At 42.2% G+C, this 72,089-nt stretch overlaps 2 protein-coding genes and 2 long non-coding RNA genes across 27 annotated transcripts; 2 read left to right on the plus strand and 2 right to left on the minus strand.

The window, feature by feature from the left end:
• Positions 1–7,709: 7,709 nt before the first annotated feature.
• Positions 7,710–9,033, minus strand: LOC127291889 (uncharacterized). Its single transcript, XR_007844806.2, has 2 exons — positions 8,235–9,033; positions 7,710–8,151 (listed from the first exon to the last, which is right to left on the minus strand). It is a non-coding gene; the product is annotated as an uncharacterized lncRNA (long non-coding RNA).
• A 7,370-nt stretch (positions 9,034–16,403) lies between these two features.
• LOC127291895 (uncharacterized) lies at positions 16,404–18,632 on the plus strand. Of its 2 annotated transcripts, none has more exons than XR_011754379.1 (3): positions 16,404–16,749; positions 16,865–17,116; positions 18,393–18,632. It is a non-coding gene; the product is annotated as an uncharacterized lncRNA (long non-coding RNA). The 2 variants fall into 2 exon arrangements; XR_007844810.2 differs by having other exon boundaries at positions 16,406–16,749; positions 16,871–17,116.
• A 3,293-nt stretch (positions 18,633–21,925) lies between these two features.
• On the minus strand, positions 21,926–36,418 carry LOC127291901 (probable flavin-containing monooxygenase 1). The gene is made up of 6 exons (XM_051321219.2): positions 35,858–36,418; positions 35,439–35,676; positions 35,099–35,274; positions 34,653–35,005; positions 34,419–34,561; positions 21,926–22,262 (listed from the first exon to the last, which is right to left on the minus strand). Exons 1-6 carry the CDS (start codon positions 36,296–36,298, stop codon positions 22,054–22,056), a joined length of 1,560 nt encoding a protein of 519 aa, XP_051177179.1. The 5' UTR covers positions 36,299–36,418; the 3' UTR covers positions 21,926–22,053.
• On the plus strand, positions 22,604–34,030 carry LOC127291912 (uncharacterized). 23 transcript variants are annotated; one of them, XR_007844850.2, is made up of 20 exons: positions 22,604–23,079; positions 23,154–23,239; positions 23,330–23,438; positions 23,571–23,854; positions 24,112–24,223; positions 24,405–24,494; positions 25,110–25,905; positions 26,204–26,421; positions 26,587–26,675; positions 26,767–26,843; positions 27,090–27,189; positions 27,409–27,528; positions 27,760–27,802; positions 28,406–28,485; positions 28,885–28,951; positions 29,769–29,882; positions 33,166–33,324; positions 33,508–33,534; positions 33,618–33,809; positions 34,016–34,030. XR_007844850.2 is itself a non-coding variant. In XM_071827014.1 (17 exons), exons 7-11 carry the CDS (start codon positions 25,185–25,187, stop codon positions 27,098–27,100), a joined length of 516 nt encoding a protein of 171 aa, XP_071683115.1. In that variant the 5' UTR covers positions 22,609–23,079; positions 23,154–23,239; positions 23,330–23,438; positions 23,571–23,854; positions 24,112–24,223; positions 24,405–24,494; positions 25,110–25,184; the 3' UTR covers positions 27,101–27,189; positions 27,409–27,528; positions 27,760–27,802; positions 28,406–28,485; positions 28,885–28,951; positions 29,769–29,882; positions 30,107–30,731. The 23 variants fall into 23 exon arrangements, 1 of the variants encoding a protein (XP_071683115.1); XR_007844851.2 differs by having other exon boundaries at positions 22,605–23,079; positions 33,166–33,218; XR_007844831.2 differs by lacking the exons at positions 33,166–33,324; positions 33,508–33,534; positions 33,618–33,809; positions 34,016–34,030 and adding an exon at positions 30,107–30,731 and having other exon boundaries at positions 22,607–23,079; positions 25,110–25,216; positions 25,301–25,905.
• Positions 36,419–72,089: the final 35,671 nt, after the last annotated feature.

Genomic DNA, 72,089 nt, shown 5'->3' on the forward strand with positions numbered 1-72,089 from the left:
AAGTACCAATTACGGACACTAGGCACTATGCCCTAACAATCTTACACTATTACATGACCAATCTCATCCAATCCCTACCATCCCCTTCAGCCTACAGCGGGGGAATTACTCACACATGGATGGGGGAAACATGGCTGGTCGATGAAGAGGCGGCGGTGGTGATGATGGCGATGATCTCCTCCAATTCCCCGTCCCGGCGGAGTGCCAGATCGGAGACTTCTGGCTCCCGAGACGGAGTTTCGCGATGTGGCGGCGTTCTGGAGGGTTTCAGGCGACTTCGACTTCTCTCCGTGCGTTTTTAGGTCGAGGGCGATAAGTAGTCCGAAGGAGGGCATCGGAGGCCAGCCGAGGGGGCCACACGCTAGGGCCGCGCGCCCCCCTCCTGGGCCGTGCCGCCCTAGGGTGTGGGGCCCTCGGGCCTCCACCTGACTTGCCCTTCTGGCTCCGTGAGTCTTCTGGGAAAATAGGGCCTTCTGTATAAATTCCGAGGTTTTTCCTGAAAGTTGGATTTCTGCACAAAAACGAGACACCAGAATAGTTCTGCTGAAAACAGCGTTAGTCCGTGTTAGTTGCATCCAAAATACACAAATTAGAGGCAAAACAATAGCAAAAGTGTTCGGGAAAGTAGATACGTTTTGGACGTATCAGTGCTTCAATACAATAATCTCATGAGCTGCCTTACATGATTGAGATTCATATGATGATGCTTGTAATCTAGATGTCATTGTGCTAGTCAAGTGGATTTTACTTATGTGATCTCCGGAGACTCCTTGTCCCACGTGTGTAAAGGTGACAGTGTGTGCACCGTGTGGGTCTCTTAGTCTATATTTCACAGAATACTTATTCACTGTTATGAATGGCATAGTGAAGTGCTTATTTATATCTCTTTATGATTGCAATGTGTTTTGTATCACAATTTATCTGTGTGCTACTCTAGTGATGCTATTAAAGTAGTTTATTCCTCCTGCACGGTGTAATGGTGACAGTGTGTGCATCGTGTAGTACTTGGCGTAGGCTATGATTGTGATCTCTTGTAGATTATGAAGTTAACTATTGCTATGATAGTATTGATGTGATCTATTCCTCCTTTCGTAGTGTGAAGGTGACAGTGTGCATGCTATGTTAGTACTTGGTTTGGTTATGTTGATCTGTCATGCACTCTAAGGTTATTTAAACATGAACATTGAATATTGTGGAGCTTGTTAACTCCGGCATTGAGGGTTCGTGTAATCCTACACAGTTAGTGGTGTTCATCATCCAACAAGAGAGTGTAGAGTCTAGCATCTATCTATTTATTCTGTTATGTGATCAATGTTGAGAGTGTCCACTAGTGAAAGTATGATCCCTAGGCCTTGTTCCTAAATACTGCTATCGCTGTTTGTTCTTGTTTTACCGCATCTTTACTTCTGCAATATTAATACCATCAAGCCGCACTTGACAAGCACTTTTCTCGGCGCCGTTACTACTTGCTCATATTCATTCATACCACTTGTATTTCACTATCTCTTCACGAACTAGTGCACCTATTAGGTGTGTTGGGGACACAAGAGACTTCTTGCTTTGTGGTTGCAGGGTTGCATGAGAGGGATATCTTTGACCTCTTCCTCCCTGAGTTCGATAAACCTTGGGTGATCCACTTAAGGGAAACTTGCTGCTGTTCTACAAATCTCTGCTCTTGGAGGCCCAACACTGTCTACAAGAATAGAAGCACCCGTAGACATCAGGATGCCCAAGGCATCCCCTTCTTCATCAACAACTTATCAGGTCACCTCTAGTGAAACTATATTTTTATTCCGTCACATCTTATGTGCTTTACTTGGAGCGTCTGTATGCTTTTATTTTTGTTTTTGTTTGAATAAATTCGGATCCTAGCCTTCCTTGTGTGGGAGAAAGACACGCTCTGCTTTTTCATATTGAACACTGGTGTTCTTAGCTTTACTTTTAATGTTCATGGCGAAGGTTGAAAACCACTTCGTTTATTGCTATTTGGTTGGAAACAGAAAATGCTTCATGTGGTAATTGGTATATTATCTTGAATAATTTGATACTTGGCAATTGTTTTGAGCTCTCAAATAGATCATGTTTAAGCTCTTGCATCATGTAGTTTGAACCTATTAGTGGAGAATTACTATAGAGCTTCTTGAAATTTGGTTTGCATGATTGGTCTCTCTAAAGTCTAGATATTTTCTGGTAAAAGTGTTTGAACAACAAGGAAGACAGTGTAGAGTCTTATTATGCTTGCAATATGTTCTTATGTAAGTTTTGTTGTACCGGTTCATACTTGTGTTTGCTTCAAACAACCTAGCTAGCTAAATCATTGTACTGAGAGGGAATGCTTCTCGTGCATCCAAAACCTTGAGCCAAAACTTATGCCATTTGTGTCCACCATAACTACCTACTATGTGGTATTTTTCTGCCATTCCAAAGTAAATTGCTTGCGTGCTACCTTTAAAATTTCATTCCTTGTCTTTGCAATATATAGCTCATGGGAAAGTAGCTTAAAAACTATTGTGGTAAAGAATATGTCACTTATGTATCTTATTTCTTATAAGTTGCTTGTTGAGCGGTAACCATGTTTCTGGGGACGCCATCAACCTATTACACCTTTGTTGAATATCATGTGAGTTGCTATGCATGTTCGTCTTGTCTGAAGTAAGGGAGATTTGCCATGATTAAATGGTTTGAGTATGCATATTGTTAGAGAAGAACATTGGGCCGCCAACCAAAGCCATGTATCATGGTGGAAGTTTCATCTTGGACATTAATCCTCAATCTCTTATGAGAATATTATCTGTTGTTGAATGCTTAACCATTAAAGAGGAGTCCATTATCTGTTTTCTATGTTGTCCCGGTATGGATGTCCTCAAGTTGAGATCTATCAAAAACGAGAAATCAAATGTGATCTATCTCCTTGGACCTTTGTACAGGTGACATAGAGGTACCCCTTTGTGACACTTGGTTGAAACATATGTAATGCAATGATAATCCATGGAAATCCGAGCTAATTAGGACAAGGTGCGAGCACTATTGGTATTCGATGCATGAGGCTTGCAACTTATAGGATGTTTTATGCATAACACATATGAATTATTACTACCGTTGACAAAATTGTTTCCATGTTTTCAAAATAAAAAGCTCTAGCACATGAGTAATCCCTGCTTCCCTCTGCGAAGGGCCTTTCTTTTACTTTATGTTGAGTCAGTTTACCTACTTCTTTCCTTCTTAGAAGCAAACAATTGTGTCAACTGTGTGCATTGATTCTTACATACTTGCTTATTTGCATTCATCATACTACTTTGTCTTGACAATTATCCATGAGATATACATGTTGAAAGTTGAAAGCAACTACTGAAACTTAAATCTTCCTTTGTGTTGCTTCAAAACCTTCTATTAAGAATTTATTGCTTTATGAGTTAACTCTTATGCAAGACTTATTGATGCTTGTCTTGAAAGTACTATTCATGAAAATTCTTTGCTATATGATTCAGTTGTTTAGTCATTATCTTTACCATTGCTTTGAATCACTTCATTCATCTCATATGCTTTACAATAGTATTGATCAAGATTATGATAGTGGCATGTCACTTCAGAAATTATCCTTGTTATCGTTTACCTACTCGAGGGCGAGTAGGAACTAAGCTTGGGGATGCTTGATACGTCTCAAACGTATCTATAATTTCTTATGTTCCATGCTAGTTTTATGACAATACTCACATGTTTTATATACACTTTATATCATTTTGATGCATTTTCCGACACTAACCTATTAACAAGATGCCGAAGCGTCAGTTCCTGTTTTCTGTTGTTTTTGGTTTCAGAAATCCTACACAAAAAATATTCTCGGAATTGGACGAAACAAAAGCCCACGGTCTTATTTTCCACGGAGCCTTCCAGAAGTCCGAAGAGGAGACGAAGAGGGGCGACGAGGCGGCCAAACCCTAGGGGGGCGCGGCCCCACCCTTGGCCGCGCCGCCCTATGGGGTGGGCCCCTCGAGCGTCCCCCGACTCTGCCCCTCCGCCTATTTAATCTCTCCATCGCGAAAACCCTAGTACCGAGAGCCACGATACGAGAAAAGTTACTGTGACGCCACCGCCGCCAATCCCATCTCGGGGGATTCAGGAGATCGCCTCCGGCACCCTGCCGGAGAGGGGAATCATTACCGGAGGGCTCTACACCACCATGCCCGCCTCCGGACTGATGCGTGAGTAGTTCATCCTTGGACTATGGGTCCATAGCAGTAGCTAGATGGTTGTCTTCTCCTCTTGTGCTATCATGTTTAGATCTTGTGAGCTGCCTATCATGATCAAGATCATCTATTTGTAATGCTACATGTTGTGTTTGTTGGGATCCGATGAATATGGAATACTATGTCAAGTTGATTATTGATCTATCATATATGTGTTGTTTATGATCTTGCATGCTCTCCGTTGCTAGTAGAGACTCTGACCAAGTTGATACTTGTGACTCCAAAAGGGGGTATTTATGCTCGATAGTGGGTTCATGCCTCCATTGAATCTGGGACAGTGACAGAAAGTTCTAAGGTTATGGATGTGATGTTACCACTAGGGATAAAACATCAATGCTTTGTCTAAAGATATTTGTATTATTTACATTACGCACAGTACTTAATGCAATTGTCTGTTGTTTGCAACTTAATACTGGAAGGGGTGCGGATGCTAACCCGAAGGTGGACTTTTTAGGCATAGATGCATGCTGGATAGCGGTCTATGTTCTTTGTCGTAATGCCCTAAGTAAATCTCATATTAGTCATCATGATATGTATGTGCATTGCTATGCCCTCTCTATTTGTCAATTGCCCAACTGTAATTTGTTCACCCAACATGCTATTTATCTTATTGGAGAGACACCACTAGTGAACTGTGGACCCCGGTCCATTCTTTTACATCTGAAATACAATCTACTGCAATCATTGTTCCCTGCTGTTCTTTGCAAACAAACATCATTCTCCACACCATACGTTTAATCCTTTGTTTACAGCAAGCCGGTGAGATTGACAACCTCACTGTTAAGTTGGGGCAAAGTATTTTGATTGTGTTGTGCAGGTTACACGTTGGCGCCGGAATCTCTGGTGTTGCGCCGCACTACACTCCTTCACCAACAACCTTCACGTGGCCTTCATCTCCTACTGGTTCGATAACCTTGGTTTCTTACTGAGGGAAACTTGCTGCTGTACGCATCACACCTTCCTCTTGGGGTTCCCAACGGACGTGTGCTTCACGCGTCATCAGTCACGCAGTCGAGCAAGGAGGGGTCGCCAGCGACGAGCAAAAGACGAGCACGCCGTCGTGATGTCCTCCATGCGCGTTGGAGAGGATGAGGATGAACTCCTCGTCGTTATTTTGACGAAGGGGTACGTGGGCTGCTTAGTGGGCTGCTCCTGGTTGGTGGCTTGGGTCGCGTTGGTGGACTCCTGCTGGGCTTCTGCGGCCAGCCCTGGTAAGCACCTCTCTTCTCTCTTTTTCTTTTCTGTTTTTATTTTATGTTTTCAATTTCATTTGTTGAATTCAAATTTGAATTTCAATTATGCTTGCAGATGTTGCTACCTATTTTAAATAGGATTTAACAGCAATGGTAATTACATGTCTTGTTGTTTTAAATAAAGATTTAACATATTTAAGCTTTATTGCAATTTTCTTTTAGGTATGGTTTTATATATTCATTTGGATTTCCTTTTTCTTATAGAATCAATTCTGTTTTAAATTAGTAGAGTTAATAATCTACCCCAAGGATTTTAGAAGGTATCATTAGGACTGGATCTCTTGATTTGAGAATTTATTCACCTGCATATGATTTTATGTGAACACTTGTTTATTCAGATCGTGTAAGTTTAATTATAGCCCTATTTCATGGTTAGCACTATTATTGTATTTTAATAGCACCTTGAAATACTTAGAGTAATGCCACTCTCATCATAGTTTGATCTTGGTTAATAGGATAAGTGGTTGATCACCATACCTATGGTTTTAATTATAAAATGTAGCACAAGGTTCTTCTTACACTACTAGAAAAAGGCTTATAGCCGCACTTATTACCGCAGGTGAGTCTAGTTCGAAGTGGCCGGCGGTAAGGCATTTTAGGCCATCCTCACGTTACCGCCGGCGAGTTGGTTTGGGGTCGCCGGGGATAGGGCACTTACCGCCGACGAATCGAGATTGCAACAGCCGGAGGTAAGGTGGGCTGAGAGCACCTGGATTGTCCTCTTGTTACCGCCGGCGAGTTTGTCTCGGAAATGCCGGGGGTAAGTTTACTACCGCCGGCAAAACCGATTTACCCGCGCCGGAGGTAAAGTGAGCTGGCGTGGGCCGCGAGCCCCTGAATGATCCGCCCATTATGCCTGGCGAATTTAAGCCTCGTTCGCCGGGGGTATATCGCGCTAGCCCATCAAGCCATTCTCCTTATCCTTACCACTCGTTCCTGCTCCTTCCCTCACCACGCATTCTCTTAAGGAAAACGCTTACAATCCGGCGACCGATCGCTCGCCAGCGATCGGTCGTCCGGCCTCGCTCCCGCTTCGGCTTAATGGGCCTGTTTTTTCGACCCAACAATGGTTTTGCTGCAAAACACATGAGTGAGATGATGAACTTTTTGTTGTAAACAATCCGTAATTTTTGTACGATTTGTTGTTAACAATTGTTGTAAAGAGACAACATTTTTTTTATTTTTTTTGTTGATGCTAATAAAGTGATTTTTTTTGTTGTAACCATTTGTGACTTTTGGATAAAATAGTAGGTGATTTTTGTTGTAATTCAATCTGTAGCAAATTAAATATCGCTTGACCACTTTGCATCATTTTTGCAAACATATTGATTTTTTATTGTAATCGTTTGTGACTTTTTGTAAAAAAAGTTGGTGACTTTTGTTGTAATTCAATATGTAACAAACTAGGACAATGCCCGTGCGTTGCGGCGGGAGAGCGAGCAAAATTGTTGATGTATTCAACACTACTACCATTTTAATTAAGTTGGTCCTCATTAGTCTTCAAAATCCGAAAAAAGATTTAGTGCGACATGGTTGCCATGATAGTTCAAGGATGGCGTGTATAAATATCCACAAACCATGCATAGCATCAAAAATTGCATTTGAAATAAAGAAATATGTACTAAAGCCCTGCAACACCACCATGCTCCCCTTTTTTTCATAAAGTTTGAGAAAATATATTTCAAAAAAATCTGAAACAAAAGCATCCATACATATAGATATTTTAAAGCATTTTGGAGAAAATTTTGTTCTATTGTAAGCTACAAAAAAATCTAATAAAAAAGTTTCTATCCCTATATACAGACACAAATTGGTTTTTCTGTAGCTCAAAATTCAACGCAATTTCTACCAAAACTTCGAACGAGTATCAAGGACATGTGTATGTATTTTTTGAATAAAAAATTTAATTATCAAAAAGTTCAAGGAAATTTTCCCATGCGTTGCTACGGTATTTTTTTTATTTGTATACATGTTCACACTATTTGTTGATTAAAAATAGTATATTCTCCGAATAGAACGTTGCATTGTAATTATCTTTGAAAGCTCAGAAAACACATTATGCAATTATATTGGTTTCCCAAGCTGATCTTGGATGTCGAATCCTGATTTTAGATTTGCGCAATTACTTTGAACTATATTCATTTGTAATCAGCCAGTAGCTGACCCCTACTGTTTTTTACAACATACACCGTGTTTATTCTATATCTCGTTGTTTGCTATGAAAATCCCTGATTCTGTATGCCAGGTAGCAATCAAAATTAGCTAATATCGTACATTTTAGTAGCATGAGTTCTAGTACAGAGGAGAAGATGTCACAGCTTTTGGATTTAACAAAATGTTAAACCGCTCATCTCTTCTCTTGTACATCAGGTATATGTTACGCTAGCTAAGTCCCTAAAAAGGTATATAATGGTGAGTTGGTGACGATCAACATGAGTTTCTTCCAGCGAGGTGATTACCAATTCCCATATGAGGTGTACGTTGTGTTTGATGCAGAGGCTACCTAAGTACTGTAACTTACTTTCTCTTCTACTATAAAAAGAAGATCTTTCCCTTCTAGCTAGCTATTTCAGTTTAGCGCCCTCCTTCACCTGGGCGATCTCACGAGCTGTCTTGTCTTGCTCTGACCACAACTCGTCCGTAAGAAGCACCTGCAATTCGATCATATCAGACTTTCACAGGCCAATTGATCGATGTAACATAATTTGGTTAGTAATATAGCAGATGCCCCCACCACGTTGAGAGAAATACGCGACTTGACTTGCAGCTGCAGGAACTTGACATAGCCGAACTGCTGAAGCTCTTGTCGAGCATGGTGACCATTGTGCCGTTTTGTGCCAGAGCCTGCAATGTTCGGAGAGGCTCACTAATCTTCGGTACTGTATCACGGTTCAATTCATGGGAATGGTAGATTCTGATCCGAGCAGTGAGGCAGTGACAGTATAAAGAAGAACAGTTTTGGTAGAGGCAGCCTGGGGAATTTTGGATCCAAGAAGAAGAAGAACATTGGATGTAGATTGTGAGCAAACAATTGATATAAACAAATAAATCTTTGACCCAACGCTCCATTCTTCACCCGAGAACACAAAATAACATCAAGTCCCAACTAAAAAAACAGATCCAGTCCTAAGCTCATCCCATCTGCCGGACAAGAAAAATCCCCAATAACGTAGCAGATCCAGGAGGCAGCCACAAGCCTCCAGCTGCATCTCTAGCAGCAGAAGTGAGGGGGATAAGATTCATGTAGATCAGGCATACGCCTGGAGATCAGGCGCCACCGCGTACCTCCTTTCTCGTCGACCTTTGGCCGGCGGCCGCGAGCAAGGGTTGGGTAGCCAGAGTAGAGTTGGTCGGGGTAGGGGCGACTCACCTCTTCCCTAGTGGTATAGAGATGGCATCATGAAGCCGAGGGAAGCAGAGCAGCGAAGGGAGGTCGGCCAGGTCCGACGGTAAGCAGGAGCACGGGGGCGGTGGACGCAGGAGGACGGAAGGCGAAGACGCGAGCGAGAGGATGCGCTCTGGGTCAACAGAAAGTAACGTTTCGTTGAGACATAGGCGGTGGCAGCACATGTAATTTCAACGATAATCAGGGGCATAAACAGACGGACGAACAAGAAGCCTTATTTTCTTTATTATTAGGTATAGACTAGCAAAAATGCCCGCGCGTTGCATCGGGAGAGACCAATACTCTGTTGCTCCTAAAATCATCCTCTCCATCCTATTGGATTATTATTTGTATGTAATATTTTTGATCATTAATGTGCTGCGAGGCTCGGATATTTGTACCGCCCGCGACCCTGTATCAGGACACCGGCGACCTTCCTCCGCAAGTTGCCATAGCTCGGGGCCTGACGACCTGCATAGGCTACGTGCATTGCGCATTTTTTATTTTACCTTTTGTACCGTTGGTCATTGTATGTTTGTGTGGACGTGCATCTCAGTTATGCAGAGGCGGGATGTAATGCTTATACCTTCTAAGTAATAATGCACCTTTTATTGAAAAAACAGGTGGACGGCAAATCTCACTCTATATTATACTTATTTTCTGTAACTATCAAATATATCTATCTCAAACACAAACATCTTTCTATCCAACCGAAGATTTCACATAATATAATAAATAGTCTCCACCCTAAATAATATAAAAGTTCATAATAATTTATGAACATTCCCGTATCTCACTCCTTCTCTCGCACAATCTCTCACACAATTTGTCACGGTTAGCCGCAGAAATTATAGTTGCAACTGAGCAATTAGCAACGGCAAAGCACACAACAAGAGAAGCATCTCCTCGCTCAATCTATTTGTCTATTTCTTGTTGCAACAACATCTCTTCCCAGAGAAAAGAAAAATCAGCTGATCGCCACAAGTCCAAAACACACTGCACACGTACGACTCCCTCGAAGAAAAACAAAAAACACGATGCGTACTCTCTCCCCTTTATCTCCTCTCCCCCGCACACTCGTTGCTCCTCAGGCAGTACTGCTCCTAGTCCCAGCTCCCTGCCGCCGGAACTCCAGAGGGCCGCCTCCAGCAACCGCCGCTGCTGGCTCGCCCTCGCTCTCTCCGGCCTCGGCCGCGCCCCTCCCTCCTCTCGCTGCGCCCCTGCCCCTCCCATCCCCTCCCTTTTCAGGGCGCCGCCCTGCCGGCCTGCCCCTCAGTTCTCCGGTCGCATACTACAGCCCGGACGACCAACGAGGAAGCAGTCACCTCCCGCCTACCGCGAGGCCTGGCTTGAGGTCCAGCGCGAGGATCGTTTCAGATCGCCTGTTCTCCTCCCGTGTGATGTTGTCCTCTCCTCCCGTGCGCCGTAGATGGAAACCTTGGAGAAGGAGCAATAGGGCAGTAGCGTAGAGTGTCTGCTGGTGGAGGCCGGCGACCGGCGGCCCGCTCGTGAGCCGCTAGATCGGGTCGAAGTTGGGCCGTTTGGAGCAACGCGACCAAGGAAGCTCCGTGCGACAAAAGAAGCCAGCGAACCGTTTTGTTTTGACTCAGTGGTGGCATGGCATGTAATTCAGACGAAATGTAGGGGTAATTAAAAAACGGATGAAAAATTTGGGGAGAAACCTTCCTTCCTTTATTAGTAGGTATAGATATAGATATAGACTAGGAAATATGCCCGCGCGTTGCGGCGGATTAATATTTACTAATTCACAGTGGAACGCGACTACGATTGGAATATGTTTTTTTTTCTAATTTTCAGTGGTCTATTATATTCATAAATCTCATTCACGCATGAAGAAATTTCATGTACCGATGTCAGCCACCACGTTAATTTTGATTCTTGCCGACATATCCTTACCAGGCCTAACAACCTTTGGATCTTATGTTTTATTGAACGTTTTGTAGACCATGAAAAATTTAGCCATCGTAAATCAGTATTTTAAGTATTTTAGTGGCGCGGTAAAACATTTTTATGAGGATACAACTACCTTCAGGTCGGAGCCCTTTTCCTAATATTTTTGTAACAACCAATAGTATATAGTAGTATATCCATAGTAACAAATAGTATACGGTAGAGATACACGAGCAGACTCCAACGGTTATAAATTAATCCGTGTGCCAGGAGGTCGAGGCCACGCCCTCTGCTGCTGTGTGCGCTGTCGGGGTTGCATCCTTGTGAGGAGGTCAAAGACACACCACCACGATCCTGTGTGTCTCTGTTTTTAGAGTCGAGGCCATGTCGTCGTGCCTCACATTTGATGAAGCCCCAAATAGCCCATGCGTTGTAATGAGATAAGAAAAAAAATCAACTTCTAAAATAGCGCGACTAAATTTTGCCCCAAAATCGATCGATCCATGTAATTCTAAACTTACTTCGCTTTTGAATGATACACAAATGTTATGTCATGTTGGAGCAGAAGATTGCTTTTGAAAATCCTAGTCTGGGATAATTCATCTCACCTAACTTTGATGAAAATACTCGTGTCCCCCCGGGGGAGGCGGCACATGCGTGCCCTTAAACTCCCCTCGTTATCTCCTTCCCTATCTCAAACCACAGAACCAGTCTGGCCATGAATCCTACCCAGGCGACGACTGCGTCCCGGGCCCGCTCCTCAACCTCGCAGGGCTCCACCCAGGCGCCCAGCCGGCGGACTGCACGACCTCGTCACCCTCCGGCGAGGTCGCTGCGACCATGCTCGCCACTCGAAAGGATGAGCGCCCCACAGATCTGGCGTCGCCGCGGTCGGTATCTCTGGCTGCCGTTGGTTCATGCCTCATCCCTCTACAGAGGTGCGCCGCCGCACCCCAAGCTCTCTTTCTTACCTTGCTCAATTCCCCAATTATGTATTCCTGCAGCCGGTTCCTGCTATCTCTCTTCTCTTGTTCGACACTGTAAGCCAACTCCACCCATTCCATTGCTCGTTGATTCCAACTGCATGTTGCTTGCCAAGGCAACTTGTGATCCCAGACAATTTGCAAACGTATATAAATCGGTCGAACTCGGTGTAAGGAAGCAAGCTGGGATTATTTAGTACAAAATACGTCGTGAGTTTGATCCCCGTGTAACTATTTGTGTATGGTTTTCGTTGATTTTGGGGCCCGGTTAATTTGTTGCTCGCGGCCCATAAGAGAAGGTTCGCTGGCTCGCTGCGGTACCAAAGGGAGGACAAACATAAAAACACATCGTCGGGTCGGGAAGCAAGGCTGCGAAACGTTTTCAACTTAATCGGTGGCATAATCGGTTATTTTTATTAAAAATCAGGGGCAACTTTAAGTTGGACGAAAAATTGAGGGAGAAACCTTACTTCCTTTATCTATACCTAATAATAAATGGAGAAACGTTTCCGTGGTTTGGTCCGTTCAGTTTCCGTCGTCCCTCACGCTTTTTTAGTTTCGTCCGTCGTCGCTTGCTATTTAACGTTTTGTATTCGTTCACTTGGCCCGGCCCAGCCAATCCATGTAGCGAGCAACCGAAGGGAACTCAAACTAAGATAGAGCTAGCGTGAATCTCTGGACGTGCAAAACTAACGCTAGATCTCTTTGCGTGATGGTGTCACCTTCCAACTCATCTGTCGCCTCTCATCTCCTGTCAGAGGACCACCTCTTGCACGCCAACTCACGTACGACATGCTTCCTGTATACGTAGTACTCCGTAGTATACAAAGACTCTCATCGACTCTTGCCAAAGGACTCTTGCACGCGAACTCATGTACGGTATGTTTTCCGTGTAGTAGAAGGATTGGATTGTCCTGGTATCACATATAAGCTACGGTGTCTCTAAAGTTTGAGGACCGGTAAGGTGATCAGGATGAACCCGTCGAGTTCCTCCTTGTCATCGCTGACAATGTCCTCGATGCCGTTCACGTGCTGCTTGAGTGCCCTCGTGGTGGCGCAGAAGGGTGACCCCACTAGCGCTAGGCTGGTGATCACCGGCGCTTCGTCGACAACCGCCGGGAGAAAACCCTACAAGTAGGAATTATTACTGCGTCCTCAGATCCTTGAGGCGCGGGAAAGCCAAAAACGCGGACGACAGCGATCGCTCGAGTCTGCAGCAGATGAGCTCTGACGGCGGCTTCCCCCTTATCAGCGTGAAGGACACGATGTGCTGGAGCACATCGTCGGGGAGGACGGAGAGATGATCGCCGGCAGCCATATGATAGCGTGGTCGAGGACGTAAAGCCTGACAACGCGAGCTACAACATTGTGGTGCGGCCGCGAATCACCGAGACAGCGCACCAGTTCTGCTTCCTAGCCAGCGACTTCGGCCACCCGATCGAGGGTACAAGGCGATGCAAACTACACACAGTGCCAGAGAGTGTTGTGCTATGCTCTCTGTCTGACTGATCTCTGTGTGCTCCCCGATAGCTTCCACAGCTACTGGTTTGCATATTTCTTTCTCTTCTGATCAACCATCACTGCTGCTATATATAGAGTTGTACGAGGAAAATATGTGACCCAATAAAGCACTGTGTGTTTATCTGCATGTGAATAGTCATCAGAATAAGACTAGAAAAAGAAACTCTGGTGCATATTTTTCAGAGAGGTGCATAAATGGTGGCATGGTGGCAGAGCGATACAAAGCGGTATAATGAAGGTGAATCAGTTTTGGAGGTTTCAGTTCAGTTGGTATAATAGGCACAATATTCGTACAACTCATAGAACTGAGTTGCCCTTTTACTTGCAGCTTGATGATGATTACAAAACTAAGAGTGGCAACGCTTGCAGCATGATGATGATTCACAAACTAGGAGCTCGGAAGTGATAGGCATCTACAGCAGCTACTGCTATGTTTTGTAATGATTTATTTGCTTAGTCCCATATATCTTATCTTTACCTAGGAACAATCATAATATAGTAATATTTTTAACAGCATATTCACATAGATGTCGACAACAATATGTACCCTTTTGTTAATTTTTCTTGATCATAAAATAGATGCAATGCCATTTTCTACATATATTAAATGATGAAGAGAACTCTATAAAGTTTCATGGAAGTATGCTTCCTAACACAAGGAGATCTAAATTGCTACAATGATTAGCCTTGGGAAGGAATGGAAGTTGCCTCTATATCCAAGTGGTAGAAAATGATTTGGATATCCCTTCATCATCTAATAAAAAAAAGATATCTGCTCTCATACCAAAGATGGTAATCAAACAATCAAAGTCGCTCGTGATTATTTTCTGACCTTGACGACCTCGATGGTGCATACAAGCGGGTGAGAGGGAGCAAGATTTATTTCACTCCTTATTTTCATCTGGTGCCTCTCCTCCAACTTCGATGGTGTTGGCGAAGACTTAGGCGTCACCAATGTAGAAGTGGATGATGGTGTATCTTCGTGATGAAGATTCACAAACTAGGAGCTCGTGTTTTTTTTACTCGCAAAAAAATGTGATGAAGTTTTTTTTTCCGTCGCAACGCACGGGCACTTTTGCTAGTCTATACCTAATAATAAAGGAGCTAAGGTTTCTGCCAGATTTTTCGTCCAACAATTTTTCGGACCGTTTTGCCCTCCCACCGCAGTACATAATACGCACCATGCCATTACATACCGTTTCGTTCTGTTCTTTTCACATCCCGAACAATCCGTCTAACCGCACGAACAACACGCCGCGCCGTCAGCGACAACATCTGCAAGGCCAAGCAACCGACGCGATTGAGCGTGCAGAGGCGTCGTCGTCATCCGCAGGGAGACGCCCCCGAGCGTCTGGGGGCCAAGCAATCTACGCCGTCGAGCGTGCAGAGGCGCCGTCGTCGTCCGCAGGCGACGCCGCCGAGCGTCTGCAGGGGGCCAAGTAACCGACGCCATCGAGCGTGCGAGAGCGCCCTCGTCGTCCCGCAGAGACGCCGCCGAGCGTCTGCAGGCGCGGCCGCGGCGCACGGAAGCTCCAGGCCGCGCGCGACGCCGTGGAGCATCTGCGCAGGGCGCCGTCGAACGCTCCGCGCCTTCCGCCGCGAGCAATCGTCGTTCTGCGCGCGTTTCCCGCCGCGGCAGCGTCCCTCCGGCCAGGAAGCCGCCGCAAGCACCTCCTGCGCGTCTCCCGCCGCCGGGCCAGCGCCAGCGTCAGCCGCGTCACGCCCGAGCTCAGCCCTCCATGGCGAGGGCGCCAGCTTTCTTCTCAACGAGATGCGGGCCGGGCTGAAGTAGTCCCGTACCAGCTAAAAATAATGATGATGCAGTTTCTAAGCTACACGTAAACGTACATATCCTGAATCTTCTCCTGAATTGCCTGCTGAATATTGGGAGAGATGCAGTTAGCTGCCACGAGTAGCTGCTCTGGAATGCATGTAAGCCAAGTTGTTGTATCAAATGCAGGAGCTAATTGCTCGTGTGTAATTGACAGTTGCTAGCTGGAAGAGCTGCTGAGCTGCTTCTGCCTATAATCGGCATGGGCCACCGGGCTCGTTGCTGTGTTTGGTGGGCCTGGTATGCACCGCAAACTCCTCCTGAACTGCGTCCCGTCCAAAAGCAGCGACACAGTAATTATTTGTGGTCAATAGTCCCACCTCGCTATATTATAAGAAGTTCAACCGGTATAAATACGTCAAACTTCCCAGAATCAATAAGCCACCTCACAAAGATCAGATTAGAAAGAAATAAACTTCTCCATACCAAAACGGTTGTTCATGCAGCGAGCGATAATTTAGCCCTAGCGGCGTGCACAAGGAAGAAATCAGGTGGTTCATGCCCGTCGCTAGGAGCTCCACTGGGTCTCCCCTCTGGCAGTTGAGGATGAGGATTGGAATTTGAGATTGACATTTGTCTATTCTGCAAAAACTACGGGTGGGAGGCCGAGTTATATTTCAAAAATATTAAATGGGTCAAATTTTATTAGTATTTGTATGTAACCTAGATGTTTTTTGGAGAGACTGACGACACTGTGTGAATTATAAAGACTGACGATAATATATAATTGTAAAATGTTATAAAGAAAACATGCATGTCAACTGTTATAAAGACCGATGAAACTTTGTGAATTATAAAGATTGATGACAATATGTAACTGTAACATGTTCTAGATATATGTTGCTAATGAGAATTTCATTTTTTCTAAATCAATAATTCTTTTTTCTTCTGCGGCAACGTGCGGGCATTGTCCTAGTTAGTAGGTAAAGATAGATATAGATTAATGTTTTCTTCTTTTTTTTTAACATATGGATTTTTGTTGTAATAGTCTCCGGTTTTTGTTAATAATAATGGCTACTTTTGTTGTAAATTGATCTCCAATAAAACAATTTGTTGGTTTAACCACTTTATTTGTGACATTACTTTTTGAAAATATTGCGACTTTTTGTTGTAATAGTATATATTTTTTGTACGCGGAGAGATAATTTTTGTTGTAATACTCTTCACATTAGGGAGGTACTGCGGGTTGGTTTCCAGAAAAAGGAGGGTGGCAGTACTGCGGGTTGATTCTCCACAAAACCGGCGCTATAATGTAAACTTCCTAATGCGACTGATTCTGCCTGTCGGATCACGCGCGGAGGACAACCGATTTTTGTTCCCAGATCCACCGCCCGACGCATAGCGTTGGCCTTCTCTTAACCTTCTCCCGAGATCCGCGCGCGTGGCCGAGGGCGGCTGCCCGGCGAGCCGGCCACCAGGATGCGCCGGTGACGACACAGGCCATAGAGGGCTTTGGCTGCCGTCGTCCTCCACGCGCAGGCGCAACTCGTGCCACGGGGAGACCTCCTTCCCGGCGTCCTCCACGAGTCCATTCTGCCGCAGCAGTACTCCGACGTGATGCGTTCCGGCGGTCTCTTCCCCCGACCTCGCCGGGAACAAGTCCGCCCCCGTGTGGCCGGTGAGGCGCCTCTCCTCTTCTCTCTCCCTTCCTCCCTCCCTCCCTCTCTCTCTATCTCTCTCTAGTCCCTAGAACGAACCAGTAATTTTTTTTGCTGATCTCGATTTGATTCGAGTTCGAGATCGACAAGGCGCTCGGCATCACCAACCGCCAGCAGGTGCTCGACCTCGGCATCGGCAAGTACACCGAGACCTGCCGCGGCATCGTCACCAAGTACGTCGCCGAGTGGGAGGCCGTCGTCACGCGCTCCCGGAGGTGGATCGACTTCAGGGACGACTACAAGACCATGGACCTCAACTACATGGAGAGCGTCTGGTGGGTCTTCGGCCAGCTCTGGAAGAAGGAACTCGTGTACAAGGGTTTCAAGGTAATCCCACCCCCACCCCACCTATTAATCTTCGAATCTGTGCACAATCCTGAGCTCATACTTTGGTACAAGAAAGCTTAGGCTTCAGGGTAGTAGTGGACATTTCATAAGCTCATAGTCTGATTTGTTTTAAATTTCGAATTTCTATGTCAGAATTTGGAACCACCTTGCAACCATTCCGCTATCACGACATTGCAATTTCTGTTATATATCAGTGAGAATGTTAAGTAACCAATGTGTAGAATGTGGAAATGATTAAGAAAACCACTTCTTGTATCGTAGTTGACGTTGTTGTGCTGACATAGAGTGAGCTGTCAACCGTTTAGCAAATGTTGTGTGTTTATTCATGAACTAATTAAATTGATTCAAATGTTGTGTGTTTATTCATGAACTAATTAAATTGATTTAAATTGATCCATCTTCTCCGGCCGAGGTGGATTTTTATCCTCTAAGTCATACCTGTGTTTCACAAGAGTCTTGTTGATTGAACCTATGCCTCTGTTTGCTAGGTAATGCCTGTGTTTGGCTACAGATGGGTAAATGTGATTAGTAAGATGTATTAAGTTCAACTGCCTATATGGTCAGTGATATTACTGCTGTCGGATAGATTTGCTTCTGCAATGCTATATCCTGTCTATAAGCCCTGTTTGGTACTGGAATGTGTTGTCATGTCCATGTTTAGTAGTTTGAGTCCTGGGAGGGATTTTAAAGGCTAGTTCAGCAACTATACTGTATTGCAGGATGCATGGAAGGTTACTAAGTGTACCTAGGTGCATCCAGTTCGTGGCAGGATTGAGTGTAGTGTCTCATTTTCACTGCAAAGATTGGTTCTAATCTTTATAAGATGATAATACATATTATAAGATTTCTTTACTCTATTTGCATTGCCATGTTCAGATGTGATCGTTTGCTTTCTTTACTTTACTTGCTTGTACTTGACTTGTAATTGGAGAAGTAGCACCAATGCTTGCTTGCTTAATAATTCATAGGCAAGTTATTCCTGAGATTGTATCATCAGGTTCATCTCCGACTTTTACATCCGCAAAGTCCTATTTATTTTAAGAATTGGTGGCTTGAATTTTGTTAAAAACCCAAATAGAAGTTGCCCTTTTGACCATTGCTTGTTTGCCATTGAATCTGACATTGTTTGGTTGTGTGTGTGCAAAACTGCACTGTCAAACTTTGTCATGTTCACTTATCCAGTCCAATTACTAAAATTGCTTGCTCTCTCGTGTGAGTACATGCTCGCTCAAGTAATTAATATATCATGATGTAGGATGGAGGAGGACGTATAGGTGCTGGCCTGATGTGGACAGAGGGGGATTGGGGGATGAACATGTACTGATGTGTACGGAGGAGCACGTCCGAGCAAAATTGTAATCTGAGCAAAATTGTAATCTGGCCTGATGTAGAAGTATTTCAAATATGTCATTCTATTTGTTCAGCTTATTTGTGCTACATCAGACTGATTGCATTGTGTAACTTCTATATTTTTTATTATTTCTTAAATTCATTACCGCTGGCGCATAGCCTTGGTTGCCAGGGGTAACTGATTTTAATTCTTTTTTTTTGTTTCTTTAAATATGTACCGCCGGCGCATACAAATATGGCTTATGTGCCGGGGGTAATAGATACCCCCGGCGAATATGCGAAGACGCCGGGGATAACGGCATGTTACCACCGGCGAAAATGAAGGTGCCGGCAGTAAGGCATTACCATCGGCGAGGTTATCGCTGGCGAATGCGAATGTGCCGGCGGTAGCAAAAATCTGTGCGCCGGCGGTAAGCAAAATCCTAGTAGTGTTATGTTCAAGAATTGAAGCATAAGATATTAATGAGGATGCAATTCTGGTTATAGAGATGATATGACACCATATTGCCTTGGCTAGGGTTTAATCTTCCCTATTCATGACAAGGTGATTACTTGCTTGATAGTTGTTGTTCTCCTTTAATTACTAAGGACTTGAGAATTAGTTTTATCTTATACAAATAGATTTCTATTATTATCCTAAATTTATCATTAAAGTAACTAAAGTGGTTTGGTTCTTTTTATAGTTAACTTTGGTTATATGGATGAATGGTTTCTCACCATATGAAGTATAGGGTTTAACTCTAAGGTTTTCTTGTTTTCTTTAATTGAGGAATGTAGATAGGATTCTACTTATGATCACCAAGTGATTCACAAGTTAGGATTGAGATATAACCTAGGGTTGCTTACTAATGATCTTCCTATAATTTCATGTGCTGAATGATATCTACTTATCATATAGGGTTTAACTTATAGCTTATTCTTCTATTTCTCCAAAACATGGTCATGACATTATCATGAGTAATTTATTCTCAATGGCTTCTACTACCAATTCTTAGAGTCTATGATCATTACCCAATTGTGATGATCATGCATGGTATGGCTTCCTGAAGTATCACTATGAGTATTTGGATATGGTTATACCAATTTTCCATCTCACTCCACAAGGGCTTGGTCTATAATCTAAGGTTCTATTTAAGGAATGATGATGTGATTATCTAACTATGTGGTCTGCCTAAGAATTCTACCTTGCTATCTTCTGTAGCTTGTTCTTCAGGAATTTTGATAAACCTGCATCTTGTGGCATGCCTCCACCTCCTAGCTGCTTCATCTTGATCCTAACTATTTTATGGAATGACTCAATGTGTTGGTTTTCTTGCATCATGGTGCAAGATGATGAAATGGATAAAGTGTGAGGCTCCCTTTTATAGGCCTGAGCAAGCTCTAGTATCATGACACATAGGTGGGTGACTCTTGTTTTGATTTGGTGAGTAAGCTGCTTGGTTGTCATGCTCTCATCTATAGCAATCCTTTAAGCATGAGGTGGCATAGCTTAGGATGCAAGCTATGTAGATATTTTCATCCTATGTGGCATGGGTATTATCCTCTCATGTGATTTGTTTTTGGATAGCCAAGTGGTTTTTGTTACTAAATATTTAGGGAATGATTTTATGCTTGTGGGTGAGTCACTATATCATATGTGATTGTATTTATTTTGTAATTGGGATAAAAATGTCAAAGACAAGGATTATACCCCAATTTTGAATGGTGATGTTTGATTTCAACAAGGCATGATCATATGAGTTTTAAAATACTCATAGTTTATTATATTCAAATAGTTTGAACTATAATTCGTAATGTAAACGAATTTAGTTTTGTGATATTCCACATATTTAATAAGTTATGATTAAAAGCAGAATGTGTGGCTTTTATGCACTTAGGTCCTTGTGTTTTACCATATTTGGTAATAAGTTTTAAAGTGAATTCAATTATACCTCAAGTGTAGTTTCTTAACTTTTAAGTGTTAATAACTTAGAGTTTGATTATTATCTATTTGATGGTTATAGGCCTCTCCCATCTCTGGGGTTTAATGATTAGCTTGTGTTGGTTTTAGTTCCATTTAATCTAACCCCTTAGATCAAATCATATCTACCCAAAACAAGGTTTTATCAAAGGTCACATTGAGGTTTATAGTACTTGGCTTGATGATCTACTTCAATTCCATCAAGGTCAAGTGAAACTTCAGCTACTGTGACTGTTTTACTTTAAAGCGCGAAAATTCCCCGGATTTTCTATGCATGAATGCAATGCACACATCTGTTTCCTCTCTTTTTGTAGCCCCAAATACTGGGATATTACACACCCTTAACGCCTAGCACGCTATTCTCGAGAAGACCCGCTCGCGGTTAGCCAAGGAGCGAGCTGACCTTGATCGACACCGGTAGGCAGCCGATCTATCAAGTGAACGACGAAGGGAGCTATCTTCTCTCGGGAGCGCCTCAAAGAGCAACCAGGCCCTAGACAGATATCGCCCACGCATCCCACGCTTCTCGGAGGCGGACACAAGAGAGATCACATCAAACGTCTCCAACTCCTTCATGACAATGGATTTAGCAGGCATCCTCATGCCCAAAACAGTCAAAGGAGAAACCGCGCATCTCGCGATGGCGCCAGTTCATCGGGTCGCCTTGGAAAGTCTTGGGATCATCGACGATAAGATTACCCACAAGAAGGATAAATCTTCGCATCACGGCAGTGGCTCTGGATACCGTTCGTCCTCCAAGGATGCTCACGATGATATCACACAGAGCAAAATCGATAAGGCTCGCCGCCGGCGCACCGCACGTGCTGGTTTCGATAGCGAAGATTCTGAAGAAACTCAAGAACACGACGGAGAACTTCGCGGCGGTGTAGAGGTTGACTCCGGTGAGCTTCGACGCGGTGAAGGAGTTGGACCTGATTACTTTTTCTAGTTTTATCTTGAGATCCTCAGTGCATTTTGTAAGGTCTGGCTTGTAATTTTCTGTTTCTTTCTGGCCTTATCTGTAAAATGTACTCCACCGCTGAAGAAATGAAACCCTAGGTCCTTCGGGACCCTTCCTGTTAAAAAAAAAGTCTACTCTTAGTGTGAAAACTCATGGTTTGACCTCCATGGTTGGATCAAGCGAGGTTGTCGTCTTGGGTTGTTCGCATTCCCTTCTTGAAGGCATTGTGATTGGAGCACCTCTCTTCTTACCCTCGATTTTCTATCTTTTGTGGTTGATATTGAGGTTTGTTGCATCTGTTTTTATATCTTTTTTTTGGCTGCCTGCATCCTCGATGTCTTGACTAGCTCTTGATATGGTGTTGGTGCATATGCCAGATATAATTGGTATCATCTTGATTTTAGTATATTCTCTTTACTAAAAGAACACTCCATAGCTGCTAATTAAGCAACATAGCACCAATGGTATTTTTGTGTGCAAATGGTAATTTTATTTTGACAACGAACATAAAGTTAACTGAAATTAACATGGATAAGACTTTCATATTGTACGAGTTGTTGCTCATAAGTTGCACCCAATGGTTTACCAAGAAACCGTGCAAGAACCGAAACAAGCGGATACATGATGTGCATAAGGCAGATAGGTTTATTTAGGGTGGAGATTGGCATAATCACCGGGACCATAAACCTCGAACAACTCTGCGAAGAAGCCATTCTTCCTTCTTGGGTTGCATCCCATGTCCTTGCATAGTTGATCGTTGTACCAGATGTTAAGGATGCTAATGCATGACCTTCGGAAGTAACCGCGAGAATAGCGCTTCATGAACTTTTCCCACACCAGAACATCCTTTTGCATCTAAAGGTATGATTGCTGCACCCCCATGGGGCTCTCACAGCGATTTCAGCTTCTCCACCGTCGGATCACCCCATCTTTGCCCCACTTTGCATCTCATCCGTTTATTCTAAGTGTTCCAATTGGCCCTCCCACTAGCTAACCCCATGTAACAGCCATGTGTTACCCGTCTCTGGCTGCTCGTGCGCCCCACCATCCGTCGGCCCCGCTCGTCAGTTGCTGCGGGTAGAATTTGGTTTGGTCAGGCATGGCATCCGTCCGTGGAAAAGATCTCCACCCACGCAGGGGTAGATTGGGGCTTTCCTCGCGTGACTCAGTGGAGGGGAAAAGGCTAACGTGAGACAAAATCATCTTCCACGCGAAACCCTACCCAATCCCCGTCGCCGCCGCTCTGCTCGTCTCTCCCCAATCCCACCTCTCTCCTCTCGCGTCCCCTGCTCTTCCCACGTCCGCCGGCGTGTGGCGAGGCTGCGATGACCAACACCGAGCAGCGGCAACGGCAGTCCGCGGTCGCCCTCCACGGGACCAGCGGTAGGGCTCGTGGTGGGTTTGTGAGGAGCAGGACGGGCCTGGGCGGGGCTCAACAGCGCGAGGAATCGCCGGAGGCGGCCGGCGAGGGAGGCGGCGCGAAGGGAGGTAGGGCTTGCGAGGGAGGCGGCGCGAAGGAAGGGAGGGAGGAGGCGGCCGGCGAGGGAGGCGGCGCGATGCCACGAGCCCTACGTCGACGTCCTCACTGCGGCCAAGAAGCGGCAGATGGGTCGGCGATGGAGGCGATGTGAAGGTAGGGAGGGCTTCCGCGGCGGACGAGCAGTGGAGAAGGTATTCACACTTCCACCCCTGTTCCTTGTGATCTCCACTTTTTTAGAAAAGGTTCACACGTTATTTCTTCTCAGATTTATATGCCTTTCATCAGGCTGCAATTATCGCTGCTGAAGACATGGAGAGAAGCAACGGATCGGAGCTTCGGGATACTTTATAGGTAGTGTAAAGAGAAATTTCAGATATGCTTGAGCATAATCTGTAACTGACGATTTGCTCTGTTCGTTGGGGCTTCTGTTGGTTGTTGTAGGCTGTATGTTCTTCCTTTACCCGGTTACACACAGCTCTACATAGGATCTGGATGGTACACCAGGAGATTGAGTTGTGGATCTAATGAGATCATCATATGAAGTAAGGCTGTAAGTACGATTGGATTTGGATGTTGGGTTTAGTAGTATTTCCGAATATATCAGCTTACATAATTAGGTGTGGTATGGATATACTAATTTAGCAAATTGTTTGGGCTTAGATTTTAATATGATTTTTTTCAGGTAAAGTGGGGACTTTATTGATCAGGAAGGATTACATAACGATGGATGTATACCAACTGAAGGGGATCTTCAGGTCCTCTCTTCTCGGAATAATCATTATTGCTCATGCTTAAACCTTCTGTTGGTGCACTACATGAGTTGTTGCAACAATTGATGTTGTCGAGGCTTGCAGTGGTGTGAATGTTCAGGTTATGGTTGGTGGAATATAAAGGACGGATCTTATGTCTAAGAATATTTACAAATCTCAACAATCTGGGCAAGTTCATGTAGCTCCAAATTGCAAGGTATGAGTTGTTGGGATATATACACTACCTATAATTTTCAAGTAGTTTCCAGCGGCAAAATGCATTCAGTTAGGTGGTAATATATTTTGTACTGAATGTGTCATAATACACATGATAAAATAACGACTCCCAATCTTATGAATTGGTTATAATATTTCTTAGTTTTCAGTATGTTTAAAAGCCACACAAATTTTCAGTATGTTTCTCAGCAGTTCTTATGTGTACATATTCACAACTTTTGTGCTATATTTTTGCAGGTTATGGTTGTTGCCAATCCAGCAAACACCAGTACTCTTATATTGACAGAGTATTCTCTATCTATCCTTGAGAAGAAATAACAGATATTTTACTCTCCTAGACCAGGACAAGGTACTCAATCAGATTTCCTAGAGACTCATGTTGGTGCATAATGCAATCTTTCCTGACCTCTCTCTCACATGCATACATACACACGAAATGAAAGATTTCAGGTGTGTCTATGTTTTGTCCCTTTCCACTAACAAGAAATTAGCTATGCTGATCTTTTAGTGTTTCCTATCATGAATTTCAGCTAGGCCATAAAAGACAAAAGTTTGAGCAAACAATTGGGTGTCTGTTCTGACTAATCAAGATGTGCGACATAATCATCGTCAGGTCTCAGGTGACAAATCTTTCTTTTGTGAAACATGTTTTCGTCATGGGGTATCTCTGTTCTAATCCAATTGCATCATGTATTCTGAATGCATCGAGTATGGAGCCTCTAAAAAAATTATGCCATCTTTCTTTTCGGATAATTGATCATGTAGTCATGCCTATGTTTTGCTACAGCTGTAGTTCCAAATTTGGATCATATATTCAGCTATCACCTTCCAATTTTATCTCATCATCTTCTAGCAAGTTAGCTCCCAGTTCTTCCCCACCTGGTGAAAATCTCATATACAAAAGTCAGTTTATGCCAAGATACTCTGAAGACCGTGTTCCTTCCTTTTGTAGTTGGCATATGGATTTTTTTAACCGAGTTGGCATGTAGAAATGAATTAACCAAACATTGTTGTGTCGATGCTCCTGCGCATATTATGTGGATGTTGCATATCATGTTCGTTGTATGTGAATGCCTTTTGAGTTGCTAAGTTGTGTAATTAAATCTACCCTTCTGTACCTTGCCCATGAAACTGACTATTGCAAGCTCCAGGTGTGGACATTGCAGCCATGGCAGAAGAAATATTTATTGTGTTAGGTTTGTGTTCGTTCATCTATCTATCTTTGCCTTCCGCAGGTTGTCCCGTGTGTATTTGCCGTGGAGGGTCTACTGTGAGGGTTGTAGCTGCAGGAGATAGGGTCAGTACTCCTGATGGGACAACGACTGTTATGGCTGCGGTACAAGTATGCTTATCCTACTAACATCTTTGTTGCCTCTTTCTTCTCCTGGGTATTTTCATATGCTCTATTTTTGTTCCCCATTCTTAGAGGTACACTGTACAGATGATTTGTCGTTGGTCATTAACTACTGGGGAAGTTGGAGAGTAGCGGAAATTATACGACCACGGTCTCTTGTGCTAATCATCTCTAAACTTTGCTTTGTCTTTTTTGCATTTGTTATACTAAATTTTTAATATTGTAGTCCTGAGGTATCCACTAATACGGAAACTCATATGTATTTACATATGGATGTTTGTTCTGTGTTTAGTAATGATCCCGATGTATCTTCAATGGATAAAATTAAAACAATATTACTTCATTATTTAAATATGATACTATTGTGCTCTTCTCTATGTTTTTGCTATGAAAGCATAATTCAGATTTTGCTAGGTTGCTTAAGTTTTTATTGTTTACACAATTTAACATTGTTGTGCAAAATTGTTGTGCAATCTCTTCGTCGGTGCACTGGCGGAAGGACGAACAACGGCCGTCCAAGCTTTCCTCCTCCTCCAGCAATGGAGCCCCCAGCATGGGTCACGTGGAAAACCTTGAAGGTGGAGAGGGAAGCCTTGCAAAGAAGCAGCACCCTCATGTGCGGAGCTGATGGCCAGCATCCAACTCAGCCGTCACCGGCCATGGCGTCCAACCTACAGGTTTATAGCACACTCCTCTCTCCCCCTCTCCCTCTCCCTCTCAAATCCCCGCAGATTATTTTCTTTTTTTGTGCAGTTTCTATTTTGTTTATGCCTACAAGGTGTTTGACAATAAAAATCCTTGCTCTCTTGTTTACTTAATAATTTTGTTTTTCCTAAAATTTGGCCTCAGTCAATGATTCAATGATACTAACTTGAGTGGTTGGTCTATTGCAATAGATTCGAAAATATGTAATCTAATACACATATTTCAATTGGACAGGAACTGAACTATATTTTTCTTACATTCTGTCACTAGACTGCTGCAGACGCTCCTCATAACACGGTTGGAGGAAGGGCTTGCCGCAGAGACGAGCAGTTCAATCACCGTCTCATATGTCAGCACCCCACGGCATGCGAGTGTATAAACAAATGGGGATGTGTTATCACTCTCATCCTTGCCCCCTTCAGGAGCTCCTCATTGGTGCAGCTCTTGGATCTCGCCGGCCCGGATCGACATAGCTTTTGCATCTACAGGTTACCTAATCCTTCTGATTACTTCTCAAATGTCGTGAATCCAAATTGGTTATTTGGCTGTTTGTTGTGGTTGGTAACTTTTTCAATCCACGTGTTAATTGTTTGATCAAAGTGGTTTTTTCCATTTATATTTAGAGCTTCATTCTTTTCAGAAATCTGTTGTAGGTACCATGTACATCATGTCCCATGTGGCTCAACTTCCTGGATAGCCAAGAGATTTCTACTGTAGAAACTTCAAGTGCCAAAAGACATTTGTAATTGCATCTCACATGTGCTACCCACAATTAAATCAACAAAGAAACTCTGGAAAGGTGGTGATTTATCTGTCTTATTTTTGTTTGGAAGGGACTGGGAAAGTGTTACAATTCACCATTACAGATGGAGCAATTACACAGATATTTCCATGAAAACTGCATGTCCAGGTAAGTCATGTGTGATGATTTTAATCATTTTTAATGGACCATTAATTCTATCTAAATTAGATATTGCGTGTCTTGATCTGCATGATCTTAACTGGGTCAAATCCATGTGCCTACAAATTATGTATGTCATCAGTCCAATTAGTCACTTATAAGAATTTAGCATCTGTCTCTTTGCGTCAATTATTTTTTGCATCTCTATTTTTTGGTTGCTTATTTTAGTTTGTCCTCTGTTTATTTTTGGTGCAGGTATATTCTAAAGGAAGAAGATGAAATTGGCCCCTGTTTGTCTGGAAGGATGCCGACAAGCATTGCAGCTGTCTGCCCTCCTCCGCCGTTTGTGTACTTGGTGGGTGGCGTTGTTTCAATTCCCCCCTTATTGTCCTATTATATTCTGAATTTAGATATGGTGTTATTTTAGTTCCTACTTCTAGGAATTTTGGTTGGAGCATGAAGTACAGAAAATCGTGGGCAAACAATTGAGTGCCTTTTGGTGCAGGTCCTATTTATTTATTAGTGCTATTGAATGGTATGATTTGAAATCAGGAAAGGCACCTTTTGTTTGCAGGTTATCAATGGTGAACCGGGGTTGGTGACAAGGATGGAGAGGTGGAAGTACTTACCTTAGGAGGAGACAGCGGCCAGCTCGGCGACTGGATGCCGTCCTGTTGGATCAGGACATGGTCAAGTAACTTACGTTTTGAGATTAGGCTGTTATTGCTTTGTACACAAACCCTTCTCTCTCACACATATATCATATTTGCAACTTGGTTTATCCGTACTTTGATTAGACTTTGATTAGACGATTACCCAATTACAGATCTACAGAATACCATGGATCTCTTGTGCCTTCTTGCACCATGCTTCTATTTATTGGTACCTAATACCATTTCCTGTGCTTTTGTATGTTGATATCCAGGCTGAATCCGACTAAATCTGGCTCAGCTTTGCCTATCGTGATGGTAAGTAACCATCATGCTTATTTCATTTCCCAATTCTTGTGAGAATCATTTGTGTCTGTAAGCATTAGAGGCAAATTTTACTCTGAAATATCATATCCTTTGGCTGGCAAAATACTGAACTTTCATAGTGAACTCACAAGTATTTAGATTTAGTGTTATGCCTTCCTTTCTTTTCATGAGACTATGCTATGAAAAGAATGAGTAAAAGAATAATTATATGATGGTATATGGTACTCCCTCCGTTTTTATATGTAAGGCCACTTCGTATTTCGAGCCAAAAAATTTGTCAATAATTTGACCAATAAAATATATGTTATATGACACCAAAAATATATTGTTGGAGACATCTTTCAAATATTAATCCAATGGTATACATTTGGTGACATATAACTCATATTTTGTTGTTCAAATTTTTAGTCAACATTTTACCTCAAAATGTGTGGCGACCTTATATTTTGGGACGGAGGGAGTACAAAAGTTATTTTTATGTCACTATTTTTGCAACTGCTGATTCAGCTGGTCTAAAAAAACCATTTCTTATGCCGATACAAAGAATGAAATATTGTCGTTTACATTGCACATTTGGCCTGGGAATCGATGAAGAAGAGGAGATGGTGATGTTCGCGGTGATCGCTGAAGCGCCTAGACCCTAGCAGCTGAGAAGCCTTTGGCCTGTACCGAAGGTATCAATACCTTCTCCTCTCACACTCTCATTATTCTTAACTAGGGATCTTCTTTTCTGCTTTTCTTGCATTTAGGTGCATCACCCGTAGTTTTACCTAGAATTAGATTCAGTTTCATGCCCCATCTAGGTGGTGTTATCGAAGCTAAAGACTCGACATACGTATCACTGGATGAAAATTTTGCAACTGATGCATGTATAAATGCATATGGTTGAGCATCATGCATGTCGCTGGCTTTGGTGCTTGCTGACCTGGTTTTATATATTATTATCGTAGGATGTGTAAGTAATCTAATCTGATGGATATGAGTACCGTATTTTCTTGCTTGCATTTGGCCTTCAATACTGCATCATCACCATAGGAAGCTAACATGGCTGGTATTATTATTTCTGTGTGCAGAAAGTATGAAATGGAGATTGAATTCTGCAGTACTTGCGTACTTGGTCACCATTATTCTGCCCAAAAGGTACAGGCAAATTGGACAATTAGAATTTTGTATTGAGTAATTCACTATACAGATTTAATTAACGAGTAATTCAGAATTTTGTATTGAGTAATTCACACCTTTCCTATGATATAATTTGCACCTTTCTTATACTATTTTCACTCAAAGGAGTCCACTAATATTAGCTCGGTGAAAATTTGGATTGGATCATGCATGGTTTAATCCAACATTCGGCAATTAATTTGTTTCCCAAAAATATGGTCTTTTAATTCCCAAGAAAATCATTGGTGCCTACAATTTATGGCTCTACAATCTTTTTGAATATTAAACTCTGGATTCATGATTTCTACCACAAAATAGCGAACAAGTGTTGATGCCCTCTAAGGTAGCATTGGGATACTATTTCAGGTTAATCATTTATTAGAGAAATATACGATAAGTTATTTACAAATGCTTGCAAAAAAGCAAGTATATTTACTAATTAACATGGTTTGATGCTTTGATTGTTTTGTATCTGTTAGAATTTTTCTGTACTCAAGTCGATTGAGTATTTATGCAGAAGTTATTTACGATGGCTTGCAAAACACAAGTAATTTTTACTAATTACCAAGGTTTGATGCTTTGATTATTTTGTATCTGTACTCAGGCGGATTGAGTATTTACTAATGCAGTAGCCTTTCCAAAAAAAAATCTCTTCTTTTTCTCTACTCATTTTTGACTGAATAGATGGAGGTTTAAGACAGCTACTGTGTACAAGTTAGGTTGTGGATGTATTATTTTGCATTATTACGGTTTTAAGTCATGTTACAGATTTACAGTTGATACCTTCATATTTCAGGTTTAGCTGAGAATGCCTTGTGTTATTCGGACAATTGAGCAACAGAAGCATATGCAAGTTTGAATCGGGATTTTTTGCTTTGAGACTGGTAGTGACTCACCATATTACCTCAAGGTATGTTTCATTTATTTTATCAAATTTGGATCTGTCTTTTCCTAAGATATTTCACACAAATTTTGACAACTCTCTAGATACATCCAATTTTAACAAATTTCAGACAACTTTGCTAGAACGAAGGGAGTACATAATTCGAGCGAGAAATTGTAACAAAGAATATAATCTTGAAATAAAAAACTGCTTTAATCACTGAAATTTCTAAAATGGCACAATACCAGCAGCTTCAATACGAAAGCAAGATTGAAAAGTACAGGGTCTCACCGAGTTTCAGCGGTAGAGCTGCTGTTGGACGAGAGCCTGAGACGGCGGCCTGTCGGCGGTCGCGGTGGGCAAAAGCAGGCGGCGAGGCGACCAGGTGCAGGCGTCCATGGAGCTCTCAGCTCTGTCGCTGCTGCAAGTTGCCATGCGGCCGGCCCGCTGCCTCCACCAGCTAGCTTCTCCCGTCGTCCCAATCTCAACTGTTTATTCTCAATCCGTTGGGAATAAAGAATCAAGGACCAAGGATAGGAGCTAGAGCTGCACGTGAAGAGGGATTGGAGATTTTGTTCGACATGGAGAGAGCTGAAGCTGCACGTGAAGATGGATTGGGGATTTTGGTCGACATAGAGAGAGAGAGCAGAGTTGGACAGATTTTTGCTAGATGTACCAACTTCTCTACCAAATCAGTGAATGACAGTGATGTCAGATGTTGTAACTTGTGGCTTCAGTGGTAGTACTCCGGGTAGTACTCCTAGCCGTAGTTCAAAAATAGCCAAAAAAAACTTCCAAACTATGCTTGTTTATTTTATTTTTTTGCCACAAAGTGATATTGGAAGGAAAAAACTCCCAGGCTGGATTTTAAATTAATATTTGCATCTATTTGTATACTTATATTTTGTTTTTTACTACAACTCCCGACCTATGCAATGATTTTACCCATGCATCTGTCCATGAAATTGCTACCTATTTGGTACACTTGGTCTGCTCCATTTTTACTTACGTGTGATTTATCTCAGTTCCATCCTTTCCATCCTAGGGACATCGTTTTGTGAAACCTAAGAAATGTATTATATATTGACATTTGATTTTATCATTGTTATATAAAATATACATCGATACAAGCTCCATGGATCCTATGGGAAGGCACACATCTAAATTCCTACTTTGTTTGTTATTTTGTGTGCTTTATACTAAGTTATTCCTGCCCTAAGTTCTTCCTACCGATTTTGTTTTATAAAACACAAGAAATCGTATCATCATCCTTAAATGCTTTTCGTAATGTCTATGGATACTACAAACCACCCACCTTTTTTATGACTGTGACCACGGCGGGCATAAGCCAGCCTGAACATATATTCAGTCAAGTTGCCTATGAAACTTTTCAGCCTCTACAAAATGGGTTCAAATGAACCATAGTACACAAGGGTTACAAGGGTGGAGAAGAAAAAGAAAAACACACACCCACAACACACAGGACCGAGGAGGAAAAAAGTGGCCACCCCATAAACCTAGGGGCGGTTTGGCCGATGAGAACTCATCGCAACCCAAGTACAATGATCACAATGAAGAGCCCAGGGACACGCAAGAGGGGCACCACAGCTCTAGCCCTGGCCGGAGTAATCAAACGACATTGGATCGCTGAGACCCAACAAAGACACTGCACCGTTGACGTAATCGAATGGAAGCACGCATTGGAGACCACCCTACGCACCGACACCATGTGCGTTGAGGGGGTTGCCGAAAGGTCGCACGCGGCCGAGACGACGCCACGACGCATGTGTGCCTCCAGGTAGAGTCGAAGGGCATCACAAAGTAGAGACACACCCATTGAGCACTCTCGCAAAGAGCACCCTCAACGCGCCACAGAGCTCCGACAAGGACCCGCCACCGGAGCCCAGCAACCGGCAAGAAGAAGTCACCACCACCGCTGCCACGGCTCACCTCGCATCGGAGAGGAGACCACACCCATGGCCGCCATCTGCAAAACCATAGGGCACACCAGTACAGAAGGAAGCAACATCCTCTGCCACTGATGGCAAGACAGAGGGGCTCAACACCCAGCCACGACGGCCCTCGGGTGGGAAGCGCGCACCACCATCGCCGCCACTGCGAAACCATGGCACTTGCCAGCCCCAGCGGCAACCCCCTGCAGGCTGATGTCTGAGTAAAGAGGAGACGACTCTCGCAGCCACACACACCGACCGCCAAAAGCCGGCACACCGCAAGCAGGCACCCTGCCGCCCGACGCCACGTCGGCCAGCGAGAAGAACCGGCTCACGCCCACTACCGCCGAGACCACTGAACGCCGAGGCCTTGGAGGGGGCCGCCCTGCCACCGATGCAGGACACGACAACCACTGCAAGAACCAAGACTTGGCCCAACCAAACCTGCCCCAGGCCTGCAGGCCCGCAGCAGGCCCAGATCGGGCCCGAGCCGGCAGAAAACTCCCTCCATCGATGCATCCCCCCGCCGATGCGCCGCCCGGAGGCCACCAAGCTCGCCAAGGAAGCTCCGTCGAGCCTCGCTGCGCCGTCGGTTAGAAGAACGGAGGAGATCTTCGCCACCAGATGCGACCGCCCTGCGAGGCCGCCCTAGCGCGCGAGAAGAGGAGATCCCGCCGCCGCCGGCACCGCCCGAGCTTTGCCCGGCGGCTCCCGCTGGCGGCGGCAGGGGAGGGGAGGAGAGTGGTGGCTGCTTTGGACGGGCTAGGGTTTCCGCCCCTGCCGTCGCCCGTAGGGGCGAGAGCAGGAGCCACCCAAACGATCCTTTGAGCTTACCTTCCCAAACTACCCAACTTTAATTGATCTACTTCTAAATATCATCGATCTGTATATATCATCGATGGTATAAATGCCAATGTAGCATTTTTAGCTTATTATCAAGTAAATGACTAAACGATCATCAACGCGCAATAAACAACTTACACGCAATAACCTTTTTTTCCCAAATTTTCGTTGAAGCCCTAAACATTTCCTACATGTGATAGCTTTCTAGATTAAACATTGTCGGCTTTTCAATTTAATGTCATTCACAGCTATTTGTAAACCTAAAAAATATAAACGTTACACGTGACTATCCGTAGGTCTCACTGGATCGTGCGCCAATGCGCTTATGTATGTCGAAGCAGAATATTGATGATATTTCTTCACCTTTCATAGTAAAATAAAATTCGGTAGTCCGGTAATTTCTCAGTTAACATAATTGCAGATTGAAAATTACCTTTAGTTGGCTGAATTGTCTAATTTGTAGTTGTATGCATCCTATGCTCATCCTGTGGCATATATGATTACTTTTGACACAGCCCGGGAAGGGAGATGAAGTGGTGGCCACTGGTCAACAACGTCTGCTGCAAGGGTTGTGACCTCTAAATAAATTTTATGTGTTTATTATGACTTGCTAGCCTACATGTAAATGCACCCTTACATGACTTGCTATCTGCACGTAAACACATCTTTACAAGGTTAGTTGGTCACTTTATGCTAATATACGTGTGTTTCAATTGTATCTATCTAAAATACAAAAACTCAAGTGAATGACATGATGCTTAACCGATACATGACAATGATTTCACTTTTATCAGTTGATTACTTTTTTCCTTTCTTTTTTAAACATGTTTTTTTACTTTTTGCTGCACTTTTAACAGGAGTACAGCCTGCTGCAACAATAGAAGGTAACGAGTAGACCGCCTCCACTCATACGTATAAGGGCGTTCTGCTGAGGTTAGTCGATGTCTAACTTCATTGCGTGCAACAGCTGCAGAGCTCCGTTGTCTCCATCCCCGCCTTCACGGTGCCGCCTCTATCCTCTGCCCCTCTTCTTGGTGCATAGTGGCCGACTGACAATTTTGATTGCTGGCCTGCGGTTTGAGGTAAAAAAAAATTTAGGTCCAGATCGCAAATAGAAGAATCACAGAGCACGTAAAAAGTAAGGGTATCATGTTTTGAGGTACAAGCTTTTGCGTGATTTTTCTTCACATTTGATCTTTTGTCTCCTTTATTCATTTTCATAATATTAGATTGATTATATGAGATATTGCTGCATGATTATATGCTAAAAAATGTTCTTGAGGGGAGCTCTCATGTGCATTATATGAGTGTACCTCATTTTTCTTGTGTGCTCAATGAAGATGAAGATACCCTTATTTCCTGCAGTGTCTTGGGAAGGGGAGTGAGACCGTAACTTGCTGGGTAAAAGGCTAGAGAAACGGTGTTGTCAGTGGTGTTAGCATTTGGCGGTGCAACCACATATTAGATTTATGTTTTGTATGCGTCGTGGCCTCTAAAGATCGAAATGCAACAAGCTTATGTAGATGTTATAAGTTTTGTACTTTCTGTTGATCTCAAAAGGAAACAAAGAATGTTAGTTATTGTAGTATATTTAGCTATTTTCCTGGTTGTGTATAAGCATTTTTGTTCTATTCCGAATTTGTGTGTTTAGTTATAATTGCACTCTATTAATTTTTTTCTTCTAAATCCTCTAAAACGTATTTCTATTTAAATGTAGATCTATTTGAATTTTACGGGGTCGTGCGCCAAGGCGCACATTTAAATCTAGTTGCTTTAATAGATGGTAATCTAAAGCCACCATCCATGAAATGTGTGAGCCACTTGGCCCGAATTTCTGTTGTGTAAAGATTTGACAAGCTTTCTGAATAACCGAGGACCGCGAGCTGCGGGATCATAGGGTGTATGCACTCCCTGCAAAAACAGAGAAATTTACAGACAATTCAGAATATGTAATAATGCACAGTATATATATATATATAGAAATCTAGTCCAGTAAACCAACCTATAGAGAGGTAAGGTTGTGGATGTTGACCCAACTGCAATACTCCGAAAGTATTCTGATTTGAACATATTATTGATCTTCTCATCACCCTTGTATCCAGTTCCATAGATCACAATGTCGCTTCTTGTTGGTGAAGATTCACCTTCAAGAAGCACACCTTCCTTGCAAAAGGTAAAGGTCTTTGATTGCTTCAGAACAATGCTACCTTCATCTAGTCTCTTGTAGTGATCCTTGGGCGCAATGGCAACCAAGCATGCCACCAGTGCCTCAAAAAGGCTATGGTCAGGCACCATGCCGTACTTCTTCATTGGAATGGAGTAGTAGCTCTCAGCGAATTTTGTAAATATCCACCTCTACTCATAATAAACAAGACAGCATTTCTGGATTTAGTTGAAACACAAGCGAACAACTTAAGTTTGAGAGAGTAGCATGTTTCGTTGCACTACCAACGGAGTTAAGGTGGTTGCCAAGAGGCTCAGGAGGAAGCCTTCACCGGGCTTGTGAATAAGGAGCTCAGCAAAGCGATTTAGATACAGCTTTGATATGTGGACACCCCAAGCGTAGTAGTCTGGTATGTTCCAATGCTTTGTTCGGACTATCATTGTGCATGGTTGCTCAGTACCTACAATACCAATAAGTATATTAGAGTTCCCTATTTTTCACCTAGAGATTGAAAGAAATATATACGGTGCAGATAATCATGGCGGAGACGTGTTCTAAAGATGAAAAAGAAACAAGTGTACTAGTATTTGGTTAACATAAATGAGAAGACTTGCACATTCATACCATTCACTGCTGCACATTCGGCAGCAATGTCAAGTGCTGATTTTAGGTATCCAACTATGGTAACACGTTTGCCCTCCATCATATCTTTAGCTTTCTCGCTGCCCATTTGGGAGTAGTCCATAGAGTGCATCACCTGGCCATCAAATGCTTCCGGACCTTTTCCTGAAGGGAAACTTGGTATGTTGGGCAAACCACTAAACCTCCCAATGCAAAGAACCACAAAATCTACAATATCTGCCTGAGAAGGAAAATAGAAAGATGGACAGAAAGATAATGATTACTAGGAACCAGTGTTTCTTGCTCGGAGAAATTTTCAATTCTAAAATCCAAGAATCTTACTCGGAGAAATAATTTCTAAGTCGACTTAGAACTACAAATCTCTGTATATCGTACTATAGCATTATGAGCCGAATTCTCACCTGGACATCTCCATCAGCGTTGGCCACCTCGAGTCGCCACTCGCCATCGCCAGAGCCGAAGGCCCCGCCGGTCCCGCCCCACTCCTCCGACGCCGCCACCTTCTTCTCGCTGACGCCGACGTACTCCATCCCGAGCACCCGGTGACCAAACTTGACGCAGTCGAGCACGCCGAAATGGCGCGCGTAGCCGCCGAGGTAGTCCATGACCTGGCGGTGGTCCGGGAACATCTCCGTCACGGAGTCGGGCCACGGGAAGTCGGAGTACTGGTACATGGGCCGCGCCGTCTGCAGCGTGGTGCACTCCGGCGTGTGCGCCCACACGCCGCCGAGGACGGTGTCGGCCTCGAAGACGACCGGCCGGCACCCGCGCTCAAGCAATTGCTTGCACGCCGCCAGGCCGCTCACGCCGGCGCCGACGATGGCCACTCTCTTCCTCTCCATCGATCTCGGCCGGCAGATCTGTAAAATATCTTGCTATGGACTACTGCAGCTGGTCTACGAACAAGACGGAGCGTGTCACTGTGGGTGCGGCGTGTGTTCTGAATTTTTTGACAGGGGAGGTGCCATGCATTTATAGGTGGCAAACAGAGCATGGCTTGCTATAGGTCAATGCTACAAGTCACGCGCGTCATCTGGGGGCGGTTCTAGACAACTTCAGGAAAACGCATTATCTCTGCCGGATAATGGTAGGCGGTGATAATCAGTCATCTTATTTTCTTTCAAGAAGAGAAGGAAGCTTGGGACTCTGCATCAAAGCCGATGTATACAACAAACTTTATGGGAAACAAGATGAGGATATGGATGTGGATGGAGACAAAGAAGACGATGATGCGGGCAACCTGGACGATTAGATGTGCTGCTCTGCTGTCTCTTCTTCAGGCTAAAAACGGAAAAAAAGATACTCTTCATGCTTTTGCTGCTGGTGTCTGTTGGTTTTGGCCTCCTTGGAAAGGCTTTCAGCTTTTGGCAGTTGTAAAAATTTGTGTTCTGTTGCTAACTTCGTTTAGTGGTGAAAGGTGTTAGTGGTTTCTGCTGGCTGTGCAATACTGTGAGACTGCTGTTCTCCAGTAGTTGCTCTGGAGTCTGTATATAGTCGTTTGGTTAGAAAGGCTTAGCTCTTTTTCCTTTCTTTTAGTTCGAACTAAAACTCTGGCATGTATTTTCGTTATCCAAAAAGGTAATGAAAATCGATCCCCTTTGGGTGGGTCGCTTGGAAAAAAAAAACAAATTCTCCAAACTGGGAGGAACCCATCCCCCCAGAATTAGTTTTCCTTTACAAAATCAAGAACACAAGGCGGTAGAAAAAGAGAATCCCAATTCATCCACAAAACTAAAAAGAGAATCGATCCCAGGATTCGGTGCACCTTTGGAGGTCATCGGAGACCTTGTGCTTGAACCCATCTAGGCCAGTGGTGTTTTTTGAATAGGGATTGCCCCCTGGTTCCATTGACATGCAACCGTAATAGGTCTCATACATCATTCACTTACAATTTTGAAACTCAACCATTGAGCGAAGCACAGATGGGATATAAGGACTAAGGAGAATCAGCTGAAAAGCTAATCTAGAGGAGGGGAGCGCTTAAACATCTTCATGAAGCCTGCATAGTTCATATCTAGCCAATCTGTAACGACTCAACCGTTGTATCTGCCAGCAGCAGCATGTTCCTGACCAACACTGAAGTGTGAGAATGCTTGCAAAGCACTGGTCATCTTCTAACGTTTGCCACCACCTTGTTCCAGATTATATCAATGCTTGTCCAGTTTCTTTTCTAAAACCAGAATTCGTTTGTCAATAACCAAATATACCAAAGCACATCAGAATTGAAAGTGTTAAGTACCACATTCTCTCATAAATTTGTTTATAGTTCTGTGATTATATTCTACCGTACATGCATCTTACTTAACTGAGTTTTTTTATGGATTTAAGGTAATAGTGTCAAATAATTTGAGATGCTCACTGAAGTTACACATCATAATTAGCTGTTGTTTGATTTCTAATACTGTCTTTTACTGAAAAAAAAAGTAAAGGAATGGATGAACTACCTTTCCGCCTTGGTTAGCTTATATACAATATAACATAACAGCTGACTATTTCAGCCAATGTTCTGTGAAAATGGAAAAACTCAACTGAAAATTAAGCAACATAGACCTTCCAATAAAATACATAAGCATCAACTGTTAAAATAATAGAAAAAACAAATTATAAATAATAAGGCCACCTTGGATCAGCGCTGGCCAAATATTATCAAATTATCAATTCAAGACTTGTATTGTATGCTCTCCAGGGAAAATAACATCAGTTGCTGAAAATAACTAACTATTTTGAGGGAGAGCAGGGAAAATAAATACACATGGATATATATTATTGCTATTTTACCATTTGGTTTATCCGAAAGTACAAATGTGCCAAAAACTCAAATTTCTCTGGTACAGAGCTTTGCATGGTTCCTCCCTGTAATAGTGGCATGATCGTGTGCTAGGCCCATATTTTCACACTAATCCTATATTTCCAGTAATACATAGTAGCTTATTGTGATATGATCTGTTAGATAGAAAAGACCTAAATTTGATCATGTTCTGTGATTGCTTCGAATAGTAGATACTGTTTGGGGTAAAAGATGATTAATTAATTTATTATTTTGGATAGACAGTGCAAATAGTGATAACTTGAAATGTGCTATCAAAGATTTGCTAGTGTAGTTTGGAGCAGTCCTAGACGAAACTCTCACATTTGATTTCCCTATTTTGTAAGCAAACGTTCTCATATTTGATTTCTCAATTTCGTAATTTGGAATAGTAGCTTGAGGATTTAACCTGAATTTTCGTATGTGCTCTAGAGGACTTCAGGAAACATTATTCTTTGAAAAATAAGTTATAGTACTATTGTATTTTTAGGTACGCCATTGTACGTCTTAAGTTCCAGTTTGCTATGACTCTCATAAAAATCCTTGTAATTTTTCCTACCATTTTGTATTTCAAGGAATCTAAGGCAGATTATTACGGTAGCTTTGCTTCTCTTGTCTAGTTGTTATCTCATATCTTCTCAAAGTTGGCTATCTGGGTTCAACCGTTGAAGAGATCACCAATAAATCAAATAAGTTCCAACCATACGAAGAATATACTTTACAAAGCTATAGATCGGCCTCCACTTAGGTAGAGCATTGGGCCTGATGATGTGTTACGTACTTCCCTAGGTATAGGTTCTGTCAGCAAATTCATGAACTGAACCACATATTACAGAAAAGTAGGTTGTTACAACACTTTGAAGATGCATATTGGACAATTACTTCTATATTGTTTCAAAATCAGAGCTATCATATGTAAACAAACGATGGAAGGAAAAAAGCGCAACCTATTAGAAATACATATATGTACAAATGCTGCAATATGGAAAATAAAAAGAGAAATAATTTACCAATGGCATAGATTTACCTTAGTTTATGACCTTGAATCCAACAGAGCAATCGTTTACAGATGGATTCCTTGTTCTTTCCAGTACTCAAAATCTGAGGTCACCGTAAAAGAAAGATTGGAAACTTGCAATACTAAACACCTCACTGAAACTTGTTACAATGCTGCAGGTCCGGCTGATTGGAAACTTGCAATACCAAACACCTCACTGAAACTTGTTACAATGCTGCAGGTCCGGCTGGAACTGGCGTTGTCCATCTCCATTGTTTGGTTGTCTATGGCTCTATGCCAACAACCACCACGCAGAAGCAGGACAATCCGGCCGGCAGCCACCAACACAATGTCAATCCGTCAAAGACATGGATCAAGTGAACTGTAAGCCTGTTCTCGGCGTTCAGTAGCCTAGCCCTGCGCGAGGCTGCTTCCTCGATTCTGCCGGAGGACAGGCATCAAGGCGGCAATCGATGGGTGCGTTTCCACGGCTGTCTTAGTTGCACCGTGACCAGGGACGCACTCACGCGCACAGCGGGGGATCCTTAGTCGCCTTCTAGGCGGGGCACTGCTTGGCCCGCGGCGCATCCGTAACATGCCTCTACAGCTCAGGCATCGATGAAAGCGAGCCCAACCTCAGAGAGAACCTAGTTGATCTCTCCCACAGCTCCTTGCCGCCAGCGATGACACATGGTTCCTGCGTCCAGTGCCAGTCAGAAAAGGAGGGAGATGGGAAGCGGCTGACTTGGTCGTGCTCTACAAAATCGGCAGGTCCAAATCGCGTCAATCAAGAATTAGGAGTTGCTGCCCCGTTCAGCCTCGCAGCCATGACCCACCAGCACCACCACACGATTGCCGTTGCCAATTCATGGCGGCAGCGGGGGAAAAGCACCGAAGGGCCGATGGAGGCGGGGCGGCAGCTCCAGAAGAGCAAAGAAGAGAACATGGCAAAACAAAATCGCCGGATATGCAGTCGAGAGCTCCTTACCTAGCCTGAAGAGGGCGGCACCACTGTTGCCCGGGCGGCAACCTTCATGACATGAAGCAGAGGGCGGCACCGCAGTCGACCGCCGCCGTCCAAGGAAGGGGAACCTCACTCTGACTACAGCCGGCAGTTGTGGAGGAGCTCAGCTAGAGACAGATGAAGGCAAGGGAGAGGTCAGCTAGGGTTCAAAGTGAGCGGTGGTTTGGGGGGAGGAAGAGGGACACGGGAAAGAATTTTGGAGATTTCTCTGGAGAAGAAAGGAAAGAAATATCTGGAGGAATCCAGATCCTAATCGGTGGCTTATTAAACGGTGGAAGGTTGACCAGAAGACCGGGAGGCTTACCGGTAGCCAGCCTGAAAAAAAAGATCCACATGCACACAACCGGTAACACTTGCCTTTAATGCCTGAAAAAAAAGGAGGAATAGTGGGATCTATGAACGTAATTTGAGGATCTACAGTTGTAAAAGGAGTACGTGCCATAGCTATTCAATCGTAAATTCATCCAACTTTTATATAGGGTATAATGTTCAGTACCGCAGGGGCGCAACACCTTTGCATTTTTTCTTTTTTCTTTTTTATATCTCGTAAATTATAAAATATTTCGATTTGATTTTTCTGCAGGTCACTCAAAAATAACAAATAGAATAGGGGAAAAATAGTTTGGATTTTTTTTGCAATTTAAAATTTCAATTTTTTTAATAAAATTCAAAATAAATTCTTGAAATATATATATATATATACGTAATGACATAAAAAATCCAAAATATTTGTCCCAAATTCTAGTTGTTATGCTTAAGTGATCTGCAAAATTCCAAGTTCAAACATTGTTTTGTATGAGAGATACAAAAATGAAAAGTTGTTTGAGAGGGAGAAAAAAAAAGCTAGCACAAATCTTGATGCAATATAGATAGTACGGATACGGGTGCGTGCTGAGCACCTGCTCAGTTCGAAGGAAAGTCACACATGATTGGTTGCCACATGAATGAGCCAACGAAAAAGAGCATACCAAAAGTCTTCATGCATCCTCTATTCTAATACATTTTTTTAGAGAACTCTATTCTAATAAATAAGGGCGTCTTCATTGGACGACCCAAAATGATGATAATTTTAAATTGCAAAAAAAATCCAAACTATTTTTCCCCTATTCTATTTGTTATTTTTGAGTGACCTGCAGAAAAATCAAATCGAAATATTTTATAATTTACGAGATATAAAAAAGAAAAATAAATTCTTGAAATATATATATACGTAATGACATAAAAAAATCCAAAATATTTGTCCCAAATTCTAGTTGTTATGCTTAAGTGATCTGCAAAATTCCAAGTTCAAACATTGTTTTGTATGAGAGATACAAAAATGAAAAGTTGTTTGAGAGGGAGAAAAAAAAAGCTAGCACAAATCTTGATGCAATATAGATAGTACGGATACGGGTGCGTGCTGAGCACCTGCTCAGTTCTAGCTTTAGAATCCGAAGGAAAGTCACACATGATTGGTTGCCACATGAATGAGCCAACGAAAAAGAGCATACCAAAAGTCTTCATGCATCCTCTATTCTAATACATTTTTTTTAGAGAACTCTATTCTAATAAATAAGGGCGTCTTCATTGGACGACCCAAAATGATGATCTAAATAGTTTGATTTTGTTCGTTTGGATCGGCTCGTGGATTGATTTTTAGTGGTTGTTTGGCCTGCCAGGCCAGCGTGCACAACATGCCATTTATTCGGTCCGCGCTGACTATTTGGCCCACTGATCACAGTAAAAAAGCTGAATTCAAATGATGTTTGAAGGCACGTGAAAAAATTGATAAAATAACTCAATCATTGAAACTAATTTACATAGCGAAAATAGTTTTAAAAACCTTTAAAAAACCTAACTCCCACCATTTCTGCTGTCTTCTTCGTCATAAGAGATTAGGTCGATGAACGATCGGAGGCGCCCACAGGCCATAGTGCTCCCAAGCAGGGATCTCCAGTGGCATCTACTACAACGGATGCACAACATACTGCATGGGAGTGGCGAGCGGTGGGTACTGCGAGGAGGCAGCACTATCTAGCCGTCTCATGTGGCATTGGCAAACCAAAAAGTTAGCACCTATCTAAACAAGAATCAATCTTGTAATCATAACTAAAAAATTGTAAGTTACTCCAAATTAGAGTAGTATGGTTTTTGTAGCCAGTCCAAACACACCCGTAGACAATCAAACAAACATGCTATGTCAGGAACGAGTTATTATTGAACGATGAGGCTTAGAACATCTCCGGCCGCTGTCTCCCAAAACATCCTTAAACAGGATCGAATGTTTTCTTCGTGTCGCGTTTAGGGATACCGCTTCCCAGTCCCGTCCCCCAAACAGAAATTCAAATAGTTTATGTTCAAAAGAGATCGTTTCCGTCGAAGTCGTCGTGATCGAAGTAGCTCCGATCAAAGTACTGGACGCGCCATGATATTACAGACCAGTGGTGCAAGCTAATAAGACATAAATTAGAAAAAGGGATTGGGCGACGTCGTGGGCGCATCCTGAGTCGATGTAGGCCCGCTGATCACGATGACCTCGTCGTTCTCTCCCCGGCGTGTCTGCTCCGTCGGCGACGCCGATGCGGATGCCGATACCGCTGACGCAGGTGTACTAGCAGACATTGTCGCAGACGTGTCTGCTAGTGCCGGCTCTTGCTCCGGGGGTGAGGTTGATGCCGCTGCCTCGGCCGTCGCTATTTTGGCTTCGATGTCATCGAGGATGATGCCTTTGTAGAAGTTGTGCGCCGTCCGCGCCCGGGGAGACATTCCAGCTGTCGACGCGGTCAACAGGGACATGTCCTCCTTGCGTTTCTTGAACTCCATCTTCTCCTCTTGCCTCTTGAGCAGCACCGTCCACCTTTCGTCGATCTTTTTTGTCGCGGAAGAGCAAGGCCCGAGGAGACCTCAGCGAGGCACTGCGTGATCGACGCCTACGTCTTCTCGGTCGACGCAGCGTCGGTCAAGGCGGCCTTGGCAACCTTGTTGCCGATAGCGCGCCACGTCGATGTTGCGAGCGGCGCATCTAGATCAATGGCATATTTCCCCTTCGACAATGAATGACGCGTCAACCGCCATTTCTCGGTCGTTTTGAGCTTGCTATAGCAATGCATCAACGCGAAAGACTTATTCCCTTTCGAGTGCTTCCGGTACATCGTCATGGCCTTGTCGAACTAATCAAAGGAAGCGCAATCAGATCGTCATTAGAAACTAGGAGCTAAATATTATCGTAGAAAGAGGCATACCACGTCGCTGATGTCCGCACCGCCATCGCCTCTTGTCTCGACCTCGTTATGGTACCCATGGAACATGTTCACCGATGCCTGGATGATGACCCATCGCGTCGACATTGCCTTTCGGCTCCTCTTCATTTTCATTTTACGGTAATCGTTGTTGACTAGCTTGCGCTCATCGAACTCCGCATTGATCCTCGCCCAATACTTCCCGTACTTCTGGTTGGCGCCGATGATGGATTCATGGCTCACCGTTGACCACGACTCGCAGAGACATTCATCCTCCAGAACAGTCCACTTGGGCCCTCGTGTGCTCGAGGCCTTCTTCTTCCTCTACTTCCTCACACCGGTCGTGTCAACCTCCACGAGATCCTTTGCATCCTCCGCGGCACCCGCGTCCTCGTAGTCCTCTTCGTCGCTGCCCTCTTCATCCTCATCGTCATCATCCGCCACCCCCTCCTCCTCCTCCCCCTCCTCCTCCTCATCAGCACCAGCGCCCTCGAATTCGAGCGCGCCTCTGCGACCAGTGAATGGGGCGTCGTCCGCACCGGAGCCTAGCTCGCGCTAGGGCACTTGGTCATACGCCGGGGAGTAGAACACAGCGTTGGTATTGAAGCCGCCATGCGGCAGCGTATCCTCGTACCGCGGTGACAAGTTCGGTGTCACGCAGCCGGTAGTGGCATAGGGTCCGTAGTTGTAGAAGCCGACGGGGATAGCATTCCCGGAATGTACGCTGGCCCCGACGTACTCCATGGGCTCGCGTTGCTGGCCGCGATACACGCGGCCAGCGCGTGCTGGTGCGCATGCGCTGCCACCGTCTTCTCCAGCTGCGCCGCTGATACGCGTGAAGCACACGTCCGTTGGGAACCCCAAGTGGAAGGTGTGATGCGTACAGCAGCAAATTTCCCTCAGTAAGAAACCAAGGTTATCGAACCAGTAGGAGTCAAGGATCACGTGAAGGTTGTTGGTGATGGAGTGTAGTGCGGCGCAACACCAGAGATTCCGGCGCCAACGTGGAACCTGCACAACACAATCAAAGTACTTTGCCCCAACGTAACAGTGAGGTTGTCAATCTCACCGGCTTGCTGTAAACAAAGGATTAAATGTATAGTGTGGAAGATGATGTTTATTTGCGAAGAACAGTATAGAACAAGTATTGCAGTAGATTGTATTTCAGATGTAAAAGAATGGACCGGGGTCCACAGTTCACTAGTGGTGTCTCTCCAATAAGATAAATAGCATGTTGGGTGAACGAATTACAGTTGGGCAATTGACAAATAGAGAGGGCATAACAATGCACATACATATCACGATGACTACTATGAGATTTAATCAGGGCATTACGACAAAGTACATAGACCGCTATCCAGCATGCATCTATGCCTAAAAAGTCCACCTTCAGGTTAGCATCCGCACCCCTTCCAGTATTAAGTTGCAAACAACAGACAATTGCATTAAGTATGGTGCGTAATGTAATCAACACAAATATCCTTAGACAAAGCATTGATGTTTTATCCCTAGTGGCAACAGCACATCCACAACCTTAGAACTTTCTGTCACTATCCCAGATTCAATGGAGGCATGAACCCACTATCGAGCATAAATACTCCCTCTTGGAGTTACAAGTATCAACTTGGCCAGAGCCTCTACTAGCAACGGAGAGCATGCAAGAACATAAACAACACATATATGATAGATTGATAATCAACTTGACATAGTATTCCATATTCATCGGATCCCAACAAACACAACATGTAGCATTACAAATAGATGATCTTGATCATGATAGGCAGCTCACAAGATCTAACATGATAGCACAATGAGGAGAATACAACCATCTAGCTACTGCTATGGACCCATAGTCCAAGGGTGAACTACTCACACATCAATCCGGAGGCGATCATGGTGATGAAGAGTCCTCCGGGAGATGATTCCCCTCTCCGGCAGGGTGCCGGAGGCGATCTCCTGAATCCCCCGAGATGGGATTGGCGGCGGCGGCGTCTCTGGAAGTATTTCCGTATCGTGGCTCTCGGTACAGGGGTTTTCGCGACGAAGGCTATAAGTAGGCGGAAGGGCAGGGTTGGAGGGCTGACGAGGGGCCCACACCATAGGGCGGCGCGGGCCCCCCTTTGGCCGCGCGGCCCTATGGTGACGGCGCCTCGTTGCCCCACTTCGTATCCCCTTCGGTCTTCTGGAAGCTCCGTGGAAAAATAAGACCCTGGGCGTTGATTTCGTCCAATTCCGAGAATATTTCCTTTGTAGGATTTCTGAAACCAAAAACAGCAGAAAACAGCAACTAGCTCTTCGGCATCTCGTCAATAGGTTAGTGCCGGAAAATGCATAATAATGACATAAAGTGTGTATAAAACATGTGAGTATCATCATAAAAGTAGCATGGAACATAAGAAATTAAAGATACGTTTGAGACGTATCAAGCATCCCCAAGCTTAGTTCCTACTCGCCCTCGAGTAGGTAAACGATAACAAGGATAATTTCTGAAGTGACATGCTATCATAATCTTGATCAATACTATTGTAAAGCATATGAGATGAATGCAGTGATTCGAAGCAATGGTAAAGACAATGATTAAACAACTGAATCATATAGCAAAGACTTTTCATGAATAGTACTTTCAAGACAAGCATCAATAAGACTTGCATAAGAGTTAACTCATAAAGCAATAGATTCTTAGTAAAAAACTTTGAAGCAACACAAAGGAAGATATAAGTTTCAGCAGTTGCTTTCAACTTCAACATGTATATCTCATGGATAATTGTCAACACAAAGTAATATGATGAATGCAAATAAGCAAGTATGTAGGAATCAATGCACACAGTTGACACAAGTGTTTGCTTCTAAGATAGAAAGAAGTAGGTAAACTGACTCAACATAAAGTAAAAGATAGGCCATTCGCAGAGGGAAGCATGGATTACTATTTTTGTGCTAGAGCTTTTATTTTGAAAACATAGAAACAATTTTGTCAACGGTAGTAATAAATCATAAGTGTTATGTATAAGACATCTTATAAGTTGCAAGCCTCATGCATAGATTACCAATAGTGCTCGCACCTTGTCCTAATTAGCTTGGATTTACATGGATTAGCATTGCATAACATATGTTTCAACCAAGTGTCACAAAGGGGTACCTCTATGTCGCCTTTACAAAGGTCCAAGGAGATAGATCGCATTTGATTTCTCGTTTTTGATAGATCTCAACTTAGGCCATCCATACCGGGACAACATAGACAGCAGATAATGGACTCCTCTTTAATGCATAAGCATTCAACAACAGATAATATTCTCATAAGAGATTGAGGATTGATGTCCAAACTGAAACTTCCACCATGATTCATGGCTTTAGTTAGCGGCCCAATGTTCTTCTCTAACAATATGCATACTCAAACCATTTGATCATGATAAATCACCCTTACTTCAGACAAGACGAACATGCATAGCAACTCACATGATATTCAAGAAAGGTGTAATAGTTGGTGGCGTCCCCAGAAACATGGTTACCGCTCAACAAGCAACTTATAAGAAATAAGATACATAAGCTACATATTCTTTACCACAATAGTTTTTAAGGCTATTTTCCCATGAGCTATATATTGCAAAGACAAAGAATAGAATTTTAAAGGTAGCACTCAAGAAATTTACTTTGGAATGGCAGATAAATACCATGTAGTAGGTAGGTATGGTGGACACAAATGGCATAGTTTTTGGCTCAAGGATTTGGATGCACGAGAAGTAATCCCTCTCAATACAAGGCTTAGGCTAGCAAGGTTGTTTGAAGCAAACTCAAGTATAAACCGGTACATCAAAACTTACATAAGAACATATTGCAAGCATTATAAGACTCTACGCTGTGTCCTTGTTGTTCAAACACCTCACCAGAAAATATTTAGACTCTAGAGAGACCAATCATGCAAACCAAATTTTAACAAGCTCTATGTAGTTCTTAATTAATAGGTGCTAAGTACATGATGCAAGAGCTTAAACATGATCTATATGAGCACAACAATTTCCAAGTATCAAATTATTCAAGACATTATACCAATTACCATATGAAGCACTTTCTGTTTCCAACCATATAACAATGAACGAAGCAGTTTCAACCTTCACCATGAACATTAAAAGTAAAGCTAAGAACACCAGTGTTCATATGAACGAGCGGAGCGTGTCTCTCTCCCGAACAAGGAATGCTAGGATCCGATTTTATTCAAACAAAAACAAAAACAAAAACATACAGACGCTCCAAGTAAAGCACATAAGATGTGACGGAATAAAAATATAGTTTCACTCGAGGTGACCTAATAAGTTGTCGATGAAGAAGGGATGCCTTGGGCATCCCCAAGCTTAGATGCTTGAGTCTTCTTAAAATATGCAGGGATGAACCACGGGGGCATCCCCAAGCTCAGACTTTTCACTCTTCTTGATCATATTGTATCATCCTCCTCTCTTGACCCTTGAAAACTGTAATATCCCAGGTTTAGAGGCTACAAAATGAGAGAACACCAAAGTGTGCATTGCATTCATGCATACAAAATCCGGGGAATTTTTGCGCTTTCAAATAAAACTTACCACAGTAACTGAAGTTTCACTTGACTTGCTGGAACTGAAGTAGATCATCAAGTCAAGCGCTATAAACTTCTCTGTGATCTTTGCTAAAACCTTGTTTTGGGTAGAGATGATTTGATCTATGGATTAGATCAAATGGAATTAGTTTTACAACAACACATTCTTTAAGAATCAAACCCTAACTTATTAAACACTTAAAAGTTAGCAACTACCTTTGTGTGTAAATTAATTCACTTCTAAACTTATTACCAAATATGGTAAACCACAGGGTCTAAAGTGCATAAAAGCCACACATTCTTATTTAAATCATAACTTATTAAGTATATGGAATATCATAAAACTAAATCCATTTACATTACAAATTATAGTTCAAACTATTTGAATAAAACTAACTATGGGTATTTTGAAACTCATATGATCATGCCTTGGTGAAATCAAACACCAACTATCCAAATTTGAGGAATAACCTTCAACCTTGATCTTTTGATCAATATTATAATATAAATCCAATTCAATATGATATAGTGACTCATCCACAATAATAAAACCATCCACAAGATATTTAGTAACAAATGCCACTTGGCTATCCAAAAATAAATCATATGAGAGGATAATGATCTTGCCACATAGGATGAAAATATCTACATGACTTGCTATCCAAGCTATGCCACCTCATGCTCAAAGGATTGCTATGGATGAGGGCATGACAACCAAGCACCTTACTCATCAAACCAACACAAGAGTCACCACCTATGTGTCATGATGCTAGAGCTTGCCTAAGCCTATAAATAGAGCCACACCCTTCATCCATTTGCTCATCAAGTACCATGATACATGGGAACAAACACATAGAGACATTCCATGTGAATTAGCTAGGATCAAGATGAAGAAGCTAGGAGGTGGAGGCATACCACAAGATGAAGGTTTATCAGATTTCCTGAAGAACAAGCTAAAGAATATTGCAAGGTAGAATCCCTAGGCAAACCATATATTTAGAGGATCATATCATCACATCCTAAGTAGGACCTTAGGCTATTACAAGACATTAAGAAGTGAGAGAGATTATAGATGCTAACCATAGCCATGTCTATCCTAGAGAATTTTAGAGTAGTATTACATCTTACTTGTTTAAACCAACCTTTAATCTTGTAGATGAGAGCCATGTTCCATTAGTGAAACATAACCAAAGCTTATGCTCATATTCTAATCCTAGTTGTGTATCACATTGGTGATCACTACTTAAACCCTAAACTACATTTGAATTCCAACCCATGGATTAACTTGGATTATAATTAGAACCCTGCCATACCTCATGTCTAGTTATACTTCAATTTAGTGAAGCTTATGCAAAACCCTAAACCTTTCAAGTAGAATTCACACCACATAGAATATTATGTCCTAACTTGTGTATCATGGATCCCAAGTATAAACCAATCCATATACACTTATAAACTAAATGCCATTTGGTGAGTAGAGTGAAACAAACATTCAATTCTATTTGGTTTTCCAAGTACTTGCTTTGGGAACCAAATGAAATAGTATTTTTATAAAATAGAATCACCACAAGAGCAATTGAATTAACTATGAGGATTATAGGATTCATCCTAAATAATTTAAATCAAAGCTTGATTGATGATTATAGAGGTTATATCACCACTCTTCTTAAACTCTAAGAACCATCATTCACATAAAATCATGAACCAATCCCATTTCCTTTACCATTTGTTAAACCCTAGCCATAATTAATTTATATATGAACAATCAATATGGTTAAGCACTTGAAAAATATAAGATGTTCACCATTCACATGTTCTCAATTTCAGATCTTTTAAAACAGAATTGATTCCTAAATTTAAAGTGATTGAATTGAACCCTAAAATCCATATCTATTTGCACTTTTAACTTGTGCTTCATAAGAACTAAAATTAATCAATTATAAAATGATTTTTTAACAACAAAACAATACAGTGAGCATTGTTATCAAGTTATATTGATATTCAAATGTTTGAGAATCTGCAAAGCAACACAGAATTCAAATTTGAATTTAATAGAGAATACAAACCAGTAAATAAAAAAACAGGAATTTGAAAAGAGGAAAAGAGAGGGAAAAGGGCTTACCTTGCCAAGCCAAGCCGCACCAGAGCAGCCCAGGACCAGCCCATCATTGATGGCGTGTAACTCACACGTTCGTTGGGAACCCCAAGAGGAAGGTATGATGCGCACAGCAGCAAGTTTTCCCTCAGAAAGAAACCAAGGTTTATCGAACCAGGAGGAGCCAAGAAGCACGTTGAAGGTTGATGGCGGCGGGATGTAGTGCGGCGCAACACCAGGGATTCCGGCGCCAACGTGGAACCTGCACAACACAACCAAAGTACTTTGCCCCAACGAAACAGTGAGGTTGTCAATCTCACCGGCTTGCTGTAACAAAGGATTAACCGTATTGTGTGGAAGATGATTGTTTGCAGAAAACAGTAGAACAAGTATTGCAGTAGATTGTATTACAGTAAAGAGAATTGGACCGGGGTCCACAGTTCACTAGAGGTGTCTCTCCCATAAGACAAACAGCATGTTGGGTGAACAAATTACAGTTGGGCAATTGACAAATAAAGAGAGCATGACCATGCACATACATATCATGATGAGTATAGTGAGATTTAATTGGGCATTACGACAAAGTACATAGACCGCCATCCAACTGCATCTATGCCTAAAAAGTCCACCTTCAGGTTATCATCCGAACCCCCTCCAGTATTAAGTTGCAAAGCAACAGACAATTGCATTAAGTATGGTGCGTAATGTAATCAACAACTACATCCTTAGACATAGCATCAATGTTTTATCCCTAGTGGCAACAGCACAACACAACCTTAGAACTTTCTCACATCGTCCTGTGTCAATGCAGGCATGAACCCACTATCGAGCATAAGTACTCCCTCTTGGAGTTACAAGCATCTACTTGGCCAGAGCATCTACTAGTAACGGAAAGCATGCAAGATCATAAACAACACGTAGATATAACTTTGATAATCAACATAACAAGTATTCTCTATTCATCGGATCCCAACAAACGCAACATATAGAATTACAGATAGATGATCTTGATCATGTTAGGCAGCTCACAAGATCCGACAATGATAGCACAATGGGGAGAAGACAACCATCTAGCTACTGCTATGGACCCATAGTCCAGGGGTAGACTACTCACACATCACACCGGAGGCGACCATGGCGGCGTAGAGTCCTCCGGGAGATGAATCCCCTCTCCGGCAGGGTGCCGGAGGCGATCTCCTGGATCCCCCGAGATGGGATCGGCGTTGGCGGCGTCTCTGGAAGGTTTTCCGTATCGTGGCTCTCGGTACTGGGGGTTTCGTCACGGAGGCTATTTGTAGGCGGAAGGGCAGGTCAAGAGGCAGCACGGGGGCCCCACACCATAGGGCCGCGCGGCCAAGGGGGGGCCGCGCCGCCCTAGGGTTTGGCCCCCTCGTGGCCCCTCTTCGTCTCTCCTTCGGACTTCTGGAAGCTTCGTGGAAAAATAGGCCCCTGGGCTTTGATTTCGTCCAATTCCGAGAATATTTCCTTACTAGGATTTCTGAAACCAAAAACAGCAGAAAACAGCAAATGGCACTTCGGCATCTTGTTAATAGGTTAGTTCCAGAAAATGCACGAATATGACATAAAGTGTGCATAAAACATGTAGATAACATCAATAATGTGGCATGGAACATAAGAAATTATCGATACGTCGGAGACGTATCAGCATCCCCAAGCTTAGTTCTGCTCGTCCCGAGCAGGTAAAACGATAACACGTATAATTTACGGAGTGACATGCCATCATAATCTTGATCATACTATTTGTAAAGCATATGTAGTGAATGCAGCGATCAAAACAATGTATATGACATGAGTAAACAAGTGAATCATAAAGCAAAGACTTTTCATGAATAGCACTTCAAGACAAGCATCAATAAGTCTTGCATAAGAGTTAACTCATAAAGCAATAATTCAAAGTAAAGGCATTGAAGCAACACAAAAGAAGATTAAGTTTCAGCAGTTGCTTTCAACTTGTAACATGTATATCTCATGGATATTGTCAACATAGAGTAATATAATAAGTGCAATAAGCAAGTATGTAGGAATCAATGCACAGTTCACACAAGTGTTTGCTTCTTGAGGTGGAGAGAAATAGGTGAACTGACTCAACATTGAAAGTAAAAGAACGGTCCTCCATAGAGGAAAAGCATCGATTGCTATATTTGTGCTAGAGCTTTGATTTTGAAAACATGAAACAATTTTGTCAACGGTAGTAATAAAGCATATGCATCATGGAAATTATATCTTATAAGTTGCAAGCCTCATGCATAGTGTACTAATAGTGCCCGCACCTTGTCCTAATTAGCTTGGACTACCGGATCATCACAATGCATTGTTTTTACCAAGTGTCACAAAGGGGTACCTCTATGCCGCCTGTACAAAGGTCTAAGGAGAAAGCTCGCATTGGATTTCTCGCTATTGATTATTCTTCAACTTAGACATCCATACCGGGACAACATAGACAACAGATAATGGACTCCTCTTTTATGCATAAGCATGTAACAACAATTAATAATTTTCTCATTTGAGATTTGAGGATTGTTGTCCAAAACTGAAACTTCCACCATGGATCATGGCTTTAGTTAGCGGCCAAATGTTCTTCTCTAACATATGCATGCTTAACCATAAGGTGGTAGATCTCTCTTACTTCAGACAAGACGGACATGCATAGCAACTCACATGAAATTCAACAATGAATAGTTGATGGCGTCCCCAGTGAACATGGTTATCGCACAACAAGCAACTTAATAAGAGATAAAGTGCATAATTACATATTCAACACCACAATAGTTTTTAAGCTATTTGTCCCATGAGCTATATATTGCAAAGGTGAATGATGGAATTTTAAAGGTAGCACTCAAGCAATTTACTTTGGAATGGCGGAAAATACCATGTAGTAGGTAGGTATGGTGGACACAAATGGCATAGTGGTTGGCTCAAGTATTTTGGATGCATGAGAAGTATTCCCTCTCGATACAAGGTTTAGGCTAGCAAGGCTTATTTGAAACAAACACAAGGATGAACCGGTGCAGCAAAACTCACATAAAAGACATATTGAAAACATTATAAGACTCTACACCGTCTTCCTTGTTGTTCAAACTCAATACTAGAAATTATCTAGACCTTAGAGAAACCAAATATGCAAACCAAATTTAGCATGCTCTATGTATTTCTTCATTAATGGGTGCAAAGCATATGATGCAAGAGCTTAAACATGAGCACAACAATTGCCAAGTATCACATTACCCAAGACATTTATAGCAATTACTACATGTATCATTTTCCAATTCCAACCATATAACAATTTAACGAAGGAGAAACTTCGCCATGAATACTATGAGTAGAAACCAAGGACATACTTGTCCATATGCTACAGCGGAGCGTGTCTCTCTCCCATAAAGTGAATGCTAGGATCCATTTTATTCAAACAAAACAAAAAACAAAAACAAACCGACGCTCCAAGAAAAAGCACATAAGATGTGATGGAATAAAAATATAGTTTCAGGGGAGGAACCTGATAATGTTGTCGATGAAGAAGGGGATGCCTTGGGCATCCCCAAGCTTAGACGCTTGAGTCTTCTTGATATATGCAGGGGTGAACCACCGGGGCATCCCCAAGCTTAGAGCTTTCACTCTCCTTGATCATGTTGCATCATACTCCTCTCTTGATCCTTGAAAACTTCCTCCACACCAAACTCGAAACAACTCATTAGAGGGTTAGTGCACAATAAAAATTGACATATTCAGAGGTGACACAATCATTCTTAACACTTCTGGACATTGCATAATGCTACTGGACATTAGTGGATCAAAGAAATTCATCCATCATAGCAAAAGAGGCAATGCGAAATAAAAGGCAGAATCTGTCAAAACAGAACAGTTCGTATTGACGAATTTTAAAATGGCACCAGACTTGCTCAAATGAAAATGCCCAAATTGAATGAAAGTTGCGTACATATCTGAGGATCATGCACGTAAATTGGCTTAATTTTCTGAGTTACCTACAGGGAGGTGGACCCAGATTCGTGACAGCAAAGAAATCTGGAACTGTGAAGTAATCCAAATCTAGTACTTACTTTTCTATCAACGGCTTAACTTGGCACAACAAAACACAAAACTAAGATAAGGAGAGGTTGCTACAGTAGTAAACAACTTCCAAGACACAAAATAAAAACAAAGTACTGTAGGTAAAAACATGGGTTGTCTCCCATAAGCGCTTTTCTTTAACGCCTTTCAGCTAGGCGCAGAAAGTGTGTATCAAGTATTATCGAGAGATGAAGTGTCAACATCATAATTTGTCGTCATAATAGAATCAAAAGGTAACTTCATTCTCTTTCTAGGGAAGTGTTCCATACCTTTCTTGAGAGGAAATTGATATTTTATATTACCTTCCTTCATATCAATAATAGCACCAACAGTTCGAAGAAAAGGTCTTCCCAATATAATGGGACAAGATGCATTGCATTCAATATCCAAGACAACAAAATCAACGGGAACAAGGTTATTGTTAACGGTAATGCGAACATTATCAACTTTACCCAAAGGTTTCTTTGTAGAATGATCAGCAAGATTAACATCCAAATAACAATTTTTCAGCAGTGGCAAGTCAAGCATATCATAAATTTTCTTAGGCATAACAGAAATACTTGCACCAAGATCACATAAAGCATTACAATCAAAATCTTTAATCTTCATCTTAATGATGGGCTCCCAACCATCCTCTAGCTTTTTAGGAATAGAGGCTTCACGCTCTAGTTTCTTTTCTCTAGCTTTTATGAGAGCATTTGTAATATGATGCGTGAAAGCCAAATTTATAGCACTAGCATTAGGACTTTTAGCAAGTTTTTGCAAGAAATTTATAACTTCAGAGATGTGGCAATCATCAAAATTCAAACCATTATAATCTAAAGCAATGGGATCATCATCCCCAATGTTGGAAAAAATTTCAGCAGCTTTATCACGAGCGGTTTCAAAGTTTTAGCGATTTCAGGCAGTTTTTCGCGCTTTGCATTAGAAGTGGAAACATTGCTAACACCAATTCTTTTATTAGTATTAGTAGGAGGTGCAGCAACATGTGTAGCATTAGCATTACTAGTGGTGGTAATAGTCCAAACTTTAGCTATATTCTTCTCTTTAGCTAGTTTTTCATTTTCTTCTCTATCCCACCTAGCACGCAGTTCAGCCATTAATCTTATATTCTCATTAATTCTAACTTGAATGGAATTTGCTGTAGTAACAATCTTATTATGATGATTCTCATTAGGCAAAACTTTTGATTTCAAAAGATCAACATCAAAGACAAGACTATCGACTTTAGAAGCAAGTATATCAATTTTCCCAAGCTTTTCTTCAACAGATTTGTTAAAAGCAGTTTGCGTACTAATAAATTCTTTAAGCATGGCTTCAAGTCCAGGGGGTGAACTCCTATTATTGTTGTAAGAATTCCCATAAGAATTACCATAGCCGTTGCCATTATTATAAGGATATGGCCTATAGTTGTTACTAGAATTGTTCCGGTAAGCATTGTTGTTGAAATTATTATTTTTAATGAAGTTCACATCAACATGTTCTTCTTGTGCAACCAATGAAGCTAATGGAACATTATTAGGATCAATATTAGTCCTACCATTCACAAGCATAGACATAATAGCATCAATCTTATCACTCAAGGAAGAGGTTTCTTCGACAGAATTTACCTTCTTACCTTGTGGAGCTCTTTCCGTGTGCCATTCAGAGTAGTTGATCATCATATTATCAAGAAGCTTTGTTACTTCACCAAGAGTGATGGACATAAAGGTACCTCCAGCAGCTGAATCCAATAAATTCCGTGAAGAAAAATTTAGTCCTGCATAGAAGGTTTGGATGATCATCCAAGTAGTCAGTCCATGGGTTGGGCAATTTTTAACCAAAGATTTCATTCTTTCCCAAGCTTGAGCAACATGTTCAGTATCTAATTGTTTAAAATTCATTATGCTACTCCTCAAAGATATAATTTTAGCAGGGGGATAATATCTACCAATAAAAGCATCCTTGCATTTAGTCCATGAATCAATACTATTCTTAGGCAGAGATAGCAACCAATCTTTAGCTCTTCCTCTTAATGAGAAAGGGAACAATTTTAGTTTAATAATATCACCATCTACATCTTTATATTTTTGCATTTCACATAGTTCAACAAAATTATTAAGATGGGCAGCAGCATCATCAGAACTAACACTAGAAAATTGCTCTCGCATAACAAGATTCAAGAAAGCAGGTTTAATTTCAAAGAATTCTGCTGTAGTAGCAGTGGAGCAATAGGTGTGCATAAGAAATCATTATTATTTGTGGTTGTGAAGTCACACAACTTAGTATTTTCAGCGTTGGCCATTTTAGCAACAGTAAATAAAGCAAACTAGATAAAGTAAATGCAAGTAAACTAATTTTTGTGTTTTTGATATAGCAAACAAGATAGCAAGTAAAGTAAAACTAGCAACTAATTTTTTTGTATTTTGATTTAGTGCAGCAAACAAAGTAGTAAATAAAACTAAGCAAGACAAAAACAAAGTAAAGAGATTGAGAAGTGGAGACTCCCCTTGCAGCGTGTCTTGATCTCCCCGGCAACGGCGCCAGAAAATATGCTTGATGGCGTGTAACTCACACGTTCGTTGGGAACCCCAAGAGGAAGGTATGATGCGCACGGCAGCAAGTTTTCCCTCGAGAAAGAAACCAAGGTTTATCGAACCAGGAGGAGCCAAGAAGCACGTTGAAGGTTGATGGCGGCGGGATGTAGTGCGGCGCAACACCAGGATTCCGGCGCCAACGTGGAACCTGCACAACACAACCAAAGTACTTTGCCCCAACGAAACAGTGAGGTTGTCAATCTCACCGGCTTGCTGTAACAAAGGATTAACCGTATTGTGTGGAAGATGATTGTTTGCGAAAAACGAGTAGAACAAGTATTGCAGTAGATTGTATTACAGTAAAGAGAATTGGACCGGGGTCCACGGTTCACTAGAGCTGTCTCTCCCATAAGACAAACGGCATGTTGGGTGAACAAATTACAGTTGGGCAATTGACAAATAAAGAGAGCATGACCATGCACATACATATCATGATGAGTATAGTGAGATTTAATTGGGCATTACGACAAAGTACATAGACCGCCATCCAACCGCATCTATGCCTAAAAAGTCCACCTTGAGGTTATCATCCGAACCCCTCCGGTATTAAGTTGCAAAGCAACAGACAATTGCATTAAGTATGGTGCGTAATGTAATCAACAACTACATCCTTAGACATAGCATCAATGTTTTATCCCTAGTGGCAACAGCACAACACAACCTTAGAACTTTCATCGCTGTCCCGGTGTCAATGCAGGCATGAACCCACTATCGAGCATAAGTACTCCCTCTTGGAGTTACAAGCATCTACTTGGCCAGAGCATCTACTAGTAACGGAAAGCATGCAAGATCATAAACAACACGTAGATATAACTTTGATAATCAACATAACAAGTATTCTCTATTCATCGGATCCCAACAAACGCAACATATAGAATTACAGATAGATGATCTTGATCATGTTAGGCAGCTCACAAGATCCGACAATGATAGCACAATGGGGAGAAGACAACCATCTAGCTACTGCTATGGACCCATAGTCCAGGGGTAGACTACTCACACATCACACCGGAGGCGACCATGGCGGCGTAGAGTCCTCCGGGAGATGATTCCCCTCTCCGGCAGGGTGCCGGAGGCGATCTCCTGGATCCCCCGAGATGGGATCGGCGTTGGCGGCGTCTCTGGAAGGTTTTCCGTATCGTGGCTCTCGGTACTGGGGGTTTCGTCACGGAGGCTATTTGTAGGCGGAAGGGCAGGTCAAGAGGCGGCACGGGGGCCCCACACCATAGGGCCGCGCGGCCAAGGGGGGGCCGCGCGGCCAAGGGGGGGCCGCGCCGCCCTAGGGTTTGGCCCCCTCGTGGCCCCTCTTCGTCTCTCCTTCGGACTTCTGGAAGCTTCGTGGAAAAATAGGCCCCTGGGCTTTGATTTCGTCCAATTCCGAGAATATTTCCTTACTAGGATTTCTGAAACCAAAAACAGCAGAAAACAGAATCGGCACTTCGGCATCTTGTTAATAGGTTAGTTCCAGAAAATGCACGAATATGACATAAAGTGTGCATAAAACATGTAGATAACATCAATAATGTGGCATGGAACATAAGAAATTATCGATACGTCGGAGACGTATCAATCATCATCACCGCGTCGACCAAGTCTCGGCCCAGCCCATGACACCGTACCCCTTCATCCAAAAATATCAGCGAGAGGGGGAGACTCGTCCTCATCCTCTTCCTCTCAGGCGCTCGACAGCACGACGCCCTCCTCGCTGCTGTCGATCTCTCCTTAAGCGGCCGCGTGACGAGGCTCGTTCTTGAAGCCTATAAATACCCCGAGACGAACCCTAGCTCTCAATTTCTTCTTTTCCCCTCCAATTTCTTCTCAGGCCGAAACCCTAGCTCGCCGGCCATCTCTTCTCGCCGGTGATTGGAGCACTCCCGAGCCATGTCGTGGTCACCATCGTCTTCCCCGACCTCGACTTGTTCAGCCTACGCAAGGAATCGAGCCGCAGAGCCCTGGAGCATCTTCACCGAGCCATCTTCTCCGACGCCGGTCACCATCCACGCCGTCGATTCGGACCACCGCAAGCCTCACCGTCAAGCGATCTGTGCTCCTGGTGAGCTACTCGTTCCGCTGGTGCCCTCGGCCCATTCAATTGTATCCCAGATCATCACCACACCGTAAGCCGTGAGCGCCGCCACCTCACCTCGCCGACAGCCATGTTCCGATGACCTTTCGGTAGCGGCGCTAGTACCAATCACTTCGTTATTGCGTGCTGAGGAGATTGGTAGTCCCCAATCGACCGGGGAGGGCCAGAATCGGTGGCGCCGTCGTCGACTGCCGCCGGCAGTACTGCTCCCGCGCCATATTTCGATTTTGACCTGGTCCTATCCCACGTGGATGCCACGCTGGACCTGGTCCCACTCGTCAGTCACTAGAGTAACAACAGACTGGGTAGCTTTAGTGTTTCCATTTAATTTCAAATTCCAGTTAATAGTTGAAACTTTGCAAAATCATATAAAATTCATTTCAACTCAGAAAAAGATAAATAACATATCAAAATGCTCACAAAAATAAACTCTATTCAAATAAAATATAAAACAAAAATGTGTGTCAAAATCAAAATTCATTTATTTTTAACCTTGTTAATTATGCCATTTCAATTATTTAAAATACAATTTGAATTCAATAATTAGTGAAGTTTCAAAAATAAATTTTAACTATTCAGTAACTAAGTAAAATGTTACGATTAATTTTATTTATCATATTTGCATTAACTTAATTATTAGTGGTAATTCATAAACCCTAATTTGCAAATTACCATTTACCATTTTCTTTAAATAGTAATAACTCAAGAAAATATTAAAAGTCAATATTATTTTGGTAGCCCAACAATTGTTTACTTAAACATATTTGAGTAACAAGTTAATTATTTTAAAACCTAATAACAATTATTAAACCCTGATTCTTAATTAAACCAAAATAGGAGCTACCCTAATTATTAATTCTTGTGAAAAATAATAAAATAATAGAACCATTATTAATTGTTCTTCAAAGTAATTAGTTACCACACCTATATTACCAATCATCATTTTAGGAGTTGTACCATAACTTAGAAACCCTAGTTTCAATTTAAGTAAGACCTGGATTCCATTATTTCATGTGATCATTCCACCTTAGAAACAATGCTAAAACCCTAGTTGCTTATCACATGTGATCATGTGAATTTCAACTTTACATGTAGAACCTTGATAGGTAACCAATGAATGCATGTTCATGATCCACCAACATAAAACCAGTTCACATGAGCTTGTCATGTCAGGTCTTCATTTTTGAATAAACCTGGTATAATCCACTAGTGTCACCTAGGTATAAACCCTAACTTGTTAATTGGATTAGTACCATTGATCACCATACCATTAAGGTCAACCTCAATCATCAAACCTTAGTAGCTACTTTATAGAACCATCTGGATAACCATCCTTTGATATGATACCATAATCAACCATCATAATAAACCTGCTAATACTTGCTATATAGAAACCCATTCAACTTAAGAAACCAACTAGTTCCTAATAGTGAACTAAATGAATCCAATAGTAAACCCTAGAAGCCATAGCACCCATGTATAGTAGTTCATATTCTTATTTAACCTGTTCTTCAAAAGTTATTCTTTTGGAGTACAAGTGTCAATCAAACCTTAGAAGCCCAATACTTCTTTGAAATACTAAATATTTCTTAAACAACATGTTCTTCAAAAGTTATTCTTTTGAAGTATAGTAGAAGTAATCATCAACCATGTTCTGTAGAACTTAAAATTTACAACTGTTCCTTACATATTATTCCATCACTATTCTTTATGTGTATGATTGTTACGATGTCTTATATCACTTGGTTATGATGCTAATATAACCAAACCCTAATAAGAACCTTGTTTGAGAACCATTCTAAAAGTGCAACAAACCCTAAAGAAATCTTTACAACTCATCCATCCTAAATCATCGAGGTTAGGTTACTCTCGGGACGATTGCATCTCATACTATGCATTATAGCATCTTTGCCAGTTCTTTAAACATTGTCCTTACCGGACGATGATGGTATTTCAGCATTTGGAGTTCTCACGTATCGAAGCTTTTGCCTGCATAATCTTGCAGTCAAGAAAGGCAAGTTCATCGCTTGCTCATGTCATTTGATTATTTGTATCAAACTATATGCAAAGTACTATACTTATCACTCATGCATTGAAAAGCAAAGTATTATTTTACAATTATGAATATGACTATGTGGTGGGCAATGGAACCATGGTATGTGTTGATATGGTGGAGGTTCCATTGCATGGGTTATATCACCCTAGGATTAATTACCAATGCCGTCCAGTGATTCTAGCGCCGTACATATCGCGTTATCCATAAGATCTATAATGGCTCTGGGGAAGTCAGCTGTATCTTTTCCCTTCTGCACGCCAACGGATTGGTAGAGCCGGTGGGGTGTTGGAGGCACTGCCGCAATAGGTTGGAAAATCCTTTTAAATCCCCATCCATTAGTGATGATAAGCTCTACCATCTATGATGGATTGTCCGGAGTACACCGTGAGTAAAGCCGTATTATCGGGAGAAGTCTACTGGGGGTGTACGGTTGGACAAAAGGGTGGGTTTGCAGGGTCGCGGAGAAGGCAGTGATTGGCTTGGATCTTATACTGGGCCTCACACCAAAGGAAGTGTGGACGAGGACATACTCTCGGCCGGCAACATGGTTAAGATCTCTTGTGGGGTGATGTCTACGTTCCCCCTCCTTTCCTGTAGACAGTGTTGGGCCTCCAAGAGCAGAGGTTTGTAGAACAGCAGCAAGTTTTCCCTTAAGTGGATCACCCAAGGTTTATCGAACTCAGGGAGGAAGAGGTCAAAGATATCCCTCTCATGCAACCCTGCAACCACAAAGCAAGAAGTCTCTTGTGTCCCCAACACACCTAATAGGTGCACTAGTTCGGGGAAGAGATAGTGAAATACAGGTGGTATGAATAAGTATGAGCAGTAGCAACGGAGCCAGAAAATAGCTTGCTGGCGTGTAGTTGATGGTGGTAGTATTGCAGCAGTACTAACACAGTAAAACAGTAAACAAGCAGTGATAGCAGTATTTAGGAACAAGGCCTAGGGATTACACTTTCACTAGTGGACACTCTCAATATTGATCACATAACAGAATAGATAAATGCATACTCTACACTTTTGTTGGATGATGAACACATTGCGTAGGATTACACGAACCCTCAATGCCGGAGTTAACAAGCTCCACAATTAATGTTCATATTTTAGTAACCTTATAGTGCAAGATAGATCAATATAACCAAATAGATCACATCAATACCATCATAGTAATAGTTAACTTCACAATCCACAAGAGATCATGATCATAGCCTACGACAAGAACCACATGGTGCACACACTAGTCACCTTTACACCAATGCAGGAGGAATAGAATACTTTAATAACATCACTAGAGTAGCACATAGATGAATTGTGATACAAAACTCATATGAATCTCAATCATGTAAAGCAGCTCATGAGATTATTGTATTGAGGTACATGGGAGAGAGATTAACCACATAGCTACCGGTACAGCCCCGAGCCTCGATGGAGAACTACTCCCTCCTCATGGGAGCAGCAGCGGTGATGAAGATGGCGGTGGAGATGGTAGCGGTGTCGATGGAGAAGCCTTCCGGGGGCACTTCCCCGTCCCGGCGGTGTGCCGGAACAGAGACTCCTGTCCCCCAGATCTTGGCTTCGCGATGGCGGCGGCTCTGGAAGGTTTCTGTGGGTTTCGTCGAACGTATCAGGGTTTTCGATCCAGGGGCTTTAAATAGGCGAAGAGGCGGCGTAGGAGGGTCGAAGGGGTGACGACACCATAGGGCGGCGCGGCCAGGGCCTGGGCCGCGCCGGCCTATGGTCTGGGGGCCCAGTGCCCCCTCCGGTCCTTCCGGGTGTTACGGATGCTTCCGGTGAAAATAGGAACTTGGGCGTTGATTTCGTCCGATTCGAGAATATTTCGTTACTAGGATTTACGAAACCAAAAACAGCAGAAACAGAACCGGCACTTCGGCATCTTGTTAATAGGTTAGTTCCAGAAAATGCACGAATATGACATAAAGTGTGCATATAACATGTAGAAATCATCAATAATGTGGCATGGAACATAAGAAATTATCGATACGTCGGAGACGTATCATGGGGTAAAGTAACGCACCTCTGCAGAGGGTATCAAGAATTGTGACTGTCACTCCCTGTTCCGGGAAGGGAACTGCGAACGCGGCAGGAAAGGAACTCCACGAAGTTCTAGTCAACCTGTGAAGACTGACGGGCATAGTTTTCAAAATAAAATAAACCTTTTGAAGAAATGTTTATGAAAACTTGCATTGGCCTATGATTTTCTGGTCTATGGCTGTAGTTAGTGCATGATACACCTATTTCCTAATATGAACTTGCTGAGTACGCTCGTACTCATTCTATCCCATTTGAACCCCCTTCTTAGATCAATGCACCGAAGGAGAAACTACCGTGGAACTCGAAGACAAAGGAGTCAACTGCAACAATGCAAGATGAAGAATCCAATCAAAGAAGTCATTGGAGTCAACTTCTGCATCAGCTATTATGGCAACCTAGACTAGTAATAGAAGGGAACCTTTCCCTAATCCTAGCACCTAAGTAGCTAGAGTTCTATAGCAAGCCAATTAGCTCTTAAACTTGAGTTAGCAATAAGATAGACTACGAGTCGTTCTTCTGGAGCTTTATTTGAAGTTTTTACCTCACTGTAAAGTAGGAGGCTGTGTGGATCTTATGTAAACAGTTCGTGTGTACTTCTATAGACATACCTTGGACTCGCATATGTTTCTGTTGTACCACTCTGAGAGATGTAATATGAGTGGAACGGTGTTTCACTTGTGTTATGTCAACGACTTTTGTACTACACCATGCAGTGGTATCTTTGGGTCACCACTTTGGTATCAGAGCAAATGCTTTGACCCTAGGATTAAAACCCTTTAAAGGAGACCTATAGGTTTGGTAGTGTCTATAGGAAGTGTCTTAGCTAAGCCAACTATGCTAAACCAATTATTATTTTGACTTGAGATGGGTATTCACTTGAGAATAATCCAGACACACTTGAGTCAATCTTTCTTATCTATTTTCTAAAGTAAAGTTAGTTAGTTATCTTGCTTCATTCCAAATATTTAGAACACCATTGAAGCTTAAGTTAATGGGTGGTAGTAGACCACAGTTGGTATACAATACATGGTAGTCCAAAGAGAGGATACAACCATAAGGAAGATATCCTATTGGAAGAAGTATACCAATACAAGTATGACTAAGTAAAAGTCAGTTAAAATGTTAAATGACTGATGTTAAGTAAGGAATATAAGATATATAAGGTAGTATATGTCTATGATGAGTCAATCATAGGAGGTAAGGAAGAGTGATAGGAGTTACATGAGTCTACTTTCAATAATAAACTAGGAACTCATATATGATTCACTTGGGAATCATGGTATGATGGAGTAGAACATCATAAGTACGATAACAAAAGGATGATAAGGAGTAGGATTTAGGGAATAGTTCGAAAGCTTAGACCTTAAAATCCTAACAACTATACCAAGTATGTTCGAACCATAGTCCTTAGTTTAAAGAAGTCTTATTTAGAGCATATCACATAGAGAAATCCGGGAGTTATAGGTGGTATATTCTAAACAATCATGTGTTTAGAGTAGACATGTTAGAACTAATTGTATTATAGGAAGTAGTCCTCAATAGCACATATATATGGTATACTATTTTGTTAGTACTTCCAAAGAAAACTAGGTTAACTTCAACTATCCCAGGCCATTTTGTTTCAAGTTTGTCTTATTGCAAATGTGCAATTAAGATAAATGTTGAGACAAATAGTAGAAATTCACGTATTGTGCTAAGTATCACAACCTAAACCTATCTTATGTGGTGTTATATACTACACATCTGATCCTGATGTTTAGGGATGTCTTACCCAATTATTATATTCAGGCATATAAGGATGTGTATTATAAGCACAAAGCTGGATCTTATTGGATTTTCTTGAATCTTCATTGATTGACTAGATCCATACATGAAGTTTGACTTTGATATGCAAATGCATGTTGCAATATCAAGCTCTTACTTGATGTTATAGGTCTAGAGGGTAAAGGTATATGTGTGAGGGAGTGACGAATTCTGAAGATTTGAAGACAAGATGAAGGTTCACTTGAAGAAGGAAGTAAAATTGTGGGAAGCAACCACAACAATCTGAAGGAAGGACCAATCAAAACTCACTTTTATCGTTAATCAAGGAGTACTTCAACATGGAAGTATCATGAAAGTAAGAAAAATAGTGAATATGGAGCAGAAGAAGTGGAGCCATATTCATTCTGGAAGAAGGGAATGCAAGTGAAGTCACTTACACTACTATTTTCATAGTATCAACAAGTGGTTAACTTGCAAAACAAACCCTGGAAGAAGGAAAATAGACAAGTAAAGTCGTAGCTGGTATAATAAGACCGCAGCTAATATAGAATAACCATGAAGAGAAAGAATGTAAAGTGAGGTATATTTTAACTAAAACTATAAAAGTAGCCACAGCTGGTAGGTAGATGTTGACTAGAACCATAACATAGCCACAACTGGTATCCAATAAGCCACATCTGGTACTAGGTAGTCTGCAGCTGGTACCAGATAGCCTACCGCCTGAACATTTCTTTACCCTAAAAGAAAGGGGGATTCCGCAGCTAGTATTTCACAGCTGGTATCTCGTGGTTGGTAAATATTTAGTCGGAGGATTCATAAGGGATATCCACAACTGTGTGGATCTACCGCAAAGAATTCTTCGTGAGACTTTAGAAAGGTACAAAATATAAACCAGACTTAAACCAACTACCTAACCTTGGAGTTTAATGATTAGAAGAAAGGAAGTTTGAAGATCATTAGTAAACTCCAAGGGGGAGAGGAAGGCTGAAGGAGAAGTATTAAGATATTATTGGTAGTGTGATAGATGGAGAAAAAGGTCTGAACTGAGAGGAAGCCCGATCTTATTTTTATAAGGTTGTTGGGAAGTACCCATATAATAGTACTCTCAGGAGGATGTCAGATCAGAAGCCGAGGTTCATATATCGAGGAAGTAAGGGTTAGACCTTAACTTGAGTGGATAATTGTAATTACTCGAAACCAAGAGAACTTAAGTAGGCCTTAGATAATGAAGTTGGAGGAAGAAGATATAAGAGGAAAATCAAAGCCTAAGAAAACAAAAGACCGAAGGGTTTGACCATACCAAAAACTAATGATTATTAGAAAGATTCCTTTCATGGAACCTAAAGAAACCAAAAGAAAGATAGCTAGTATAAACTAGAAGCCATGATTGGATGGATTAAATGAGTCTAATCCATTCATAGGACTAAACAACCAGGACCATGCCTATTGAAAATACCTTACGAAGTACCATTACTTTCATTATGGTAGTAAGGGACAACAATACCTTACTTTAAACCAATCCTTTAGAATTAAGGTTTGGACATCGCAGCTGGTACACCATAGTGCCATATTACACCGCAGCTGGTAGAACCAAGCTTTGAGTACCCAAATAGGAAGATGTCACCACAACCATTAGTAAAGTCCATAAACACATGTCCTAATCCAAGAATCTTTGGAGAGAAAGCCTATAAGCTTAGAGTGTTGGAAGAAATCATAGAATAAAATAAAGTATCAGTGCCAGACATCAGAAGACTTCCGGAAAGATCTGGACAAGGGAGATATTCAACTATATCTAGTGTGATCACCATGGAGATGAAGGATGGTGATCTGTTCAAGACATTCCAACATTCCGAAACATGAGAGCGTTCGAACTTCGGGACGAAGTTCAGTTTAAGGGGGAGAGGCTGTAATATCCCAGGTTTAGAGGCTACAAAATGAGAGAACACCAAAGTGTGCATTGCATTCATGCATACAAAATTCGGGGAATTTTCGCGCTTTCAAATAAAACTTACCACAGTAACTGAAGTTTCACTTGACTTGCTGGAACTGAAGTAGATCATCAAGTCAAGCGCTATAAACTTCTCTGTGATCTTTGCTAAAACCTTGTTTTGGGTAGAGATGATTTGATCTATGGATTAGATCAAATGGAATTAGTTTTACAACAACACATTCTTTAAGAATCAAACCCTAACTTATTAAACACTTAAAAGTTAGCAACTACCTTTGTGTGTAAATTAATTCACTTCTAAACTTATTACCAAATATGGTAAACCACAGGGTCTAAAGTGCATAAAAGCCACACATTCTTATTTAAAGCATAACTTATTAAGTATATGGAATATCATAAAACTAAATCCATTTACATTACAAATTATAGTTCAAACTATTTGAATAAAACTAACTATGGGTATTTTGAAACTCATATGATCATGCCTTGGTGAAATCAAACACCAACTATCCAAATTTGAGGAATAACCTTCAACCTTGATCTTTTGATCAATATTATAATATAAATCCAATCCAATATGATATAGTGACTCATCCACAATAATAAAACCATCCACAAGATATTTAGTAACAAATGCCACTTGGCTATCCAAAAATAAATCATATGAGAGGATAATGATCTTGCCACATAGGATGAAAATATCTACACGACTTGCTATCCAAGCTATGCCACCTCATGCTCAAAGGATTGCTATGGATGAGGGCATGACAACCAAGCACCTTACTCATCAAACCAACACAAGAGTCACCACCTATGTGTCATGATGCTAGAGCTTGCCTAAGCCTATAAATAGAGCCACACCCTTCATCCATTTGCTCATCAAGTACCATGATACATGGGAACAAACACATAGAGCCATTCCATGTGAATTAGCTAGGATCAAGATGAAGAAGCTAGGAGGTGGAGGCATACCACAAGATGAAGGTTTATCAGATTTCCTGAAGAACAAGCTACAGAATATTGCAAGGTAGAATCCCTAGGCAAACCATATATTTAGAGGATCATATCATCACATCCTAAGTAGGACCTTAGGCTATTACAAGACATTAAGAAGTGAGAGAGATTATAGATGCTAACCATAGCCATGTCTATCCTAGAGAATTTTAGAGTAGTATTACATCTTACTTGTTTAAACCAACCTTTAATCTTGTAGATGAGAGCCATGTTCCATTAGTGAAACATAACCAAAGCTTATGCTCATATTCTAATCCTAGTTGTGTATCACATTGGTGATCACTACTTAAACCCTAAACTACATTTGAATTCCAACCCATGGATTAACTTGGATTATAATTAGAACCCTGCCATACCTCATGTCTAGTTATACTTCAATTTAGTGAAGCTTATGCAAAACCCTAAACCTTTCAAGTAGAATTCACACCACATAGAATATTATGTCCTAACTTGTGTATCATGGATCCCAAGTATAAACCAATCCATATACACTTATAAACTAAATGCCATTTGGTGAGTAGAGTGAAACAAACATTCAATTCTATTTGGTTTTCCAAGTACTTGCTTTGGGAACCAAATGAAATAGTATTTTTATAAAATAGAATCACCACAAGGGCAATTGAATTAACTATGAGGATTATAGGATTCATCCTAAATAATTTAAGTCAAAGCTTGATTGATGATTATAGAGGTTATATCACCACTCTTCTTAAACTCTAAGAACCATCATTCACATAAAATCATGAACCAATCCCATTTCCTTTACCATTTGTTAAACCCTAGCCATAATTAATTTATATATGAACAATCAATATGGTTAAGCACTTGAAAAATATAAGATGTTCACCATTCACATGTTCTCAATTTCAGATCTTTTAAAACAGAATTGATTCCTAAATTTAAAGTGATTGAATTGAACCCTAAAATCCATATCTATTTGCACTTTTAACTTGTGCCTCATAAGAACTAAAATTAATCAATTATAAAATGATTGTTTAACAACAAAACAATACAGTGAGCATTGTTATCAAGTTATATTGATATTCAAATGTTTGAGAATCTGCAAAGCAACACAGAATTCAAATTTGAATTTAATAGAGAATACAAACCAGTAAATAAAAAAACAGGAATTTGAAAAGAGGAAAAGAGAGGGAAAAGGGCTTACCTTGCCAGGCCAAGCCGCACCAGAGCAGCCCAGGACCAGCCCATCATCATCACCGCGTCGACCAAGTCTCGGCCCAGCCCATGACACCGTACCCCTTCATCCAAAAATATCAGCGAGAGGGGGAGACTCGTCCTCATCCTCTTCCTCTCAGGCGCTCGACAGCACGACGCCCTCCTCGCTGTTGTCGATCTCTCCTTAAGCGGCCGTGTGACGAGGCTCGTTCTTGAAGCCTATAAATACCCCGAGACGAACCCTAGCTCTCAATTTCTTCTTTTCCCCTCCAATTTCTTCTCAGGCCGAAACCCTAGCTCACCGGCCATCTCTTCTCGCCGGTGATTGGAGCACTCCCGAGCCATGTCGTGGTCACCATCGTCTTCCCCGACCTCGACTTGTTCAGCCTACGCAAGGAATCGAGCCGCAGAGCCCTGGAGCATCTTCACCGAGCCATCTTCTCTGACGCCGGTCACCATCCACGCCGTCGATTCGGACCACCGCAAGCCTCACCGTCAAGCGATATGTGCTCCTGGTGAGATACTCGTTCCGCTGGTGCCCTCGGCCCATTCAGTTGTATCCCAGATCATCACCACACCGTAAGCCGTGAGCGCCGCCGCCTCACCTCGCCGACGGCCATGTTCCGATGACCTTTCGGTTGCGGCGCTAGTACCAATCACTTCGTTATTGCGTGCTGAGGAGATTGGTAGTCCCCAATCGACCGGGGAGGGCCAGAATCGGTGGCGCTGTCGTCGACTCCCGCCGGCAGTACTGCTCCCGCGCCATATTTCAATTTTGACCTGGTCCTATCCCACGTGGATGCCACGCTGGACCTGGTCCCACTCGTCAGTCACTAGAGTAACAGCAGACTGGGTAGCTTTAGTGTTTCCATTTAATTTCAAATTCCAGTTAATAGTTGAAACTTTGCAAAATCATATAAAATTCATTTCAACTCAGAAAAAGATAAATAACATATCAAAATGCTCACAAAAATAAACTCTATTCAAATAAAATATAAAACAAAAATGTGTGTCAAAATCAAAATTCATTTATTTTTAACCTTGTTAATTATGCCATTTCAATTATTTAAAATACAATTTGAATTCAATAATTAGTGAAGTTTCAAAAATAAATTTTAACTATTCAGTAACTAAGTAAAATGTTAAGATTAATTTTATTTATCATATTTGCATTAACTTAATTATTAGTGGTAATTCATAAACCCTAATTTGCAAATTACCATTTACCATTTTCTTTAAATAGTAACTAGGACAAATACCCGTGCGTTGCTACGGATCTAATTTTAAATTTTACTACTTACTACAAACCAGTACCAAAGAACCTTACTCATGTCAAGATGCATTCACTTCATCATGGAAATACTTGTTTAAGCTCGTGTTCCTCTGTGGGAGGCCATCCTACCATCCTCTCCATTCTCCCAATTGACCAGTTTCAGGCGCTGCTCTACGAAAGCTTCTGTTGTAACCCCCTTGAAACCAATCGTATATGTACATGTTTTTCCCTGCCATGCTAAATTTTACAAAAAAATATAACTAAACGATCAATCTATCTCATAAATGTCTCTAGCACATATTTTTTCTGGCCACATACAGCTCTCCCTTGGTAAGATATCCAATAGATTGCAAAGGGAAGAAAATATGAAGATTCCAACCATACTTGCAAAAGTTTAGCAGTCTTTTCTTGAAAATGATATAAAAGCGACAAGCAAATAACGAAGAACGATAAAGATAAACGCAGCGTAGACACAAGATTTAACGTGGAAAACCCCTTCCAACTCAGAAGGAGAAAAAATCACGGGCGCCAGCCAGCAAAATTTCACTATATCGGGAAGTGTTTACAAACGCCGTGGGTTATCTTATAATCTGATAAACCCTAGCCAGCGGCTTACAAGATGTATATATAGGCGGTGCGAACGATCCGTACCGTACCGCAGGGGGCTGCTGCCCCCCGCACCCCCCCTCGCAGGCGTCTCTGCAGGGCACGACGTATGAGCTAACTTCTGACTCCGCTACACTTCGGCCCTAGCCTCCGGCGATGGGGCTCGCTCCGCTCGTCAAAAATTATCCTCCTTTTAGTATATGAATTTGGATCACAATACAACATCAAAAAACGAACTGAATGACCTGTAGCAATCCTGCCAGATAGTAGCACCATCAAACTGATTTCAGGCTTGCTGCGTGAATACTCTCTTTCATGTCTCCGCTTTTTGAGGAAGCAACCGCATGCAACAACACTTCAGAAAGGAAGTGTTCATGCTCAATGATCAATCGCTCCATCCCAGATGCCATATTACCGATCATTACATTACACGCACGTTCCAGATGTGAACCAAATCATACGTATGTGGCAGTTGTTGGTTTTCCGGCCGGCACCATGTCTACCGCTGTTGTTGGTGCTGTCGGTTTGGCCTGCCTCACCGCGCAGTTTCAGGGCGTTCTCCACGATACCGTCCACCACAATCTCAGGTTTCATGTAGTTTCCGCAATCGCCGATCACCCCTCTCCTAAAGAAGGTGTTATCAGAGTCGTCCAGCGTGTGGCCCGCGTCCTACATGTTCCTCAGCTTCTGCAGGTTTTCACAGCTGAGCTGATCCTGTAAACCATTCTGAGCGGCCGCTACGCCGTGAATAGGCACTCAAGGAACTCTGCTAGCTTTCGGGAATAAGCTTACCCAGGTGATCAGCTGAGCACCACCACTGGCCATGGTCGAAATATTTGGATGACCGGTACCTACTCTTCTTCTCTTCCTGATGAGCTCTTTCGAGCAGCTTCCGGCATCTTGCCCAAAAAATCGACCATATTAAATCTACTTCGTGCAGTATTGTTCCCGCCGTCGTGTCGATCCCCTCCGCTGTCTAAGGCCCCATTATCCCTGACGCCCTCCTGCCAGTACATCGTGTGTGCGCTTGTCGTTCTCCTGCAGCGGTCGACGAGTTCGATGTTGTAGCTGTGGTCGATGCCATCGGCAAGGGAGGTAATCAGATGCGTTGATTTGGGCTCGAATTTGTTCGGTTTCTGCCCAATCCTCTGTTGACGAAATCGTTCTCGGCAGATCGGAGGTGCAAACCGGAACGCATCGGGGGCTGGAGTCTGCGGGGCATAGGATCGCGATCCTCCGCTGTCGTTGGAAAAATCGGTATCGAGCTTTGGTGTTGAACGAAATCCAGCGAA

The sequence above is a fragment of the Lolium perenne genome, chromosome 1 (genome assembly GCF_019359855.2).
Source record: "Lolium perenne isolate Kyuss_39 chromosome 1, Kyuss_2.0, whole genome shotgun sequence".
In the NCBI taxonomy this organism is placed as follows: Eukaryota; Viridiplantae; Streptophyta; class Magnoliopsida; order Poales; family Poaceae; genus Lolium; species Lolium perenne.

Excerpts from the sequence above, each read along its gene's own strand:
- LOC127291912 (XM_071827014.1), top strand. The coding sequence starts at position 25,185 with ATGGGACAACGACTGTTATGGCTGCGGTACAA. Across the intron at positions 25,217-25,727 it reads CTGTTATGGCTGCGGTACAA|GACGAACAACGGCCGTCCAA; the intron begins GTATGCTTATCC and ends CACTGGCGGAAG. Across the intron at positions 26,422-26,766 it reads CATAGCTTTTGCATCTACAG|GGACTGGGAAAGTGTTACAA; the intron begins GTTACCTAATCC and ends TTTGTTTGGAAG.
- LOC127291901 (XM_051321219.2), bottom strand. The coding sequence starts at position 36,298 with ATGGAGAGGAAGAGAGTGGCCATCGTCGGCGCCGGCGTGAGCGGCCTG. Across the intron at positions 35,275-35,438 it reads CGAATGTGCAGCAGTGAATG|GTACTGAGCAACCATGCACA; the intron begins GTATGAATGTGC and ends TTGGTATTGTAG. Across the intron at positions 35,006-35,098 it reads CAACCACCTTAACTCCGTTG|AGGTGGATATTTACAAAATT; the intron begins GTAGTGCAACGA and ends TATTATGAGTAG.